Source organism: Rattus norvegicus, chromosome 13, assembly GCF_036323735.1.
Source record: "Rattus norvegicus strain BN/NHsdMcwi chromosome 13, GRCr8, whole genome shotgun sequence".
Classification (NCBI taxonomy): domain Eukaryota; kingdom Metazoa; phylum Chordata; class Mammalia; order Rodentia; family Muridae; genus Rattus; species Rattus norvegicus.
This window is the reverse complement of record NC_086031.1, coordinates 82,026,059-82,087,081: the sequence shown is the minus strand read 5'-3', so window position 1 is coordinate 82,087,081 and position 61,023 is coordinate 82,026,059. Positions and strand designations below refer to the sequence as shown.

The window sequence follows — 61,023 nt, the reverse complement described above, 5'->3', positions numbered from 1 at the left end:
CAAAGGTAAGGTTCTCCCCTGCCACAGAAATAGTCAATACTAATTAGTACAAATGTGTAGTCTGTAGAAGCAATTCCATCTAGCCAGAGATCAAAGTGGCTTTGGAACTTCGGTGGTGGTTCGTGGAGCTGGTTTGATGACAATGACAATTCTAGTCATGGAGGAAATGTCAGTTTCAGGCTCTGGTGGCAGCAGTGTTAATAGTGCACAGGGGAGCAGGGGTCATTATCATGGACTGGGTAATGGAGGCTATTCTGGAGGTAATGGAAACCACGATGATTTTGACAATTACAACTATCGCTCTTCATATTTTGGACCCACGAAGGAAGAAAACTTTGGAGGTAGAAGGTCTGACCTTACAGTGATGGAGGCTAATACTTGCCAAACCACAAAACCAAGGTAGCTATGATGGCTCCAGCAGCAGCAGCTACTATGGCAATAGCGGAAGTTTTTAATTACTTCCAGGAAACAAAGTGTAGCAGGAGAGGAAAGCCAGAGAACTGACCAGGAGGCACTGGGTGATGGCAGACCTGTGAGCTCGGCCAAGCTCAAGAGCGCAGGGCCTGGCTGCAATAAAGATGTGCTCTAGAAAACACTCGTGTCTGTGGACAAAAACAAAACAAAATAACAACAACAAAACACCTGTCTTAGGGTCTTGCTGCTGTGAACAGACACCATGACCAAGGCAAGTCTTATAAAGGACAACATTTAATTGAGGCTGGCTTACAGGTTCAGAGGTTCAGTCCATTATCATCAAGGTGGGAGCACGGCAGCATCTAGGCAGGCATGGTGCAGGAGGAGCTGAGAGTTCTACATCTTTATCTGAAGGCAGCTAGTGGAAGACTGACTTCCAGGCAGCTAGAACAAGAAACTTATAACCCATACCCACAGTGACACACTTACTCCAACAGGATCACATCTTCTAATCCTGCCAACTCCCTGGGCTGAGCAAATACAAACTATCACAAAAACCCAAAACAAACAAACAAACAAAGCAAGGATTGTTCTGCTGACTTGTAATGGGTGGCTCTAGTTCTGACCTATGGACAGTATAAAGTATCTAACAACAGACTTTGATGTAGTTTTTTTACCCAAACTGTTGATTGCTATATGTAATGGTGCTAAATAAAAGTAAGTGTGTATGTGTGTGCGCGTGTGTGTGTGTGTGTGTGTGTTCACTTGCACACATGTGTTTGTGTAGTAGAGCAAGGCATGGTGGCACTCCAACCCAACACTTGGGATGCTGAGGAAAGATCAGGAATTCAACGTTAGCTGGAGCTGGATAGCGATTTCAAGGCCAGCTTATGCAGTTCTACAGAGCCAGCTCTAGGACAGCCAGAGCTACACAGACCAGCCCTGTCTTGAAAACCAAAACAGAAGGAAGGGAGGAAAGGAGGGAAGGAGGGAGGGAGAATGGTCAGGAAAGAGTAAACACTATTGGTTCCTCAGCTGCTGCTATCACAGTGAGCAAGCCCCCCAAATGTCTTTACACCGCTGCTTGTGCTGGTTTTGTTTTCTGTTGTTATGATAAAAATCCATGACCAAAGCTTATGTCTTTATGTCATAGTCCATCATTAAAGAAATTGGGGCAGAGACCAAAGCAGAAATCATTAAGAAACTCACTGGCTCATGTTTATCTACCTTTCTTGTACAGACTAGGCCCTCCTGCCTAGGGACTGTGTTGTCCACAGTGGGCTGGGCCCTCCCATAGCAATCATCAATCAAGACTGTCTCTCAAAGATTTGCTCAGACCAATTTGTATGGGGCAATTCTTCAGTTGAAGTTCCCTCTTTCTGGGTAACTGTAGGTTGTGTCAAGCTGATAACAAAAACTAATCAGGTCACTTCATTTTCTTAAGGAACAGAATCCTAGGAGCAAGCACCTGACTTTCAGAGCCAAAGACACATGCTCACACTCCCATGAAGCTCAGGGGGAGGGAGAACAGCTCTGTAACTTCAATACTACTAAGCTCTACCTTCACTGAAGGGAACGTGGACTCTACAACTAAAACCATCAACGGAACAAACGAGTCATCGAGGGAGAGTCAATGAAGGGTCTCATCAGCTAAAGGAATGCAAAAAAAGAAGAGACAGAAAGGCAGACAGACAGGAGGACAGACAGACAGACAGGCACCCATGCGAATCCGGAACACATTTTAAGAATCAGAGAGATGAAGAGCAGCCAGCAACGACTCAGGAAAAAGCTATGCTTGAGATGCTGGGGAGAGCTTACAAGGTGAATGGTGACCTTTTAGAGAGCTGTCTGGAAGGAGGTTTGGAAACAGACGTCAGATTGTAAGTGGAGAAGGAATGAATGGTGAGTGAAGCAGGGACACAGTAACTTCTGGGCCAAAGGCTGCACATCACATCCCTGTTGTTTTACTGGGGCCTACAAATACATCAACCTGAGGAAAAGCACACAGGGTTCTTGTGCATAGCTCCATTTGTTCTTCACAATAGCCTCAAGATAACAGTCTTACTCCAACTTAGAAATACAGGAAAGTATATCTACTACCTACTACTGGAGAAAATGTTCACCCTTTCCCAGAAATGCCCACTGTTTATAGGCATCAGGAGATTTGAATAACTATGTATTCTCTGACCCAGAAATTTCTCTTTAAAGAAGTTTAGTCAAATCATAAGCACACATGCAGATGAACCAACAAAATTATACATTGTAACAGAAAAAAAATCAAAACACACTACCTCCAACAAAAGACTTGCATAGTGGTATGCAATCATCACCAAGTAATGTTGAAGAATGAACTGCAGACCATGAAGGAGAAATGGATTGCAATTATAAAACAAACAAAAGGGCTGGAGAGATGGCTCAAGGGTTAACAGCACTAGCTGTTCTTCCAGAGGTCATGAGTTCAATTCCCAGCAACCACATGGTGGCTCACAGCCATCTGTAATTGGATCTAGGACCCTCTTCTGGTGTGTCAGCAACAGTGTGTTCATATACATAAAATAAATGAACAAATCTTAAAAAATAAATAAATAAATAAATAAATAAATAAATAAATAAATAAATAAATAAATCAGACAAAAGAAAAAAGTACCCATACTACTATTCTACCTGGAGTGTGCACATGTATAATTTTAGGGGGGGTTCTCCTGTAATTCCCAAGAAAAATATTGCTTTTGTAAAGTTTTGGTTGACTTGGTTAGTTGTTTTATTAATGTTTGGTTGGGTTTTTGGTTTCTGATTGGTTGTTGGTTGGGTTTGGACTGTGTGTGTTTGAGACAGTTGCTCACTAGGCTGCCCTAATCTCCCTATGCAGACCAGGCTGGCTTCAAACTCACAAAGATCCATCTGCCTCTGTTTCCCAAGAACTGAGATAAAAGGCATTCAACACTACCTCTGGCCTTGTAAGATTTTTTTTTTTTGAAGGTCTCTTCAAATGTTTATTTTTGTCAGAAGAGCTGACAATTTTCTGTTGAGAGTTTTGGTCTACTGTTATAACAAGCATTTCTCCTTTGAAAATCCCACTCAAAACATCTCATTCTTTGAGGTAAAGAACTTAAAAAATGATTTTTAAAGAAACAATTATTAAAATTCCTTTAGCATGATAAATAGAAATAATCTTGTTTTTTATTTTACCCTGGTGAATATATATGTATTTTATACAACAAAGTATCTCTTCTCTTATTGGCAAGCCGCAGGTGAGAATTACCCACGCTCACGCACACTCATCATAGGTCACAGTGCAGCCGTGCCATGCTCATACAGACGGTAAAAGGAACAATTATCAATACTCTTCTGGCAAAACAACCCAGGTTTTGGAATGGCAAAAGCAAAAGAAGTTTAGGCATCAAAGCAGCTCCGGGAGGCATCAGTCTGAGTCTTCATCATCGAGGTAGTCCTCAGCATTGCTTAACGTTCGAGACCCATCTGTTGCCTGCTTCTTCTTCAGGAGCGATGCACAGGCAGCGTTGGTGGCCATGTCCAAGGCTAGCTTCTTCTCATTGTTTCTCAAGACTGTCCTCACACCTTTTGCAAGTAGCAACTGGACAGTGTCTGCATAACCCTTCCAGGCAGCTGCGTGCAGAGCCGTGTCTCCCAGCTTGTTCTGCTGGTTCAGTTCCACATTCGGCTGAGTAAACAGAACCTCCACTATGTCTTTGTGGCCACCGTGGCAGTACAGGGCTGTGCTTCCAGCTTCGTCCAGGCTTTGTTCACGCCCACTCGGTTGTCCAAGCACTCCCTCAGCCAGCTCAAGTTGCCTCTTTTTGCAGCCTCATACAATGGATTGTCAATGGATTCTGCCTGCTCAGCCACATAGTTGCTTGGGATCAGTCCTGTTCTGCCTTTGAATGTCCCTTTCCACCAGCTGGTGTCACTCATGTCAGTGATGTAGATAATATCTCCTTCTTCGAAGTATAATTCATCTGGAGTTCTGGGTTCAAATGTATATAGAGCTCTGAAGACTTTAACTTGCCCTGGTTTGACCGGTTTGGGAGGTGGCTTGGACATGGCGCTACTCGGAGCGGCCAGGCTCAGCCGCTGGAGCCCCACACGCAGACAGGAACTGGGGGCCAAGCCTGTGCTAGCCGCGGCTGCTCCGGACCCGCGCGCAACCCGAAGCGGGACACCGGGACTAGCGAGCTCCGCAGACAGCCCAGCCTTCCCACCAGAAAGTGGCTACACCTCGCTGGCTCGTAATTTATTTATCATATATGAGTACACTGTAGCTGTCTTCAGACACACCAGTAGAGGGCCTCAGATCTCATTACAGATGGTCGTGAGCCACCATGTGGTTGCTGGGATTTGAACTCAGGACCTTTGGAAGAGCAGTCAGTGCTCTTAACCACTGAGCCATCTCTCCAGCCCAAGATTTTTTAAAATAAAGTCCTACATGTTCAATTCTTGTTTAGGTTCAGACAGGAAGGTCTGTGAAAGCAGCCTGACTTTCTGGTCATCCATTCTACCACCTAGGCTGTCTCTTCTTATACAGACGAGAAGCAAGAGGAGAATAAGGCCCCTCAATCATACAGAAATGTTTTTTCCTATTTGCTTCCTTAACGTTCAGTTAAAGCAAGTCCTTTAAATCCAACATGCCAGGAAACCTGAGTAGAAACCTTTCTTGTACTTAAGGAGTTAGCATAAGTTAAGGAAATAGCAAGAATAAAGATTTCATGAGCCCTCAACATACTTCTGGATGTGTAGGCATGACCACCTGGTAAAAACGAAAACCACACCCGGAGCCCCTTTTTTGATTCTAGTCTTTCCTAACTTGGGATTGTTACACTCCCAAGCACTCTTTCTTAGAAGTGCAAATTCTCCCAAAGAAGAGGTTCTAGTAGAGAATGGGCTCACTAGTGCACACCTATAATGTCAACAGTTGGAAGGTGGAGGCGGAAGGGTCAGGAGTTCAAGACCAATCTGGGCTACATGGCACTATGAGTTCGAGGAGAGCCTGGGCTGAGAGCGAAAGACAGGTGGAAGAAAGGGAAGATATGTAAGGTGTGTTAAAGCTTCTACAATCTTTAAAATTGTATCGATTAAATTTTCAGTGATTGTGGAGGGGTGGACACCTTCAGCAAATCAAGCTAGCTTTAACACCCTTACTAGTCATTTTATGTATTTGAACAGCTATCTTATACCTATCACTCAAATCATTTCAGACAGTACACCTGCCACTAACCTCTACGAACTTCAGACAAAGATCGTATCAGAGGCCTTATTCCTGGCTTGGCTATAATCTGCATACCTGATGCACACACACACACACACACACACACACACACACACACACAGAGTACATAAAAGGACACTTGATTTATGACTTCCTTTCGTTCTGTTACTAGAAAGAAGTTCATGAAATACGAGTTGAAACATGGTATTTGGGCAACCTGGATTTGTGTTCTCCAGGCCATGGTCACTCATTTTTGGCTACAGAATAAACGTATTCTCTTGTGTTTGTGAGGAAAGAAGGAGGGAAGAGGCTTTAAAAGGTATGCACTGTCGGATCTAGGTTCTCAGGTAGTAGAATGTCGAGTCTCTTAGGGCACTTCAGAGACGCTTGGGTTGGGGGGTGGGGGTGACTTCAGTGCTTTCTGCAGAACTTACAGAACTTACAGAAATTAGCTGTCAAGGTCTACTTCGGCCCAGTAGGTCCTATCCAAGGCTCTCCTGGAGGCCGCCGCGAGGTGGCACAAGAGGGTGCGCCAGTGCTCTTTGTTAAGTCTGCGGGGTCCGGGGAGAAACACCTGGGCGAGCCAAATCACAGGAGCCCGCATGTGGAGGTTGGGGGAGCAAGAAGGGTGCGGTGCACCGTGTGGGCAGGGCTGCGGTACGTGCCAACAATGTTGGCTAAAGGAACTCCCATAGTCTCAAACGCCCCCTCCTCAGGAGAGTTCAAAGGTGAGGCACACACCTTCCCCCTTCCTACCCCACGCTCTCCCAAAAAAACTACCTCTACGGCCTGCGCACGCGCAGCAAGAGGGGTTACGGTGGCCTGCTGGAGACAAATTACTAATGCGTTACTGTTCCTTCCGCCCCAACTTAGCAAGAACAAATCTCTAGGACCAATTTCTGACTGTAGTCAGGAAAAGATACTTGAGGAGGAGAGCAAATATATAGATTGGGGAACCGGAAAAGTAAATATGCGGACTATCCAGAACAGGGAGAAAATGCGATTTCGCTTAAGAGATAGTGAGAACCGCCAAAGTCAGAGGCGGTCCCGGGGGCGGTCCCGGGGCGTGGCCACGCGCTGCCCAAGGCGGAGTGGGGCGGGTCCTGCGGGACAGCTAGAGCCGCACCCAGGCATTGCTGCACGGCTCAGGTCTGCACCAGGCGCGTCAAGGTGAGCCAGGTAAGTGTTGGCACCTGCAAACTACAGGAGCTTTAGCTTCGCCCTGGTTCCTGAATGCCTGCACACGCACAACCTGTATCTCAGCCATTTAGAACGGAATTAGGGTCTCTCTGCAACCTCCCTTTCTTATCGGTCAATTTGTGCTCTGCATTTCCACCCACTCTGCCCTCTGTCCGCCCTGCATGTCCCCTTGATGGTACAGCTTAGGAGCTTCTCCGGGAGGGCTCCACCTCGCTCTCTCTAACTCAGGGAGGCTCTCAAGGTCAGCTCATCCTCAATTCCTTATTTCCCTCCCCCTCCTTAACTCCAGTTGTGTAAAGACCCGGGGCTCCCTCTTTCGACCTTCCTGAGACCACCTGACCTTACACACTGCAGCTGTTGTACAGAGAAAGGAGCCCTGAGCTCTGCAGTGTGAACTGACCATTCCGACTTGGTCTAGCACAGGTTTCATAAGTGGAGTGCAAGCGCCGCTCCTGCTATGGATGTCTTGTTGCTAGGATCCTTCGGGAGGGTCTCAGAGGGAATTGCATTTGTTTTTTTTGTTTTTTTTTTTCTGTTTTGTTTTTTTTCTCTCGCCTCGTAGAAACATTTGCATTGATACCTGGTCATGGGTCATTTTCTTCCTTCTGTCTTAGTAGCAAGAGACTTTTTGGGAAGGGTGGGTGGGATCTTCGTTCATCTCTAGAACTACAGGGGTGGGGCACCTGCAGGGTGGTGGAGGGGAGTAGAGACTCTTGAGTCACTCCCCGAGGTTGTGGCTTCTGCTAATTCTTTGCTTGAGAGGCGCCACTTTACAAGTAGCCTACGGTACAAGTGAGTGCGGCAAAGGAAGTAGAAGAAAAGCAGAGACAGATGGTCGGATGGGTAGGAAAGGACAGCTGCGGGTTGGGATTTGAATCCCTTTAACTAGGGAAAGGAGGTGCCCCAGAGAGCAACCGCTCTCTGCTCTGCTGCCTGTACTGGTGGCTTAGGTGTGGCCTTGCAGAGTATACTGCGGATTTTAAGGTAGTAGCAGACCAGAAGCCAGGGCTTCCCTGGAGAAATCTATAGGGCACCTGCAGACTGCAGTTTCCAGGAAGCAGCCAAGGTTATTGGTCAGGGTTACAGACATGTTTTATTTCAGTGTCTCAATAATGACAGTATGTTGTCTGAGTCAGGGGACCCAGAATTCTCACGGGAGCTAAATTTATCTAAGGAGTTAAATAAAACTAACATCTGAAATCCAAACATGCGCTTCTACCCTGGGAAGTACATTCTGCCCAGCTTCTTCCTGACACAATGTTACAGAAATAGAAAACTCTGTCAAGTGATTCTTCTTTTCTTTAACCAATGTTACTATATATAAAATGAGAGTGATAGTGTGGCCAGCCATAGAAACTGCACCCCTGGGGCTTCCTTAGACTAAGGAACAAAATCTTGCTGGATACAGAGGCCTGCAACTGGAATCCTAATACCAGAGAGTCTTGGACAGGAGAATGGTCATTCAAGGCCAGTCTCGGCCAGTTATTGAGACCTTGTTAAAGGACAAGGGCAGAGTTCCCCTCACTTAGATTCCTTCCTGCTTGTGTAGTGTGCTAGAGGAAACAATCTGAAAGTGAACTCATAGGGGAACAGCACAGAGAAAACACACACACACACTGTACACACACACACACACACACACACACACACACACACACAAAGGTGTGTTTATCCAAAAAGTTGCTGAAAATCCCCTGGACCAGTCAGGGGATTCAAATGGACCTGTCAAAAGTAATTTAACACCGACTGAACATTTAGCTGATTTTAAACCTATGAGTTAAAATTTAAAGTTTTTTTTTAATTTTAAAAATCTAAATCTATGATTTAGTCATTCTCTGTGTTTAAATATATATCTCTTTAGAATATGCTGCTGTTATTTTTGCAACTAAGGTGTGTGTGTTGTGTATGATGTTTACATGCACGTAATTGCCAATTAGTACACATGCATGTCCCTATATATGAAGATGTCTTTCTTTTTTTTTTTTTCTTTTCTTTTCTTTTCTTTTTTTCGGAGCTGGGGACCGAACCCAGGGCCTTGCGCTTGCTAGGCAAGCGCTCTACCACTGAGCTAAATCCCCAACCCCTGAAGATGTCTTTCTTAGTCATTCTCCACCTCAGTTTTGAGACTCGCTGAGTCTTATTAATTCAGCTGGCCTGGCTGGCCTGAAATTGCCCAGGATCCTCCTCTCTGTGCTTGTTGAGCACCGGGGTTGCTCCACCAGGCTTTTTTTTTTTTTTTTTTTTTTTTTTTTTAACATGGGTACAGGGAGCTGAAAGCAGCTAACCATGCTTACTTGGCAAGCAATTTTGCTGACTGAGCCATCCCCAGCCCTTGCAGCTGAGTTTATTGATCCCGCGTCCAAGTCTACTGTCCTCTGGAATAAGAAAAACTTGGTGTTATTGTCAGGTTTCCCTGTGTAAGATTAGCTCTGAAACAGAGTTCACTCGCCTGTCTGTGGTGAGAAATGCAGCAACTGGGGCAGGAAAATCACATTGTCTTCCAAATGCATTGAGAGTTTCACAGGGCCCCTTGCTGCACTCTGAGTTCTCTCTAGATGGATCTGTTCATCACCCGGAATGTGAATTCCAATACTTTGGTGTCACGGCCCACTTTTTTGTTATTCTTTTGAAACAGGGTCTTGCCAAACCTAGGCTCGCCTCAGATGCTCAATCCACCTGCCTCCGTGTCCCACATACTGAGGCTCTAAGCATGTGCCATGCACAACACCTGGATTGTTCTCATTTTTAAGTAAACAATACTTTATATTTCTCCTGCTTACGAAATACAAATGGAGACTGGAGCTACGGCTCAGCAACTGAGAGCACTTGCTGCTTTTCCAGAGGACCAGAGTTCTGTCCCAGTACCAACGTCACTGGCTTACAACTGCCTGTAACTCTAGCTCCAGGAGATCTGACACCTTCTTGTGGCCTTTACAGGTACACATGTGCGCACACGCGCACACACACACACACAGGGCATACATTCATACATTTCTGGCTCACAACCATATATGCATAAGTAATAAAAGTAAAGAATGGCAGTTCTTTTTAAGAGACGGTAAAACGCAAATGATTATGCTAACGCATGCTTCTAAGTCCCAAGAGGCATGGGAGGGTCAAGCCAGATAGAGGCCAGCAACCTAGGGAGGCTCCTAGCATCCATCCGAGGATCTAGCATCTGCTAAGAATTATAATAACTCTAAGCTATCTTTATTTCTTATGATGGAAAATCCAAGTGGTATTAATGTGACTCATTGAAGACTTTTTCCTCCTCTGGAAGTCACAGCTTCCCTGCCCCGTGACTTTACGCTCCTGTGAAATGTCAGCTAATGTGTAGGTTTGTGGGAATCATGGTGCAGTCACGAAGAGCCAGCCACAGGACTGCCCTGCCACGCTGTGTGCAGGAGACTGGAGAAAGGGTTCTTCATTCACTTTCCCCATACTGCCATGCACTAAAACGAAAATGTTCTTTTCTGGGTCTTTTCCAAGATCTTTTTTCTCCCCCCTCCCCTTTCCAATTAGAAACATCGCAGTCTGTAATCATGCCCAGGCTCAGAGCTAATTATTACCTCTTCTTTCTTGTTAATATTTTATGCTCAGGAGAGGGTCAAATGTTGGCAAACTTGCTCTTCAGCTTGGTTCAGGGATGGGACGGTCAAGGCCTAACGTGTGGAATCTGAGAGCGCACTGCCAGGGAGTGTGGGAATCTCGGCTTTGCTCTGGGGATAGCTGTGTGCTTTGAAGGATGTTATTTAATCCCTCTAAGACTTAATTCCCTCACCTGCAGAGGTAGTGATTCATGATAGAGGTGCTGTGAGGATTTAAATGAGCTACTATTGAATTGCTTAGAACAGAGTTTAATCCATGCTGGATAAAGATTATAAATAATAGGCCTTTTCTGCTCTTCCTCTGGGTTCTGTCATCACCCTTCAGTCACACTGGCCTCCTTTCTCTGCCATGTGAATAGTAACCTGCCCGACTGCAAGCTTCTACCCTCGCTGTTTTCTTACCCGTGTTCTCTGTCACACATTGCCATGATAACCTTCTCGACTTCCAGCCCAGTGTCTTCCCCTCCTCCACGTGTGTACTCTACCCTCACACCCTGACTGTGCCTTCTGGAGGTTCGGAACTCCCTCCTCCGTCTTGATATTCATTGCAGCCCTGCACATGGGGTGTTGTATGGTATTTGTAACAAAACTGAAAAGGGAAAGAATCTCTCCGAGAGAGTGGGAGGCATCGAATTGGAGGCAAGCTGTCCTCTGGGTAAAATGCTTTATCCTGAACTGAATTTATGGAATTGGCTGCATCTGATAAATGTTTTGGTGTCTCTCTCTTTCTGTCTGTATTCCATGATCTCTCTCCTCTCCTCATCTAAGGTGGTTGCCTTCAAACCACTAGAAGCAAGATGTGAGGTGTGTCTAGAGTCCTGTGTCCTGGAAGGCTCAGGTCTAGGCTATCTAGACTAACATGACCCAAGGATTCAAAGTCAGGTGTCAGGGTATCCCGGCCCATGGAACTTTAAGCATGGAGAATCTCTGTAAGAAACCTAATGTTATACCTACAAGAAAACCTGGAACTTATTCTAACAAATCCAATGTCCTTGAGTTCCTGGGATACAGGATTACTATTTCTTCCCAAACGAGACTCATTGTCATTCAAGCATGTATGTTTGGGGTCTTGCCACCTAGAAGCCAAACTCTGAAGAATAAAAGAGAAGTAATTTCCTGCCTTGGCCTTCATTGGCACAACAGTGCCAGCTTGTCCCCCAGCAACAAGAGCCATTCATTTGGTTCCCAGCTTCCCTCCCCAGCCTCCCACCAGCCCAGTCACGTATTTAACAATTGTTTTCAATAGGGACAATTCCCCACAGTGTTGGAATTAGAACACCATCTGAAGCTTCAGTGTGGCTGAGCTGTGCCTGCTTAACTGTAGAGTTGAATGTGTTTGGATTAAAGGGGGGATTCTGCCATCTTCCCAACATGACTCATTTCCAGACCTGCTGGCTGCCAGTGCATGGATGAGGCTGAAGACTGAGGTCCTGAGAAGGACCCACTACGTCCTGCCGGCTGCAGCTGGCTCACTGGGACTAACAAGCGAGCAGTCCATGCATCGGGCTCCTTTGGTTCAGCCAGCTTCCTGGTTGTAGCCCTTGGAGAAATAACTACTGAACCTGCATCGTCAGCAGGTTACCTAGGCCTGGCATCTAGGTTCTTATCCATTTGCTTAAGTGCCTTTAGGTTAGTGGCGCCTGGCTATGGTACCCTACACGCCTAGTCACAGCAGGCAGGAGGCAGAGGCAGGAGGATTTGAGCAGTGCTTATTTGGAGGTTTGACAAACAAGATTTGATTTGTTTGTTGTAGATGTGAACTAGAACTTCTGTCATTACGGTGGCACTGTGGGATGAACACAGAGAAATGGCATGACTCCAACTGGTTCTTTATCCTGGACATAGAATTACCTCAGCGTTGATTCCCCTCCCTTCCTACTTTTCCTCACCAAGCTTCTCCTGGGCTTGGAGAATCATCTCCAGGGATTCCGCTGGCAGACTCTCCTGGTACTGCAGTTTTCATCGGCCCTGTCTCTGATTCCTCCTCCCGTGACCACCAGCCTTACCTCACTGAGGCAAAATCCCGTCAGGAACTGCTGAAAGGCCTGTTCCTTTGTGGAAACATCCAAAGGTTGAGTCCAAGCTGGATGGCTGTTAGGGGAAGCTTTAAGTGAGTAAACTGAGCCTCCAGTCCCACCCGAGTTTGCTGAGCCATCCGGTATGTGGGACTTTAAGAGACATCCGTTTTATATCATCAAGCCCACCCTTTAAATGACCATCCCTGTGTCACCATCAGAATTATTGGGGTTTTGTCATGTAAAATAATTGGACTGATAGCACATCCAACTAAATTAGGGTTACTATGAGACTCTGGGGGAATGGTGGCTTTGCTGAGCTCAGAATACTTAGTCCTGGCCGCCTTCCTGTTTGTAGTAACATAAAACACCAGCTAAAAATTTGCAAAAGGGCGAGATCACAAACTGAAGTAGAAGTTGCTGTTTGTCCAATCTGGGTTTTGTTTACTTAAAGCCGAAGAGAACTCTGTCCTTAGGAAAACCTAAGGTCCTATGTAACTTGGTGACTCAGGAGTGATAAAATCTTTGGGGGGGAGTGCCTACATCCATAACTCCTGTCTCTTGCTCTACTTACGAAATGCCGACTGTGCCCTGGGGCGTTTCACTGGGCAGCCGAGAGGACGTGGGTGCCCAGTGACAGAGAAGGTTGCACCAGAAGCATTCACTTGACTGTAGGCTTGCCCAGAGCCCTTCCTGTAACCGAGAGAACTATGCTCCAGTGAGATAAGGCTGGCGGTGTCGGAAGCAGGAAACAGAGGCAGGGTTGGTGGAAACCGTAGCACTAGAAGAGTGATATTCCCAGGAGAATCTGTCAGCAGAATTCCTAAAAGGGAGCACCTGAGCCTAAGAACCTAAGACCCCCGGTGCTGCCGCCTCATTCTGGAATGGAGTGAATCCTGGAGGCAAAACCAACAATGTCACGCGTGAAGCCTAGACTTTAAGGCTCTTAGCCTGAGGGTATGGATGGTGTCTGTGACATACCTGGTGTCTGCTAACTAGCTATGCAGGACAGCCATTGCTTTGAGTTCCACCCCTATCCCTGTAGACCGAAAAGGCTGGTTGCCAGGGTACCTTCATTCTCCTGGAAACCCACCGGGCCTGGGGCTTTTTTTTTTTTTTTTTTTAGGAAGGGACTAGAAGATACTTTAAAGTATTGTTTGAACATATCAAAATAATTAGATTTATAGCATAGCTGCAACAGAGGCATCTATAAAATCTCCTATAGCATCATATATAATGGCAAAGAACTGATTGTTTCCCCCATTCATGGGGAACAAGAGAAGCATGCCCACTTTTGCCTATTCTGTTCAACATTTTATTGGGTTGCAGCTAGGGACATTCACCAAGAAGAAAATAACATCAGTGATTCAAAAAAAAAGAAAAAAGGCCATCCCTATTGGTAAGGAAGCAATAACTCTTTCTCAGTAGCAGATCCTGGATATAAAATATTCTAAAGACCCAGGAGGCTGATACTTTGTATATGCTCAGCTGCAAACATGTGAAGGGCTAGATCCCGGTGCCGTGAAAGTGTAAGGTGGGACCAAAAAGCCTCTGGCTGGCTGCCGCCTCCCCTGAGCTGCTCTCTCTTCCCTTTGCTCGGCCTCCCCTGAGCTGCTCTCTCTTCCCTTTGCTCGGCCTCCCCTGAGCTGCTCTCTCTTCCCTTTGCTCGGCCTCCCCTGAGCTGCTCTCTCTCTCTTCCCTTTGCTCGGCCTCCCCTGAGCTGCTCTCTCTTCCCTTTGCTCGGCCTCCCCTGAGCTGCTCTCTCTTCCCTTTGCTCGGCCTCCCCTGAGCTGCTCTCTCTTCCCTTTGCTCCCGAACCAGAAGCAGGGTGCGTCTGTACTGCTCGGGACGTAAGCTCTGCCAAGGGCTGTTCCTTATTGCTGCTTCTCACTCACAAGGCGCAGGCTCTGCAGAGTGATTGAGTAGCAAATGATGGAGACACTGGTCAGTCTGCCTGCACTCCGACCCGACCCCAGACCTGCAGTCGCCAGGCTTCGGCAAATTCCTCTTTGCTGTATTTCCCTCCTGAGTAACATTCAAACATCAGTAAGAGCAACTGTGGCATAGGATTATCCTAGGGAAAAAAGGGGGTAGCTTACGCAAAGTCTCTGCCTGGTGTGCACTCGGCCCCATGGTTAGATTTTCAACATGTTGGTAAAGTGATTTCCTTTTTTACTATTACTGCCAGAGAGAATGAAGAACTCCATGAGAAGTTTATTGGAGATCCTACTAAGCCCTTAAATGTGTCCTTCACTTAGCTCATGCTCATTTAGAATTTGAGGGACAGCAATTCATGGTAGAAGTAACCATCCCCTGCAGGTCCTCGTTTGCGCAGTGACCATCACTCTCGAAGTGTGTCAAGCCTTAAACTCCAATTCCTTTGACTAGTTTAAAAAAAAATCAGGTCTGGTGATTGTAGCCATAGAAATCTAGGAAGGCAGAAGCTGTCACAGGCCAGGGTCACTAGGTAAATTTTAAGGGGGTTTTAACCAAATGTTAAAGCTGAAAAGATAGAATTGGTCCTATGGTTTGTGCAAGCTCTGGTGTAACTAACTGTACAAGGTCTAGCCTCAGCTCAGCCTGCAGCCATCATGTTCTAGAGATGCCACGGGCTGTGGAGGGGTCCAGGACCCTCCAATAGAAAGCATTGTATAGATCACCGAGACAGGGGTGTGCTTCTCAGTGTGACCCGGATACAATCATCACCACCACCTACAAATTTCCTCTTTTCCCTAAAACAAGTGTTTTAAATTTTCATTCGTTTACTTTTATGCGTATGTGTTTCTCACCTGCATGTGTGCCTGTACAACATGTGGGTGCTTGGTTCCTGTGGAAGCCAGAAGGAGGCATTGAATCCCCTGGAACTGGAGTTCTAGACAGTTGTGAGCTGCCATGTGGGTGCTGGGAATTGAACCCAGGTCCTCTAGAAAAGTAGCCAGTGGTCTTAATCACTGAGCTGTCTTTCCAGCCCTAAACAACAGGGTTTTTTGTTTGTTTGATTTTGGTTTTTTGTTTTGTTTTGTTTTATTTTACCATCCAGTCGTTGCCCCCGCAAACAACAGTTTTTAAACGTGATCTCTGGGCAGTGATCTAGACACCTGGGAACTTTTGAAAGTTGCATTCACAGGCCCCACTGGAGCCCTACGGAATCAGAAACTGGGAGGGGGCATGGCTTAACGCACCGTCCATGTGAAGTCTGAGAACCGCAGCAACATTTATTTGCGCACCTGACTGTTAAGAGACACAAATGGGAGGCTCCTGTCTTGTGTTCTCTGTGTTTAGGTTCATGTTACAGTAGCCAGTTGGTCTGTGGGAAACACAGTTACAAGAGTTCATTGAAGAGCTTCTGTGTCCAGACCATGAAGACCAAGACCGAGTCCAGGAAAAAGTTCTTATCTTGGTGGGTCCATAAAAGAGCTGCAGGTGTGCGATCAGCAAGACGCGTGCAGCCCACATGAGTGCTTATGCCGTGGGGGACTTGTATATCAGTTATCAGCTCGTCAGGCCTGGCCCTGAACGCTATCTGCTGCCCCTGGATTCCGAACAACCCAGGGTGTGGCTGAGGCTGCCTGGGTGTGGATTCTGAACTCAGCTGCCTTCCCCTTCTTAATGCACCCTGACCCAGAGGCCACCCTCTGAGGGCTGAGAACATCCATCTCTTTCTCCTAGAGTCTCAGAAAATAAGAGCTTACCCAATGATAAAGTATTTCTGAACCTTGACAGAATTAAGCCAATCCTATCCTTAAAGGCTAACGTTTAATTATTTTTACTCCTCGTATCTAAGGTTTTAGCAACTGGGATGCAGACCTCTAGGTTCTAGATTCTTCTTTCCTGTGTAATCCATCATTCCGTTTCTTCCATGGTTTCAGTAGATGCTTTGGAGGGAAGAAAAGCAGAATCAAATAGTTTAGGTGACTATTACCAGGTACTATATAAGGCGATGAGCCGTCTCTTTGTATGTGTGGTGGCGGGGCATTCCTGAAAGCTACCCAAAGCTCCTGCTGTTACCAGGCGCTCTGTGAGCGCCTGCATATACCATGAGTAGTCCTAGCCGTGGGGAATGCCAAACCGCATGGAGCTCAGTGGCTGTTCTCGTCATCTTCTGAGTGCAGATTACACATATGAAGTAGGACTCCTCACCGGAAGGGTCTGCTGAGGTGTAGGAAAGGCTCTTCCACTTTTCTGAAGGGTAGCATTCCAGGCTTTCTCACTATATCTGTTCACAAGTGTCCAAGGCTCCTGCAGAACAGACCCTACAGGGAGAAGAGGACTCTCCACTATAGAGGATCACATGGTCTCTGCAAACTGCCCATGCTAGTATCCCATACTCCCTCCCCACCTCCAGTTAATTCTCTGCCTTTTCTGCTGAACCATTTCATGGACCCCCATGGAAATGGAATTACATCACCATCCCCCCCACAACCCCCACTTTCGCCCTCTGGCTCCTCAGCTACTCTCCCTCCTTCAAGCCGATAGACTCATTGGCTTTATTACTGTTATGTGCCTATGTGTGAATGTATGTGTGTGCACAAATGCATGCAAATACAATCTTCCGAGTTCGTTTTTATTGTGGGCTTATGGTTTCAGAGCTGACCACTCTGCATTCAACAGCCAGTAAGGGGCTCATCCCTGGGAGAGGCTAATTCTCCATCTCCCAGCGGCCATTAGTGGCCTGAAGTTCTTTGACTTGAGGTGGCACCCTGTTAAATCTCCTCCTGTTAAAACATGTCCGCTGATATTGCCATCACAGCCAGTTCTAGGAGGGGCTGTTTCACAGCAGACTTGCTAGTGTACAGGCTTTTAGAATCTTTCCATCCCCTTTCCCGTGATGTCCCCAGAGCCATAGGTTCAAGAGCTGCAATGTCAATCTGTCAGTTTCAGCTGTGCTCCCCACAATCTCTGCACTGTGTCCAGCTGTGGTTTTCTGTGCTGGTCTCCATTTTCTGTAAAAAACAGCTCCTTCAATGAGGGGTGGCGGCTACACTTAGCTGTGGGCAGGAGGACATGAGTTAGCATGCATAAAGAATTATGTTGGTCCAGCAAAGTGGCTGTAGTGGATTATTTTTCAAGGTGATCTCGTTAGCCCTGGATTATTGACTAGGTTTTGTTTTTTTGTTTTTTTGTTTTTTGTTTTTTTGTTTTTTTTCTGGAGCTGAGGACCGAACCCAGGGCCTTATGCTTGCTAGGCAAGCGCTCTACCACTGAGCTAAATCCCCAACCCTATTGACTAGGTTTTAAGTACCAGGCGTGATATCTTCCTGTCGAATGGGCCTTAAGTCCCATTAGATAACTGTCGATTGCCGCCAGGCTGTGAGTCACGCTGACCGCACCTTTACGCATATCTCGCCAAGCTGATTATTGCCGTGGTTCATGGGTATTGCAATTGGGTAGGGCCGTTGAATTGCCCCCTGCCCTTTGCGGCTTGAATAGTATTTTCCTGAAACCATGAAAGCTGGAGTGCAGGAAAAGGGCTTGCAGGTCAGATCCAGCCTTGAACCATCCAAGTCCAGTGTCCTAAATGTCACCAGCATCTCTCGGTGCGGGGTCTTGCTTACCCCGACCCTGGTTCATCCTGGTCACACTGTCTTCATGAACTGAGGAGAGTGATTCTCACCAGGTGTGAACACCTGGCAGACTGCAGTCCTCTGAAGGAGGAGCCTGGCAGAAATGTTAGTTTCTAGTTGTAGACTGCAGAACAGTTGCTTTAGGACTGGTTCTAAAGTGCAGTCCGATATCCACCCAAAGATCACTTCCGTCTGGCCGCCTGGCTGCTCTTAGACATCAGAAAAACAGGGGTCAGCCACTAAGGCCCGTTCTGGTGCAGTTTTGCTGAACTAGAGTGTTTTTATGAATTCTGACCTGGTCCTAAGCCTGCCCTCACCCGCTTGAGCCTCCAGACTCACAAACTGCCCTAGAGCAGTGATGTTTCCTTTCATCGCCCTTGCAAGCACAGCTCTGACAGCCTTGGAGGCAGCTTCATTTTCAATGGCCCAGTGGTTTAAACTGAAAGGACAGCAAGTAGGCTTGACCACTTTCTATTTTAAAGGGGGTGTTCGGAACTCACACTGTGTTCTTGCTACATAATTAGTACCATAGTTTCTCACATGTACTGACTTTATAACTTGAGAAGAAAAGAAAGGAGAAGAAACTTGGAGAGCATCCAGGCCCTCTTCGAAGCTGGGCAGGTGTGGCTTCTCACCTTGTGCTGAGTCATAGAGACAGTCTGAGCTGCAGTGTGTGTGACCCTCTGAAAGGCAAGTGAATAGGGCAGAGTGAAGATCATAAAAGGGGGAATCTGGTGAGAATTGATTGCCGTGTGCTGTGATGGGGTGGTGACAGGTCTTGAGGGTTTCAGAACCCTAATGTTATTTTTCTAAGCCAGGAGAATGGCAGTCTTAATTTATTTAGTTCTATGTACACGAGTATTTCGCCTGCACATAGGTCTGTGAGCCAGATGAGTGTGGTGCCCTTGGAAGCTGGATGGAAGTAGTCACTGAATCCCCCGGGGAGTTGGGCTGTGAGCCACCATATGGGTGCTGGCAGTCAAACATGGAAAAGCAGCCATGTTTGCGACCTCAACCACTGAGCCATCACTCTACCCCTGAGAAACTTATTTTTTAAAAACCCAAGCAACTTGCTCCCCCTCCAATTTTCATATTGAGAAAGACACCATGGCTCCACTGTATACAGGACTGAAAGAGGCCGCGGGAGCAGACAAATCTGAATTAAATCTTACCCATAATACTTCCTGCTTTAGACTCTGGTACAGCACATAAGCTCTGGGTGTTCCTCTGCCGGGAGGGGTCCTGGAATCATGTCCTTTTGTCTTTAAGGATTGCTAGAGATGTTCTGCAGCAGGGCAACACCCTGAGCTGGCTGTTGAGGTGATGAAAGCTAGACACCCATCAGTTTATTTATTTTAGTGGGTGCGTGGATGTGTGGGGTGGGTGTGTTTGCACACATGTGCACGTGGAAGCCATAAGACAACCTCCGTTGTTGTCTTTGAGACAGGGTCTCTCTCACTGACACCCAGAGCTCACCAATCAGGCTACACTGGCCACCCTGCAAGCTCCTGCAAGCTCCCTGTCCCCACAGCAGTAGGAATACAAGGCCGTGGGTACCATCTTGCCTGACTGTTTGACATGGGTACTAGGGATTGAACTCGGGTCTTCATGGTTGCTCAGCAAGCATTTTACCAACTAAGCCATCTCCCCAAAGCACAGGTTGGCCTTGAACTTATGATCCTCCTGCCTCATCCTCTTAAGCATTTGCCACCAGTGTATTCTACCAGCAAGAGATTACACAGGAGCTCTGGGCAGCCTTGCATGTGGTAGTGAATCACTTCAGCATGTTCTGTGGTGCTGTAGCTGCCCTTTCTGCCAGCATGCTCTGAACCCTTAGCTCACAGCCCAGTGGGCTCTGAGATGCTTAAAGCCTCTTCTACCTGCTCACTTTGTTCTCTCTGGTGCCCAGTCTAAGTCTTACCCTTGAGACAGGAGCTTGAATGCCGAACACTACAAGATGAGCCAGGATTAGCTTTTTCTTAAAGCACTTTCTCCTGTGTGCTCAGAAACATTAAAGAATTATATTTTGAAACCACATAGCCACCACCCCAATCTATAGTTAACATTTGTTCTTTTTTTTATTCCCAACTTTTTAATGCATTCCAAAATAAGTTGCAGATGTCAGAACTCTTTGTGGGGCTTGTGATGATCTGATGGGCAGCCAGGGTTCTCAGAAGCCTGCCAGACTGGGTGTCTTGTCCACGCCATTGGCTCAGGGGCCATGCTTTGATGTCAGAACAGTCTAGCAGGGCTTCTCCTCTCTGGTTTCTAAAACTGTGCCAGCATGTGGCCAGGATCAGGGTGGAAGGGTGGGTACAAGGTGTGACCTCAGAGTTGTCCTCTCCAGAAGCCACTGTTGTAGATGTTACTTTGTTAAAACATGTCATGTTAAATATGTCCCAATGCAAATTTTAGTGGCTGTAACATACTGCAATGACCATTGTGATGATATGGGTGAAATTTGTAAATGGATGTTGGGCCAAAGAGATTATACAGCTAGTTATAGTAGCATACTTAGGAGGCTGAGTTGGGAGACTGAGGCAGGATGGTTGCTGTGATCCAAGGCCTCTTTGGATTATATATGGAATATATATAATTATGAAATATGGAAACATAAATATGAAATATATATGCAATTAAGTAGCCATGAGACGGCTCAGTGTGTAAAGGTGACAGCTGCCAAGGCTGATGACTAGAGTTCAACCCCCGGATCACAAATGGTGGTAGAGAGAAGAGACTCCTATAAATTGTCCTGTCACCTCCATGCACACATGGCTGTATGTGCATGGGTGTGTGCACATACAAAAACACATAGTAAAGAAATAAGGAAGTAAAATCTGTTCTCAAACTGAAAGGAAGAGATAGAGGAAGGAAAGAAGGTGAAGGAAGGAAAAGGGAAGGAAGGAAGGACATGTATGATTTGATACTTCCCTGAGACCATACTGTAGACTGGAGTAATTTTTTTTTGACTGGAGTAATTTTTAATTGTTGTCTAATACACAGTAGTATTTTTGATGACCTCTTAGAAAGATCTTTTTTCTTTTTAAATTGGGCAAGGTTTATGTGTGTCATAATATATGTATGTATGGTAAGTGCATGCATGATGTATGTGTATGTGTGATACATCCGTGTATGTGCACTTGTGTGTGTGCAGGTGCTCTTAAACTGCACATGCTCATACGGAGGCCAGAGGTTATGTCTGGGTTTTGGGGGTTTTTTGGGGGTTTTTTGGTTTTTTTTTTTAACCTCTCTCACTCTGTACCTTCTTTTTTGAGGCATGTTCTGTCACTAAGCCCGAAGCTCACCTTTTTTATTGAAACTGGCTAGCCAGTGAGTTCCAGGGATCTTTTTGTCTTCATCCCCACCACACCCCAGCATAGTGGGGGCTGAGGGTCCAGAGTCAGGTCCTATTTGTACAGCAAGCTGTTTACCTACTGAGCCATCTTCCCAGCCCTGAAATGTCCTTGTGATCTGTATGCATCTGTTGGTAATGAGGCACTATGCTAAGGCCTTATCCACGACGCCCACAGCACTGGGTTTGTTTCCCACTGTGTTGCGCATTCTTCCACAGAGCCAAGATGGCTGTCCTCTCTAAGGAATATGGATTCGTGCTTCTCACTGGTGCCGCCAGCTTTGTGATGGTGCTCCACCTAGCCATCAACGTGGGCAAAGCCCGCAAGAAGTACAAGGTAGAGGTAAGTAGGCTCACCGGCAGGTGCCTCTGTGGGCTTCCTGAGGCCCCCAGCTTACCCAAGGCTCGCCATTAGTCCTGGAGGGAGAGCTGAGTGGCAGGTGGTGGCAGTTTTCGGACAACGCCCTTTAGGATTTTGTTCCTAAGAGGCTGGGTCGTAGTTTACACTTCATTGGACTTTGGCTCTTCTGTAGAAAGACCCAGCCTACTGGGATTAAAAGTCCATTTTTGTCTGGAGCCATTTGACAGGGACACTGTTGTTTTCTAAAGAGGGTAACGCAGCCATATTGCTTCCCAGTTTACCATTTTAAAAGAGGATGTCTTAAGTTGATTTTCCTGATTCCTAAATAGAGAGGAGATGCTGAGCTTAACCTCAGGTTAGCCAGTAGCTGCAGAAAGGAAGTCTGTTAAATACTTCCTTTAGTTCTGGCTGAACTAGAAGGGGAACTTCTAAAGCTCTCCCCGATGAGCAATTAGATGTCTGTTTGCATTTAGCATCTTGTAATTAGACTCCCTCAGTGGCGGTTCTTTTCAAGTGTTCCTATCTGGCTGCCTCTCCTTTTATTCTAATGGACACTTGCAATAAAAGTCTCACTCACTCAATTATCTGTTCCCTGTTAAGGAAGATCTTAGGGGATGTGGTGTGTGGTGACTCCTGGGAATCAGCCATTTCTCTATGGTGTCTCTGTAATCATCTGTAGTCCACCATTGATTTATGACATCAATGAGAAACACTGGCTGGGCAGAGGCCACTCCTGCCTCTTCGGCAACCACAACATAGTCACAGGTTCTCACTACCTCATGCTGGCTGGAAACGCCAAACCTGCTGCTGAGAACTGAAAACCTCGTGACTACAGAGACTGCAGGCGCCCATCCATCAGGAGGACAGTAGAGGGTGCTTTGGGATGTCTCCGTTTCGGTGTTAATTCTCAACACTTACACTCTGCTTGGCCTTTGCTTTGACAGTACCCTGTCATGTACAGCACAGATCCTGAGAATGGGCATATGTTCAACTGCATTCAGCGCGCCCACCAGAACACGTGAGTGTCATGCTGCCAGACAGCAAAGGTGTCCCATCGCTTCGGCCCTGAGTCTTGGAATTGGCCCAATGATAGCATGGCAGTCATGGGCACCTCATTAAAAGTATCATTAGAGCATTAGTGTCGGGGGGAGGCAAGATGGCTCAGAAAATTAAGGCACTTTTGCCAAATCTGATAATCTAAATTTGATCCCTGGGGCCCACATGGCAGAAGGACAAAACCAACTCTAACTTACATGTGTGAGCCAGGGCATTGGTCTATACACGTACATTCACTCATACACACAAATAAAAACAACTTAAGTTACTATGGGAACAGATTTGAATACTGAATAAAACTAATTTATTTTTAGAATGGAAAAACCTTCTTAGCCAGACTATGGTGACACACATCTTAAATGCCAGCACTCGTGAAACAAAGGCAGGCATATATCTCTGTGAGTTTGAGGCCAGCCTGGTCTACAGAGTGAGTTCCAAGACAGCCAGGACTACCCAGAGACACCATGTCTTGAAAAACAAAACAAAACAAAAACTTTAGACTCTCATTTTCAGAAATGTCTTTTCCTGTTATGGTGATAAAAATGAGCTTAGGAAGAAAGGTTTATTCCAGCTCACAGATCAAAGGCCAGTCCATCATGGTGGGGAACTCATGATAGAAAAGTCAAGGTGACAGGAGCCTGAATGAAGCAGGGGACAAGGGGTTCCATCGCATCCACAGTCAAGAAGCAGAGAGAGACTAAGACCTGCTACTGCTCATCTCCTTTCCCTTACACAGTTCAGATCCAAGCCAGGGATTGGTGCCCCCCATGGTGGGCAGTTCTTTCTACTTCAATTAACAAACGCAATCCAAATAATCTTCCATGGCCATGCCCATCCTCCAGTGAGTCTAGATTCTGTTGACAATGAGCAGCCATCACAATGTGACTCTCTGCAGTGTTTGCAATGCATATGCTTGACAGAGAACTGAGTGGAGGAAGGATTTATTTTGGCTCACGATTAAAAGAAAATAGTTCATGATGGAAGGTATACTGACCAGACTCATATTGGTGATGGTAGAGACTTATAGCTGGCCACAAGGCAGACAGGAAACAGAGTCCTCTGCTGGGCTGTATCCCTCAAAGCCCACCCTTAGTGGCCTATACCTGCCACCAGTCCCTAAAGGTCCCACAACCTCCAAAATCAATGCCACTAAGTGGCAACAGGTGTCTGAACGCGTGAGCCTGTGGGACATTTCAGATTGAGTTTCCATTAGGAGACCTTTCCCAATCTAAGACCCTCCTCGGGAGTCTGTAGGATGTGAAGTTCTTTTACTCTCAACTAGAGCAAAGGCTGGTGGGTCCTGGTAAGCAGACTTCTCCCTTCAGCCAGTGTTTTGTACTTGAGCCGCTAACCTTCCCGCAGGAAGGTAGAGTTCCTTCTAGTTCTCAATGTTCCGGTCACTCATTCATGAGGAAACTTTTTTGGTTTTTTGGGGGTTTTTTGGGGGGGTGGTTTTTCCTTTGTTTTATTTTGTTATTGTCGGTTTTCAAGACAGGGTTTCTCTACATAGCCTTGCCTGTCCTGGAACTCACTCTGTAGACCAGGCTGGCCTCCAACTCACAGAGATCCACCTGCCTCTGCCTCCCCAGGTATAGGGATTCAAGGTGTGAGCCACCACCTCCCAGCTTAAGGATACTTTATTAAAAGTTACTTTCTGTCCATTCCAGATTGGAGGTGTACCCTCCCTTCCTATTCTTCCTAACCGTGGGAGGTGTTTACCACCCGGTAAGTTTCTTCTGGGGTCGGCCATCCATTTAGATGTGGTTGCCTGAGCTACTCTGGGCACAGGGAGAAGGAAACGAACACTGAATGTGTTCAACCAGCACATAATTAAAAGGATTTTATTTACTGATCCGTTATGAAGTCTGCTTTAAAGTAGGCAGCATTTCACCTAGTTTTTTCAGAGTGAGGAAGAGCCTCTTAGGCACTGTTTAACTTTCATGGCTAAGGTCAGCTAAGCACAGAAGTGTGGAACTTTGAACCCAGGTCTATTTCTAAAAGGTTTGTGTCCACGGGGAACAGATTTTACTTTCCTCATCCACCTATGCAAAAGAACACCTACCCACACCCAAGGTTACAGCAGTGAGCAAGACAGGAAGATGCCTGGATTAATCTGCCTTTCCTTTCCTTGGGGTCATAAGTAAATTATTTGGTATGTTAGAAAATGGCGAGTGCCCAGTAGCAAACTGTTGAGAGGTAGGACAGGAGTGTGGGGCTCGGAGATTATGAGTAGTGTGGTCAGGCTTAGGGCTCTTACCGAGGTGACAGTTAAGCAAACCCACAAGAGATGAGGAAGAAGGAATTGCAGGTGTCTGTCTGGAGCACCCAGCACCCAGCACCCAGCACCCAGCACCCAGAAGGCATTAGTCACCTGAGGTTATGGCAGTGAACGGGACAGGCGGGCATCTGTACGACTGAAAACGGCCCCAAACACCGTCTGTCCCACAGTAGCTGGCAATTACTCAGCACTGTAACGAAGAGCAGCCTGGCAGAGACTAAGCTTAAACCGAGAGTCACTGGGGCTCTCTCGATAGCGGGACTTCATCCTCCTGCGGATACTTCTTATCCAGGGTCAATTCAATCAAGACCCCCCCCCATAGTGCCACCCACAGCACTACCAGATTGGAAAATGACTTGAGGAAGGTTACCTGCTCACCCTACCCCAGCCTTTGTTCCCTCTTACTCTGTCTGGGTTACTCAGGATTCCACCCACATAAGGCTTTACTCTCTCCTGTTGGGAATGGGGCTTTCCCTCTGGGTACATCTTCAAGGGTTTGCTATACATTTCTTCTCACCTGGCCTTGTCGAACTCCACCCCTGCCGAGTGCAGGCTGCAACACTGGCTGCATCCAGGGGTTGTCACTGTAGACAGCACAGCCCAGCAGCTCCCATTTCAGATGTCAGAGTTGACTCTTCTGACTCATCCTGCAACCCTGAGGTCTGCCTGCCCTGACCTGAGCTCCAGAACCAGTTCCCCCAGTTGCCCTGAGCAGGAAGTTCCTTCTAGTGCACCATCAGGAAAGCCAGGACTCACCTCAGAGTTGAGCATGCCACTGTAGACGACAACGACTACCGGCCTTCAACTTTCCTGACTGAAACAAATAACCTCATTATTTCCTAACTCTGTGAAAAATACATTAGCAGATGCATGTAGGCGTTAGTCAAAAAAGATCTGTTTCTTCAGTGCAAAGACTGAACTGTCCTTTTATCTCAGCGCATAGCTTCTGGCCTGGGCGTGGCGTGGATTATTGGGCGAGTTCTTTACGCATATGGCTACTACACGGGAGGTAAGTACATGTTGACGTCCACCAGGGAAATACACCTTAGATTTATCTTCTTTACCATGTATTATGGGCCCTGTGTGCACGGGCCCACAGAGGGCAGAGAGGCTATCAGTCCCCTGGAGCTGCAGTGACAGGTGGCTGCAGGTCACCTAACATGAATGCTGATGACTAAATTTTGATTCCTCTGCAAGAGCAGCAAATGAACCTAACCACTGAGCCATCTTTTCTGCTCCCAAAACAAATTTTATTTATATATATATGTATATATACATATATGTATATATGTGTGTATATATGTATATATATGTGTGTATATATGTATGTATATATGTGTGTATGTATTATATATGTGTATATATACATATATACATATATACATATACATACATACACACACACACACACATATATATATGTTGAGACAGGGTTTCTCTGTATAGCCCTGGCTTGCCTGGTATTCGCTCCATAGACCAGGCTGGCCTTGAACTCACAGACATATGCTTGCCTCTGTCTTGTGCATCAGTGCCCAGCCAAATTTTAAATATGGTTACTGTATTTTAACTCTTGGTTGGGATTTAAAAATGGGGGAAGAAGTACGGCCAGAGATGGCTCAACTGTTAAGATGATTGACTGCTCTTCCGGAGGATCCAGGTTTGATTCCCGGCACCCACACAGCAGCTCACAACAGTCTGTAACTCCAGCTGTAGGGGATCCATGCAAGTGGTGCACAGACACTCGTGCACACGTAAAATCTAAATGAGGTAGTGGCTTAATTACCGTGGAAGGTCTGGTCTTTTTCTTCTCACTACCCTCAGAATAGTAACAAGTCTTTAAGCATTTTCCAAGTGCCAGTTGCTTGTCTGTGAACTTTACCTGTGCTAGGCAACCTCACCGCAATTCCACACACAGCCTATTTTACAGATGAGGGAACAGCCTCAGAAATATTAAAGGGCTAACCAGAGCTGCCAGGAATCAAACCAAGTGCTACATCGGCAAAATCTGGCCACCACTGGGATAAATGACTAGCAGAGAGGAAAGGGCTGTGAGTCATACTGGAGGCAAATGCTCCTATTGGGGCTAAGACAGAGTTGCCTGACTTGTAAAGTTCTCCATAGTCTGGGCAGTGCTATTGTAGAATTACTTCGCACATAGCTTCTGGCATACTGACGGCCCTAGGCTAACCTCCCAAGAACAGGTGGTTGAATGTACGACCTCAGACGCTGGAGCAGAGTGGCTCGTGAACGTTCTGGTAACTTCTGCCGTCCTGTTTTTCAGACCCTAGCAAGCGGTATCGAGGAGCTGTGAGCTCTCTTGCCCTCTTTGCCCTGATGGGCACAACTGTGTGCTCTGCTTTCCAGCATCTCGGCTGGATTAAACCCGGCCTAGGCAGTGGGTCCAGATCCTGCCACTGAGGAACGGGAGGCCTTTCACCTCTCAGTCGCCTTCAACGACCCGCCCTTACTTCCAGCTCCACTGTTTTTTAAATATAATAAAAACTTATCTGGCGTCAGCCTCGTACCTAAACCTCCTGACTGCGTTGAAATAAGTGCGCCATTTCTCCCCGTTAAGAGCAGAGCTGTGAGTGTCCCTCCTCCCGTAGTCTGCAAAGCTGAGATGAAGTCCGACTGTGGTGATGAGCGAGTGTGGAAGAATTGAGCTGTAGCTCCGGTTCACATGTAGTGCTGCTTGATGGTAATAATTAATATGGACTTTAAAAAAATCTATTGGAGATCGTTTATATTGCTTAAAAAGTTAAGAATGGGTTCAGTCAGAAGAGCAGGTAAAGACACTTGTCATAAAGCCCAATGACCTGAGTTTAACTGGCTCCCACAAGTTATCCTCTGACCTCTACATGTGCACTAAATGGTGCACATGTAACACCCATGCAAATGAACAGAATTATTTTTTTTTCTTTTCTTTTTTTGGAGCTGGGGACCGAACCCAGGGCCTTGCACTTGCTAGGCAAGCGCTCTACCACTGAGCTAAATCCCCAGCCCCAGAACATAATTATTTAAGTTAAGCCGCAGATGATGAAGCACAGGTGTGAGGCTAGTGAGGACTCTGATGCTAGAACTACTAACAGCTCAGTTTATAGATGAGGAAACAGGCTTAGTCTATTCCAGGGCTGGAGAGATGGCTCGGTGGTTAAGAGCACAGACTGCTCTTCCAGAGGACCCGGGTTCAATTCCCACCTCCCATATGGCAGCTCACAACTGTCTGTAATTCCAGTTCCAGGGGATCTGACACCCTCACACAGACAGACAGACAGGCAGACAAGAAACACCAACATACATAAGATGAGAATGAATAGATTGTTTAAAATGTCTATGCCAACGTCTGATTAGGAACAAACGGGATCTAGAGAATGATCTAAGCTGGCAAAGTAAGATCACTAAATACGATCCAAAAACTAAAGGTGGCTGTCAAGTATGAACAAGAGCACAGTGTCTAGGCCTTTGCTGTCCAACAGGGTGGCCATGCATTCTCCGTTGCACTGAATCGCTCAAGCTTCAGAGATGAGCACTGAAGGGTGGCTCAGCCTTGCCGGGATGACTGTGACACCCTTGGGAATTAGATCAGAGTACATCCCTGGGTCGGGTCATGAGAATATGTCACCAGTGCACTGAAAAAAACAAAAAAAAGGAAATGGGCTTCCCCGCTCCCATAAAGCTTTAAAGTTGCCTTCATTTTAGCAGCAGTGGGTGTTCCCTTATGAAATGGTAGTGGGGAGGCAGGAAGTTTGGGGTTGGGACTAGAAAAGGAGACATCTGTAAGCCTCTGCAGTAACTGGGTTTTATTCATGTTATATAAGAAGGGCACCCAGGGGGGTTGGGGATTTAGCTCAGTGGTAGAGCGCTTGCCTAGGAAGCGCAAGGCCCTGGGTTCGGTCCCCAGCTCCGAAAAAAAAGAACCAAAAAAAAAAAAAGGGCACCCAGGGAACCTGGAGAACTGCTTCCCCTCACTGCAGACTCAGCGAGGCAGGAGGACCCAGTGCTGGCCTCTGGAGCTCTGGCTTCCCTGTGGGACAGCACTGAGCAGGTAGTAACAGGTGGGAAGAGCAGCTTGGAGAACCTTCTAGGGTTACAGTCCTTAGATACCAGGCATTCATGCCTCTAGGTCAGGGGTTCTCTTATACAGTTCCTCATGTTATGGTGAAACCCCCCCCCAACCATAAGTTTTTCATTTCTACTTCATAACTGTAGTTTTGTTACTGTCAAATGATATAAATATCAGATATGCAGAATATCTGATATATGACCCCCGTGAAAGGGTCGTTCAACACCCCCCAAGGGGTCGGGACCCACAGGTTGAGAAATCACACCAGGTCCTTGGTCTTAATGAGGACAGCTCTCTCAGACTCTTCTAGCAACCAGAGACTGCTGTTTCTTGTCTCTGGACCCTAATAGACATCCTCCTGTCTCAGTTCTGCCCTCTGCTGCTCTTTCTGCTGCAACACCTTCCTGCCTGGCCTCCCTCAGACAGTAGCTGCTGCTTTCTCCGTGTGACTCGCAATACTTGCATTACCAAAAGTGGGCCGGAGCAGTGGGGAGGCAGCTTTTACTGGGTGTAATGATGTGAATCGGGAGAGGCAACCAGAGGATCTCCCCACCTAACTAAAGTATGTCCCAAAGATTCCACAGCCTCCTGAAACATCACCAGTTGGGCACCAAGTTTCAAGCACATAAACCAGTCAACGCCTAACATTAAGGATATTGGAAACACTTGTACACAATTACTGAGGAGCCATGATCACGCGTGCACAGTAGGAGGCGCTCAAGACCAGAAGTTGGACTCAGGCTCCCAGTAGGACTCTTGGGCGCCACCTGCTGGTGTAACCTAGCAAATGTCAACGACCAAGTTATGGTCTATGTTCCGCAGTCTTCCAGAGTTTGGACAACTTCTTTACATTCTTAAGATGCTGTCCAATCTTAATCAGAAGCCTCTAGAAGCATTTACCACCAAGCCTGACTGCCGGAGTTCCATTCCCTTAATCCACATAATAGGAGAAAACCCACTTCCTTGAGTGGACTCCACACTCCTGCCCACACACATCCTCTTACACAGACAAATAATTATTTCATAAATGAACAGTGTACCTGTTCCCTCTTAAAGAACTTTCCAGTAGAAATTTTCTGACGGGACAGAAACACACTCTGTACTATCCAATAAAGCATAACGACTTGAGATGTGGCTAGGGCAATTCGCATGCTTAATGTTTAATTGTAATTAAGCATTCAGTACTCAGGGCGGTTAACCCAGCTGCCTGCTGAACTCACCCGAGAACCTTTTCACACTCCAGATCGCTTACATTAGCATCTCAGTATTTCCAAAGTGCAGCAGGCCAAACTTGAGAACCATCTCTCTCAAAGCACTGCCTGGCAAACCACCGTGTGTGTGCCTCATCTGAGGATCGTTCTGAAATGCAGACTGACAGGCCTGAGGTGGCTTTAATCTGCATAGCTACCAACCAGGTGCTGGGGCTCCCTGGGCCACCCTGAGCAGTACCTGCTCAAGCACTCAACAAGTTTGAGCCTGGAGACAGGCAGTTCCTGCTTCCAGTTTGTGTTCTAGTTAAGGAAGGATAGTTTGCATGAAAACAGTTACGGTAACAATGGAGTAATGGCAGGGATGGAGGAGGCGGTCTGTGAGGGGTACCTTATCTTGGAACAGAGTTTTAGTTTGTGGTTTAAGAAGCCTCTAACTGAAGGGCTGGGAAACGTGGTCTAAAGAGGGAACGGCCTGGCAGAGAACCCAGGGGACAACGTGGAAAGTGACAATGACATCTGGACAGTGTGGATGGTCATGATACCATCAGGTACACAGGGCTTTCTGACTGCAGTTAAAAGCTGCAGCGGGCCCAAGCAAGAGCATGCCGTAATCTCACTGTTTGCTTTCGTCAACTGCCCCCAACCTTGAAAAGGAAGACAAAAATGGGCCTTTATGTGTAAAGGAAAAACAAGGATTCATAAATATTTCAGGACAAATAACACCAAGAAAGGCTGCTTTTATCCTTCTGGGGCTAGCGGCCATAACTTACCATCAAGGACATTGAGGCCTGTAACAATCATTCCTTATCTCTAAATGCCACCTTCCCTGTAACTTAACTGTCCCCAGGAGCACTGGGCTTGGCTTAACTGCAGCGGTCTGCAGTTACAAGGTCTGCCAGCAGCAGGGAAGGACAGGCCATAAAAGGTCGGCATGCCTCACCCTGACCTTTGTACTTTTGGGGTTCACCTCCCCCTGCCTGGTGCTTTCTCCTCTGTCCTATCCAGCCTTAAGGTGAGATTCAAATTAAGAGAGCAAAAGGATTAACAGTGTGATAGGTCTTAACTCACTGTCGCTGTAGCACGCAGGTGACTCGTGTATTCTAAAGGTTCTCTTCGGGTTCTAAGACCACAGGCTGTACTGCAAGGACCAGAGAAGTGTCCGCTGTGGGACAGGATGTGTTTACTGAGGCAAATCAATAACTCCATCAATTACCCAGGTTTGTCAGGTTTCCCAATGAAATGACAGAAAAACACAGCTTTTGAGAAAGATTTAATTATTGTGCATTATATGGATTGGGGGAGGGGCTACCACCTTGATGTGAGTTCTGGGGATAAAACTGAGGTCACGGGGCTTATGTGCTAAGACCTTACCCACTGAGCTGTCTTGCTAGCCAAGAAGAACATAGCTTTTTAAATGCCAATGAATCACATTTTCCACAAGTATTAAGACTTTAATGTCTCCGAATAACAACTTTTTAAAATGCACTTCTTATTTATTTTTGGTTTTTCAAGACAGGGTTAATTTGTGTAGCCCTGGTTGTACTGGAACTCACTCTGTAGACCAGGCTGGCCTCGAACTCAGATATGTACCTGCCTCTGCCTCCCAAGTGCTGGGATTAGAGGCATGCACCACACCACTGCCTCTAATTTAAGAATTTGTGTTTTAGTTGTCAATGAACAAAGAACATATATCTGATTCACCAGGAAACCAGGAAGGAAGGCCTTTAAATCAAACTAGAAAACTGCCATTGTTGGTGGGACGAATGTGTATGAGCAGAGCTGTGGCCTGCCCATGTCTGAACAGTGTTGCTGAGGTTTACCGGTTTCTCCGGAACTTCCTGGAAGAACAGGTTCCCTGGCTACCATCGGAAAGGCACTTGTGCACATTTTCAATTGGGAAGGTGACTGCAAGACAGAGGACAATACTGACCCATTATCACACTAATGACCCAAAGCCTGGATGTAAGAAGCTATTCAGTTACACTGCCTGTCAATCAAGGCAGCCGACTCATTGCACAGCTTGGCCATGTACGTCACTGGTTTTCAAAAGGCGACTCCACGTCCCCCATCTCCACACACACCGTCTTCAGCTGTGAATAGTACTCAATCGTCACTCGGCCGTTCTCTCTGCCAAATCCTGAAAAGACATGGGTCAGGCTGAGTGGTCACTACAGTGGTCTGAGTCAGATTGCTTCAAAGGCAGGCTGGGCCGGGCAGGGTGGGGAACAGGTCCCCTGAGCAGGCTCGTCTGTGGAGCCGGGCCAGCCAGTGTTAGGACACTTGCCAGCAGAGTACCTCAGGTGCCTGCTACTCTGCACAAACGTCTGAAGAATATTCCGTCCTTTGAAGGAAACGTGTTAAAGGCAGGGGCAATAGCTCAGTTGGTAGAGTAGAGCGCCTGCCTACCAAGCACAGAGCCCTGGGTTCAAGCCCCAGCACCATTAGCCTGGGCACAGTGCCACACACCTATAATCCCAGCACTTCCCACAGCCGAGGCAGAAGGAACTCTGCTCCACTATGAGTTCAAGGCTAACCCTGGATACATGAAACTGTGTTCTCCATCCCCCCAACCCCTAGCCCTAAGAAAACAAGAAGCACGTTAAAAGCAGCCTCTAAAACAATCAACCTGACAGCCCTGAAAAGCAGTGTCCATTAAAACTTGGCCATGTAACAAGATTTATTAACCTCTAGCATGTGCAAAGAGCAGACTCTCAGTTCCTCTGAAGTCCCACGTGTGGACTTTGTATTATGCCCAAGCCCACACTGGCTAAGGGTAAAGGCCGGGCTCTCTGCGGATCTACCCAGCTCTCTTCACACACTGCTGTCCTACTCAAAAGGAAGGAAAACTGGCCTGGGGTTGGAGGGCCCTAAGCCTACACCACTAATAAAAATCACTGTGACCAGTAGGGTTTCATTAGGGAATGCAAGGACGGCGCTAAGTATGAGAGAGGCCTATCCACGCCCACCACTGCATCTCCCTGATATTAAAGTAGCCATAGACTATGGGCTAGATTCTCAAAACTGTGTCCAAACCAATTTTTAGTTTAAATGAAAAGTATGGGAAATGAATGAATACAGGCACCACAGTACAAAGAAAAAAAACTCAAAGTGACAGTTATATCACTCTGCCTCAAACCCCCAGCACACTAGACCACACATCTGTGGTGACAGAAATCCACAAGCAGCAGCTTAGGGGACCATTTTAGATCCATCTAGATCAGAGAATTGTGCTGAATACCTAATGAGGGCGCAGAAGATTAAAGCAGTTAAAACAAGCTTTCTGGAACAAGACTTTAGAGACACCCACGCCCTACTGATGGACATGCTGGACCGGAAGCCCCATAGGAGCGTTTAATGCTCAGGGTAAGAAAAGGTAACATGGCCAACAAGACACACCCTGAGACAAGGTCAGCAGTTCACACACCACACTACACAACAGGGCTGTCTGGCGGTGCCTAGCCTGCACTCCAGTGAGGCAGGGGAGGACTGAGTCTTTTGTATTTCCCAGGCTTTGCCAGGCCAGAGTCAGGAGCACTGGCGAGCGGGTACTGGCTAGGATGGCATCCCTGCAAATCTGGTTTGTCTGCATTTCCCGACGCCTCACCTGACTTCTTGTATCCACCAAAGGGCAACTCCACCGGGCTGACGTTATAGTTGTTAATGTAGCACGTTCCGGCCTGCAGCTCAGCCGCCACCCTGTGCGCCCTCTGAATGTCCCTGTTAGGGAAAGACAGTATTTGTCATTAACAAATTTCCTCAGAAACCTCAGATTGAAATCTAAGGGTCCTGAAATCCTGGCAAACTGTTGTTTCTTCAAACTACTTGAAGCCCTTTCAGACAGACCCAGGTTTAAGAGTCTGTAAACCAGGTGGCAGTGAGGACACCACTGTTCAGTGATGTGGGACAACTACAAAACCTCACACACAGGGCTAAAAGTGGAGCATTCACTCACACAGAACACAGATTTCCTAGGACAGAAATATGTCTCCATGATCCTGGGTTAGACAAAGGCTGCTTAAGTATAAACAGCCAAAAGCAAAGGGAAATCCACAGAAATGCGAACCAAAACCACAGTGGAAATGCGCTCACACCAGGAGGATAGCTGAGATGGAGACACAAGGGCTGATACAGGTGTGGAGAAATTAGAGCCTTTTATAAGAGAGAGACAGACAGACAGACACAGACACACAGAGAGAGAGACAGAGACACAGAGACAGAGACAGAGAGAGACAGAGCGTCGAGCAAGCACGCACACATGTCGGGTGGTCAGAGGACAACTCTGAGTCAACCCAAGGCCCACCTGTGCTACAGAGCCATCGTGGCCAGTGTTGGTAACTTAGAGAACCTAACTCAAAGAAGGAAGGAAGGAAGGAAGGAAGGAAGGAAGGAAGGAAGGAAGGAAGGAAGGAAGGAAAGTTAGGAAGGAAGGCCTAGTGATACTAGAGATAGCTCAATGTAGGACACTTGTTTCCTATGTGCAAGGCCCTTGGCTTAATCCTTAGTACCCTCCCCCCAACACACACAGACAAAGGGCACTCAGTCTCCAAATCAGAAAAGCAGAGGGCCAAATGCAGCCTTGGCATCTTCTAAATTAAGAAGCAAACTGGGTTTAACTCAATTTGATCCTCAGCCCCAGAAAGAAAACAGAAGCAAGCAGAGATGCTGCTGGCTCTAACAACAGCAAAGTGGGGAGCAATGGGATGGTTACATCCTCAAGAGACACCCTAGCCCGTCCCTCCCAGGATGCTGTGGGTGTCCTGACCACGTACCTGGTAAAGACCCCAGCTGCTAGTCCAAACGTGGTGTCATTGGCCCGCTCCAGAACCTCGGCTTCAGTCTCAAATGTTAGAATGGACATAACTGGCCCAAAGATCTCTTCTTTTACACAAGTCATGTCATCTGTGCAATTAGCTGCGGACATTCACAACAAAACCAGAGACAGTGAGGGGACCATAATCTCATATACCCAAAACACAGTGAACAGTGTAGTGAACGGGGAGACACACAGCTTAGGGAGAAACGATTCATAGGATATTGCCACTGTGGACATCAATTGGGCCTTCCCTGTGCATGGCAGTTTGGGTTAATAAATATTAGAGGGTCATCCTCTGTGCTTCTAAAACCACTTTTTAGAATTTCTAAGGCGGTTTCCAGTGAGGTAACGGATTCCCTTACAGAGATCTTCACTACAGTCTCAGCAACACTGCACAGGAAGTTTTGAGGTGGCGGCACATGTCAGGGACATGGAGCTCGAGGAGGAGGTTTTGAGTACTGTTAGAAACACCGGCTCACCATGAAGTCTAAAAAACAGCTACTCATGGATTTACAAAGATGACAGTTCTAAGATCTCTTCAGACGCAGGAGGGAGGAGTGGAGGGAGGGGAGGCGGTGGTCGGGACATAAGAGAATAAACTTTTTAAATGAGGAAAAGAAAATTTCCTCAGAGGTGGGTTACACTTGAGACACTGTACACAGCACGCCGCAGCAGTGCACTTGAGAGACGCCAGTGCTCGAGGGTTAAGTAACACTTAGATTGTGCTTACAAACAGCTGGTAGTACTCCAAGTCTTTGAAAACTAAGAATCCACCCATAAGCTTCTTTAATTGCTCAAAACAATTACCCAATCATCTGTGAAAATATTTACAGCTTACAAGGCTGTAACACAGAATGGCTCTGGGCAGTGAGTTTCACACTGGAGAGCGAAGGAACAGCTGACACATGACAACAGGAAACATGCCTGTGTGGAACAGACCAATCCTGAATCTGAAGCAAGTCACAGACAGACTCTCGAGTTAGTCCTAACCTGTCATGTGCAAAGTCATGGCAACAGTGAGTCTGCGGCAATGCACATCTCTAGGTCCCAGGCTCTAAGAATGACAGGCAGAGGTCTAGGGCAGGGACCAGAAATCTGAACAGAGTTTCCAAGTCACTTGTATGTTAGAATACAAGGCAGCTTCCAGCATCACAAGAACAAAGGGTTAGTTCCCTTTTCTTTGCCTAGCTTTGCCATCTGCATAAAGTCTACTTAACCCCAGCACATAGAGAACTCTACTAACATGGCCTCCATTCCTTCTTCTCCTGTACCACACAAACCTGCTCTTCAACAGACTTGGCTGCATACTTTATTGTCTAACCCCTGTCTTTCACTTAGCAACATGCGAATGTTCCCTACTCGTTCAATTACACCTAGCCCCATCCTCAGTCCGGATGTACGCTCACAGCTTTTCAACATCAGCGGCTATGCCTTTCGGCTGGAGTGTTGAAAGGTTAACACCACTAGCACCAGGGCGACGGCTGGAATCGCCAGAGGGTTTGAGTAGGATGCCTATGTACACCTGACTGTCCAAAGCTGAGGGGTTTTTTTTGTTTTGTTTTCTTTTCTTTTCTTTTTTTTCGGAGCTGGGGACCGAACCCAGGGCCTTGCCCTTGCTAGGCAAGCACTCTACCACTGAGCTAAATCCCCAACCCCCCAAAGCTGAGTTTTAAGAGTGAAAAGATGGACTAAAACTTACCAAAATTTCATCTAACAAATTGGTTTTGTCATATTGATACATTATAGTTCAAAGGAAAGGTGTGGTTTACATCACTGAGGATGTCATCACCCTAATTTGTTCTTTAATCAAACCTGTATTTCTGAGTTTTGGGGTGGTTTTTTTTTTTCTGTTTTTAGCTTGTTCCCAGAACAGTGGTCTCCAGCAAACCAATACATATGGCTGCCCTAGTGTAGGGGCACCAGGGGCTTCAAGAGTAACAAAGTACTTCACAAGCCTGGGTAGTGGGGTCATTCAAACTGCCAAACCTTACTCTAAGCCACTGCATATGTTATAAATATCCATTTATAGCTACTTAGTGTTTAATCCAAGCCAATTAAAAGCGAACAAGACATACTTAAAATGCAAGGTGTCATGTAATATCCATGTTTTAACTTAGGATCCTCCGGGGCATACGGCTCTCCACCACACAGCACAGTGGCACCCTAAGAGAAAGAGAACAGGCAGCATCTTCTGTACTGAGCATACACTCCATGTGCGATCCCCAAAGGCACAGTGTGGCCTGAGCAAACACATGCACACCTACCCTCCCAAAGCAGAACACTCGGGGACAGTAAGCACCAATGTCAGGTAGAGAGGGAACAGGGTGAGGAGCCACGCTAACCCTCCCTTACCGTTCCCAGCTCCTGTCATTTCTTACCTGCTCCTTTGCAGACCTGACAAACCCGAGGACTCGCTCCAGGTGCGGGGCATTGATGAGTGGGCCCATCCTTGTATCTTCCAGAAGTGGGTCCCCAATCTTTATCCTCTGAGTCTGCCTCACAACTTCCTTTGTAAATGCGTCAGCAATTTCCTTTTGCACAAACACTCTAGTGCCGTTGCAGCACACCTAAAGGGGACACGAGACAGACATTTGTGTATGGGATGAAAACAATGGGGGGAAACAGCTAACAACTTTAAAGGAGTCACGATACAGTTTTTAAAACGTTTTATTTTATGTATAATGATGGCGCCTGTGCACCACATGTGTGCCTGGTGCCTGTGGAGGCCAGAAAAGGGCACTGCATTTCCTCAACCTAGAGTTCCGGGGCTGTGAGCTGCCTTGTGGGTGCAAGGAATCAAACCCAGGTCCTCTGCAAGAACAGCCAGTGAGTCATCTTCCCAGCCCCATAACACTCTTTTTTAAAGATTTATTTACTTATTTAATGCATGTGAGTAAACTGAGCCGTCTTCCAGCCCCTATTTATTTGTGTATGTGAGTACACTGTCACTGTCTTCAGACGCACCAGAAGAGGACATCGGATCCCATTACAGATGGTTGTGAGCCACCATGTGGTTGCTGGGAATTGAACTCAGGACCTCTGGAAGAGCAGTCGGTGCTCTAACCGCTGAGCCATCTCTCCAGCCTATTCTCTCTCTCTCTCTCTCTCTCTCTCTCTCTCTCCTAGTTTTAGTCTCTCTTCCTAGTCCTTTTTTTTTTTAAGATTTATTTATTTATTTTCTGTATATGAGTACTCTGTCATTCTTTTCAGACACACCAGAAGAGATCATCAAATCCCATTAAAAATATTTGTGAACTGCCATGTGGTTGCTGGGAATTGAACTCGGGACAATACTCTTAACTGCTGAGCCATCTCTCCAGCCTAGTACCTGAAACTTTTAACTTGGCTTGTTTTTCACAACGCTATTCTAGGACCAGGTGATTCAATACATTGTGGATAAGAAAAGCTAAATCTATCACTATCAGGAAAGGAAACTACAAATGATTTAACTGAATGACTTTGTGCTTATTAATGCAGATAAAAAAAAAAGGGGGGGGGGGGGCCAGGTGGTGATGCACACCTTTAACCCACCCAGCATTTGAGGCGGATCTGAGTTCAAGGTCAGCCTGGACTACAGAGCAAGTTCTGGGGCAGCCATGATGTGGGGTGCGGGGGGAGCTACACATAGAAACCCTGTCTTGGGCTGGGGAGATGGCTCAGTGGTTAAGAGCACTGACTGCTCTTCCAGAGGTCCTGAGTTCAAATCCCAGCAACCACATGGTGGCTCACAACCAACTGTAATGGGATCTGATGCCCTCTTCTGGTGTGTCTGAAGACAGCTACAGTGTACTTATATAGAATAAATAAATAAATAAATCTTTAAAAAAAAAAAAAAGAAACCCTGTCTTGAGGGGGGTGGTATCGCTATGTGTCTGTGCACACAGTCATGCATTCTCTAGCCTCGGCCTGAGCGTTAGGAGCAGAACGCCCACCGCAGTAGCACTCACGAGATAAGCACTAAGATCCTGGTTGCTCTCTCCCTTGGCAGTAATAGGGGGTTAAACTCAGGATCTCATAAATGCCAGGTAAGCATTTATTCTACCACTGACCTACAGCCCTGGCCAAGAACCTGGACCTGGTTTCTAAGTATCTTTCACTGAAACCAGCACTGGTTTCAATGGCTAATTCCAGAGTTCAGCTGGAAAAAAAGAACAAGATAGATCTACAACACCTTAATGTGCCAGACATCAAAGAAGTTTCTCCGGTCAGAGAGGAAGAACCCAGCAGGATGGCACATACCCGTGACCCCAGCACATGGGAAACTAGGTATTCGAGGACAGCCTGGGCTACTCAGGGGGACTTTGTCTCAAAACGTCAACACTCACGCTGTAAACAATGCCAATTACTCCAGTTACTTCAGACTGCACCTACTGTTTGGCATTGTGCGTGCACCGGATTCCCACACTGTGCCGTATAAACGTGTGTGGCTTAGAGAAACAGTAACTAAGGCTGACGAGAGGGCTCGCTGGCTTTTGCAGAGGACCCATGTTGAGTTCCCAGCACCCACAGGGCACCGCTTCACAACCTTCTGTAACTCCAATTCCAGGGGACCAAACGCCCTCCTCTGGTCTCTAGGGACACCCGGCACACATGGGGTGCAGAGTCACACACTCAGGTGAAACATTAACATGCGCAAAATAAGTTCTAAGAATTCTTTGAAAAGAAGCAGCACCTGAGCAGGGGGGAAACAAGCAGGACACTAAATCTACCCTCGTCGACGGACACTGTGGATTCTTCCGGGGTTTTTATGGAGTTATAGCTCCTGTCTCGGACCCTGTGGGAGGCAAAGGCTCCACACCGCTGTACTACTTTGGTCCTTTCAGCTGGATCTTATCCCAGAAAAAAAAGAAATTGTTTTCAATTACTAAGATTTAGTCAAATAAGTGGTCAAGTTTTAGTAAGGGTTACAGATGGAAAAGCAGTAAAAACCAGGAAGTTAACACCAATAAGAATAGTTACAGAGCTGTGCTTAGTGTGTGTGTGTGATACAGGGTGATAATTCTATAAAAGATTGTGCTTTTTGGCTGCACTGGAGTATTTCATAGTTACAGACTTTGTGCCTACAAAGATTACAACACGCCAGGAAAACTTAGCACTTACACATTGTGCGTGTAGGCAGACCGAGAGAAGGGTGAACATGGTAGCTTCTGCAGTGGTTCTCAACCTGTGGCAAGTTCTCTCTCAAAAACTATTCACGTTACGATTCACAACAGTAGCAAACTTACAGTTAGAAGGTAGTGACGGGAATAACTGTGCCTGGGGTCACCACTTGAGGCTCTGTGTTAAAGGGCTGCAGCGTTAGGAAGGTTGAGAACCACGGTCTCATAGTGATCCAGGGCAAGGACACACGGGAAGCCCTGTTCTATTTGCTCAACTCTCCTGCGAATCTCAAAGTGTGTCCAGCGTGTGGAGTGGGCTGCTGGGTCAGAGGAGGGGCGCTCCCTTCCCTGCCTTCGCGGCCCCTTCGGGAAGAGTGCATACCTGTCCTTGTGTGAGGAAGTTGGCCAGCAAGGCCCCCTTCACAGCATTCTTCATATTACAGTCAGAGAAAATGATCAGAGGAGATTTGCCCCCAAGTTCCAAAGTAATGGGTTTGATTCCTTTAGCGGCCATCTCCATGATCTACAAAGCAAAGCAAGGCATTTGGAAGTTTAGCGTAACAGCCTATTGCTAGGTTAACTCCCCTCAACCCACCAGGCCATTTTGATCTGACAGAGCCACATCCACTTAAAATATTCTTTGGCAAACGCTTATGAGAATTTACAGAACATCCCTTAAGACGCGAGACAGGAACTCACTTAAAACCTACTGGCGAGTCCCGGGGCTCTCACAGCCAGGAGTTTGGTTTTAAACTTTTATGTTTAAGGCTTGGAATATATATTCTGGTCAAAGTAATGAACCTGAAGGAACCTGAGGAAATACTCTTTCTTCTACATGATGTAGTTAACTCACTGAACAGGAGAAGTGCCAGCCCAACCTCGGCTCATGCTCTCTTTCTGCCTCATACTTCATAGGAAACTTTAGACCAGCAAAACTGCTTGGCCCATTCCCAATATAAATTAGGAATCCGAAATATGCAAGCTACATGGTGGGCGGGATCAGCTTGCCAGAGCTAGCCTTTTGTTAAACCATTCCCTTGGTTTCGTCTGCGCACCTTCATGCCAGTGGGCACGCTTCCAGTGAAGGAGACTTTGGCCACATCACGATGCTGACACAGAAACTGGCCTGTGGCAGCCCCACCTTGCACCACGTTGAAGAGGCCGTTAGGCGCACCGGCTTTGGTGTAGATCTCAGCCAGGAGCAGAGCAGACACAGGCGTGAAGGGAGAGGGCTTAAAGATCATGGCATTACCTGTGGAAAACCAAACGCTCCTCTTAGACAAAAGTACATTATTCCAGCTGGTTTCTAGTCTTCCAAATTCACCTAAGATGTTATTAATAATAGAAATGACTAGGACCAAAGTGATGGACGGCTCAGTAGTTAAGAGCACTTGCTGCCCTGGCGGACGGTCTGGGATCAGTTTCCTGCACACTGAGGATGGTTTACAACCAACTCTAACTCCAGATCCGGAGAATCTAGCGCCCTCTTCTGGCCTCTACAGGTACCAGTAGTGTGCAGTGTGTGCACACATGCATATATATATACACACACTCAGGCAAAATACACACACAAAAATATAAAATTAGTTGTTTTATTTTTAAAATATCTTGTTTTCTTTTTTTTTTAAGATATATTTTATGTGAGTACACTGTCGCTGTCTTCAGACACACCAGAAGAGGGCAATGGATCCCATTACAGATGGTTGTGAGCCACAGTGTGGTTGCTGGGATTGAACTCAGGACCTCTGGAATAGCAGGCAGTGCTCTTAACCACTGAGCCATCTCTCCAGCCCCTGTCTTGTTTTCCTGCCTTGGGTTTTCACGTATCAAGGTCTGGGTGCATGCATTATCCCACTTAAAGCTTGCAACTTTAGTGGAAAGTCAGGATAGCCAGTCCCGGCTTTTAAAAGTTAAAGACCAGAGACTTTCATTCCCTTTAATTCCAACACTAGAGAGGCTGACTCAAAAGGACAGCCTAGACTACACTGCAGACACTAGAAAGATGCAAAATACACTGAGACAGGACTTGTGTTCGACCTCAACCCTAAATTCCTTCAGGGGTGAGGCAGAGCAGGGACAAGCCCTAGCCTCTGAGATCTGACTGCCCCAGAGCATAGCAGAAAGAAATGGCAGGTCAGCTGGGAACAAGTGAGGGAGGAAGGCTCTCTGTGGAGGAGGCATTCATTCTTACCACAAGCCAAAGCCGGAGCAGACTTCCAACAGGCAATCTGGAAGGGGTAGTTCCATGCTCCTATCCCCAAACACACCCCAAGTGGTTCTCTTCTGGTGTAGCCAAAGGACCCTCCTGGGAGCTGGATGTGCTCTCCTAGAGGTAAAACAGAATAAGGAACAATGCATGTCTATGCTCCCCACAATTTCCGTAGTACGAGTTCATTCTGGTTCATTTAATTCTCTAAGAATCCCCAGCGGGGGCTGAAGAAATGGCTCAGCAGTTAAGAACACTGGCTGCAGGCTGGAGAGATGGCTCAGCGGTTAAGAACACTGACTGCTCTTCCAGAGGACCCAGGTTCAGTTCCCAGCCCCCACACAGTGACTCGAAAGCATCTGTAATTCCACTTCCAGGGGATCCTACACCTATTTTGGCCCCCACAGATAGGAGGCATACAAGTGTACACAACATACATGCAGGCAGAATAACCTTACACATTTAGTTTTAGAAATAAAAGTGTGCCAGTCATGGTGGTACATGCCTTTAATCCCATCACTGGAGATGCAGAGACAGGTGGGTTTCTGTGAGTTCAAGGCCAGTCTGTTCTATGCAGCAAGGCCCAGGTAAGCCAGGGCTAAACATAACCTTATTTCAAAAATAAACTAAAAAACACTTAAAAACAAACAAAACCATCTCCTGAGCTCTGGTGCCTAACTTAGGTAAAAATGATATGGAAATGAGGGGACAAGGCAGCAGCAGAGGCAGTCTGAGGTCCCTAAAACCCTGGCCTGTTCACCTACTGCATATGGCTGGGGTCAGCCCCATCAACCATTCAAGAAGAACTGCTGCAAACATTTGTTTTTTAAGATGTTTCATTTACCTCAGGCAAGCATCAAACTCACTAAGTGGTTGAGGCTGCCCTTTAACCTTTTGATCCTCCTGCCTCTACCCCCTAGATACTCGGGATTATGGGTAGGCATCACACTGAAGAATAGGCAATATCTGGAATTGGGCTCAGGGATCCACGCTCACCAGGCAAGCACTTAACCAGCTTAGCTACATTCCTGGCCCATCTGTGAACCTGACAATGACACACACAGCATGGACTCTGATGAGCCAGTGTCTCTGTTAGGTCTCAGGTTTCGTGCTGGGTGCTCTCTATGTCCTATCTCTCCGAATCCTTACAACCCAAGAAAGTAAACGTTATCACCTCTACCTTATCTAAGAATGATAAAGTAGGTTTTAAGCCACCCAAAAGGTAACAATGAACTTAAGACTTTGCCCTTCACCACTAGGCTCGGCTCTTCTGCCTTCTTGTCACCTGAGGCGTGAAGCCCGGCCCAGGCTTACCCGCCATGGACGCAGCCAGGCCTGCATAGTATTCCAGGCACTGCCAGGAAGTGTCAACATCCAGGCGAGCCTCAAATATGGACTTCCCGTTGTTGATGGTCTCCATAATGGCAATTTCATCCCTCCGTTCCTTTGGGTAGAACAGAGGAGATTTAATAAATATAGCGTATGATGTCTCAACACAGTATTTAAAGAGAACTTGTCACTCAAGTACTAAACCTAGACAGGGCGGACATTTCCAACGAGATTCTACAGAGTAATGGCGCTGCACAGGGAGACAAAATCCTGCTGACACAGGAGTCTCTTCTTCGTCACCGGGTGACAAAGATTCAGACCGCAACCTCATTTCAGCATCAGTTAGAAAAGGAAAATTGGACTTTGGGCGAATGCGGCTGGCGGTAAACGTACCCGCGTGTTTTCTGCTGAGGGGCAGTCATGTTTCTCCAGTATTACCTCAACGAGCAGGGCGATCACGTCTATACTCTAAAGAAATTTGACCCCATGGGACAACAGACTTGCTCTGCCCATCCTGCTCGATTCTCCCCAGATGACAAATACTCAAGACACCGAATCACCATCAAGAAATGCTTCAAGGTGCTCATGACCCAGCAACCAAGACCTGTCCTCTGAGGGCTTGTTAATCTCTTGTGTTACTCGTCCCCCGGCCGATTATCAGCAACCAAACACTTCATTCCGTGAGCCTGGAAGCCTTCCCATGCTGTTTAGAATCCCCTCTCACTCACTAAAGTCTGTAGTGATGGGCATCGCCCGTAAAAGGAACGACTTTTTTCCATGTTTTGATTTACTGCCCGGTTTTTTTTTGTTGTTGTTTTGTTTTGTTTTTTGTTTTTGTTTTTTTTTTGGTTCTTTTTTTCGGAGCTGGGGACCGAACCCAGGGCCTTGCGCTTCCTAGGTAAGCGCTCTACCACTGAGCTAAATCCCCAGCCCCTACTGCCCGGTTATTAAAGATACAATGACTTGAAAAAAAAAAAAAAAAAAAAGAAAAGGAAAATTGGGGGTTGGGGATTTAGCTCAGTGGTAGAGCACTTGCCTAGGAAGCGCAAGGCCCTGGGTTCGGTCCCCAGCTCCAAAAAAAAAAAAAAAAGAACAAAAAAAAAAGAAAAGAAAAGGAAAATTGGGCTGGAGAGATGGCTCAGCGGTTAAGAGCACTCGACTGCTCTTCCAGAGGTCATGAGTTCAATTCCCAGCAACCACATGGTGGCTCACAACCATCTGTAATGAGATCCGATGCCCTCTTCTGGTGTATGTGAAGACAGCTACAGTGTACTTATATATAATAAATGAATAAATCTCTAAAAAAAAAAAAAAAAGAAAGAAAAGGAAAATTGTACGCACTACTATGGGTGTGTATATAAAACATGTATTTGAGCATATTCTCGGACATTTTGGCATGGCCCAGGCTAGCCAAACAAAGACACCAGGCAGGCTAACTGAAGAGCAAAGGTCAGGGAAAACAGAGATTACATTACCCTAGAAAGAGACCTTTGGAGCTGGGAGTTCCTGTTCCCAAGGCCATCACTTTATACTCTGGGGTGATAACCATAGTGATCCTTTCCTCTCAGTCCCAGAGACTTGATTGAAACCCAATTAATCTCAGTACCTCCCCAGAGGAGGATAGGAAGGCCTGCAGACACTAAGTCCCTGTAGTGCAACCCACTGCATGTACAGGCTGTAACAAACCTTTTTTTCTCTACTCTCCAAAGCCTCATGTGTTCTCAGAACACACGTGTGCACTGATATGCGTGTATACAGATACTTTGGCTTGCAAGCCGGTGAACTCTCAGACCCTTCAGGGTTTCTCACAGCATATGTAACACAAACACACAAAAACCCACCTTACACCCCCACCAAAGACACAATTCATGTTTGGATGGATATTACTCTGAATTTTTCTAGAAGTAGACCTGGTAAACACGCCTGAAAAAGACGGGCTTAAATATCATCAGAAGGGGGAAAAAAGCAGAAACAAAAAATAAAACATGAAAAACGAGCACACGTGAAAAGCCAGCATCCAGGGCTGGGAAGATGGCTGAGCCTGTGAGGCGCCTGCTGTGTAAACACAAGGACCTGAGTTCCAGTCCCCAGCTCCCACAAAATCCAGACACGCCAGCATCAGAGCCATCTCCCCAACACGGGGGAGGCAGATCAGGCAAATCCCTGGAGCTCACTCACAAGCCAATGTAGCCAAACTGAGGAACCCTAGGTTCACCGACAGAAACCATCTCAAAAAGTAAGGTGGACAGAGATCAAGGATATACCCGACCTCACCTCTGCAGGTATTTACACATACATGCACATATACACACAATCATGTACACATAGCATACAGATAATAAATAAATAAATAAATAAATAAATACACTTTTAAGTAAGAATAATTTAAGTTAAAAAGCAAGTAAGCCATAAAGATCATGCTATAATTCAAAACAAATTCAGGAAAGAAAGCATGCCCAGGCAGCTGCCAGGGGGGCACACAGTGAAAGCTTATTTCACCTATCAAGGTCGGCACGGCGTTTCTCCATTGCAGAGAAATGCCATAACCCAGAGCTGCATCCAAGTCTACCTGCAACTCCCCTCAGAGCAGCATCTTCTTGAAAGAAACAGAGTGATACACACCTTTATTATCCGGGCAGCCTCTAAGAGGACTTGACAACGCTCCAAGCCGCTTTTCTTACTCCAGATTTTAAAGGCAGCTTTTGCATTTTCAACAGCCAAATTTACTTCCTTTTCTCCCGAACACTTGAAAGTAGCTATCTCTCGGCCTGTGAAGAAGCAGAAAGTCAGGCTCAGCTCAAGCAGATACAATGCATCTGATTCGTTTCTATCAGCACTCTCTGGGGGATGGATCCCTTCCAAGTTTCATTTAGTTCTTAACTCTTTTTCTGCTTCTTTTTGGTTACTTGGAATCCCTTTAAAGTCCAACAAGGGTTGCAGGTCTTGCTCCAGAAAAACCGCTGAGACGATCTGGTGTCTAAAACTCAGCACGGTCTGAGACTACCTTGCCTTTCCTCTGTTTGATAACTAAGTTTACTAACATTAACCGTCTAGAAGTCATTTCCTGATGCTCCTCAATACTGTCCCTGACAGCCTTGCAAAATCCAATTTGAAAGTCATCAGCCTACTGCTGTAAACTCTCCCTTATCTGTGTTCTAATCAGGGCCTATCAGACTCCTACTTGATGGCCAAGGTTAATTAGCACTTTTAGAAGTTAAAGGCCAGTCTTAAAGTCTCATCTCCCATCCCTATCTTGGAGCATAACAGAAAGATTAGATTTTTTTTTAGACCCATATCTCATGGATCATAACCCAAACTAACTTCACCAACAAAAATTCTTCAGCAGTTTTTCTCAAGGATTTCCCGAGATTTCATAAACGTACTTCTTTGACCAACCAGAGGGGTCAGGTAGGAAAGGAAATGGCTGGAGATCACCTGAAGGCAATTCTGCTTTTGTATCAGTACAGGGAGGGAGGCAGAGCAGCAGTTCCCAGCTCTCAAGGCCTCTGTGGGCAGTTCAGGTCCTAGCAAATCACTTCAGCATGGCTTGGTCAGTGCACTTTTACTGTTCTCACTAAACATGCCCTTCTGATTTACAGAATACATTTTTTCCTGCCCAGAATATTCAATGAGTAACCAAAACAAACACAAAAGTCAACCCAAAAGCCAAGAAACAAAGAACTCTCTTCCTCCTTAGCTAGTGCTGTTTATTCAAGCCCCAGCAGGTCACACGGTGGGGGTAGGGGGTGGGGGAGGTTGGCTGTATCTGGAAGAATGGAATCTTGGAAATCTAGTAAACGGCATGATTACGGTTAATAATACCGTAAAATACATGTTCACTTAAAATCTGCCAAGTGTACAGAGCATGAAAGTTCTCACTACTCAAAAGTGGAAATTACGTGGCGGTAACGGATAAGTTCATTAATTTGACGGTGGTGAGCATTATACAAGATTACACGTGTTTTATGTTTTTTTTTTCCTTGTTAACCTGGAGAGCTGGCGGACACTAAAGCTAAACTGGATGCTGTTGGCTGCTATTTTTTCTTTTCTTTCCCAATTCTTATCGATGTTCAGAAATACCCCTGGACCACAAAGAAGGCCGTATGGGACTTCAGGCACAATAGAAATCACCTGTGAGTCAACAACACAGGGCAGCAGACACTCCTGCAGGACCCGCTCTCAAAGCTCAGAGACACCCCCCCCCCCCAGCTCCTGCGCCAGAATCCTCTGCTCCAGCCTTGAAGTTACTCCCACCGCACCCCAAATGCTCCCTCTTTTCCAGGAGCCTCCCCAGCACTCTGTGCTCCGTGCCGCGACCACGCAAGTTCAGCAATCCATTACGGAGAACTCGGAAGAACTCGGGGCAACAGACTCAGTGCACAGGGCCGGGGAAGGCCCACACCACTCGCGGGCCTCCCCGCGCCGGGTTACCGGTGGCTGGCTCGAACGCTTTCTCCGTGCCGGAGGCATCCACCGGCTCCACGCGGGCCCCGCCGCGGTAGTTGAGCGGCTGCGACACGACGAAGGTGCCAGTGCTCATGGCGGCGACTGCTGCAGGCCGGGGTACGCGGAGGAGCGAGGTCAGCACAGGTCCGACTGCACTGAGAAACATTTATTCTGGGCGCAGGGCGTCCGGAAGCCCCAGCTGGTCACGCGGGGGGCGGGAGGGGATTGGCTGAGCTGAAGAGGCGAGGAGCGGAGAGGGGCAGAGTCCCGGGGGCGTGGCCCAGGGATGGAAACCACGCTGCGCGAGTGTGGAGCATGAAGGGGCGGGGCCTCAGGGAGGTGTGACCCGTGAGTGGGAGGGCGTAGTGTCCGGGAGGAAAGCCAAGCAGGGGCCACTGGGAGGAAGGGACAGAGGGAGGGGAGGGGCGGGGCCGCGTGCCGCGAGCTGTGTGGCGTGGGAGGGGGGGCCAGTGCTGGAGTGAGTAGCTTAGGGCCAGCCAGCATAGTTAAGGGAAATCTTGGCCTGGTGAGAGCTTCTAGAGATGAGGGCTAGAAGCCCTCTGGCCTAGCGGAGAGCATGGAACATCACACCACCCAAGTCCTCCAGGCCAGATCCCCAAGGAGCTCCAGGAAGGGGAATGAGACTTCCTGCAGGTTTTTGCAACATTCTCCTTACTGTATCTCTTTGACCGACAAAGCACAGTGTTAGGGAATGTGTTCTAATTTAGTAAAAATTTTGGTCAATTTTCCCAGCTCTCTATACAAGTTAACCTTTTCAGTGCCTCCGAGATGTTAGGTTTGGGTCCTCCAATGGAAACAGCAGTGCCCGACTAAGAAAACCTAAGCCAAGGCAAAGGGTTGCTTTTGTTGTCATTGGTCAGAAACATCTGGAAACATCTGGCCCTGGTGGTTAACATATGACTGGTGATCTCACTTGACTGGAACAAGAATGGTCATTGGCAGGCACAGAGACACAGGCTGGTCGTTTTATGACCAGTCATGTTTAAAGTATTCTGCCCAGCAATCCCATGTTGGTTTTGTTACATTTAGATCGTCTGATGTATGTTTGAGAAATGTGGCATCTGTTGATCTAATCTCGGCAATAAAAGTAGGGTGTGGCCCGACCCTACAAAAGTCAACGGGAAAATTCGCTCCTAGTTTATCGAGTCAGAATGTTGGTATGAAAATTCATTCTTAATTTTGGCAACTGCTTTTTTTTACAGTCAAGAAAAGGAGAGGGTTTTGAAACTGCCTAAGGGGGGAAGGGGGGTGATGGGGGTTGCACTGAGCAAAAGCTTAAAGAATGTGTAAATTTCCTAGGAAGAATGGTTAATATTGATTGTCTGCTGGATGATTTCTAGAATCGTCTAATAACTAAACTACTGGGCATTTCTGTGGGAGGCTTTCTAGGTTGGGTTAAATGAGATGTGAAGTCTCACCTTAAATGGAGGCAGCACTGCTCCATGGGCTGAGTATAAAGGAGGCAGGAAGCTGAGTATCCACATTCATCTGTGTTCAACGTGACCAGCTCCCTCACTGTCCCTCCAGGCCTTCCTCTCCATGAGGGACTGTATCCCAAAACTGCAACCCATATAAATCCTGCCTTAAGGTGCAAAGTAACACTACTACACAGACAGCCTCATTAGCAATACCAGGGAAGCATCCAGAAGGCAGAGGGTCATCGGATCATCAGGTCACTGAGTTATAAGGTCATCTAAGAATACAGAAGGAAGACCACAGGAGCTCAGCGGGTGGCAAAAGAGAAGCATCCTCAGGTGGGTGAATGCTGTCAGGCAGACATTCTGACAGAAAGACTGGATGGGGAAGGACAGCCCTGGAAAAAAAGCATGCCCAGAAGTTTGCTTAAAGCCACACTGGGGAGACTCTAAAATCCCCTCAGTTCTGTGTTTTCTCTCTAAATAACTGGAGGTACAGAAGAAATATAACTTGATCCCCTTCTCATCTTCAGGCTCCCCAAGGAGAAAGTCCTTGAAAGTCCATCTTCTCATCCAAGGCCATTGCTCCCCACAATCCCCAAGCATCCTGGTGTCAGGGTATGGCTAGAGTTGAGTTGTACATTAGTTACACCCTTACTCATACATAGCACACATACACACACTTTTACTCCCTGAACATTAATGTCTATAACTCTTGTTATTTCTTCAGTAAAGCCAGAAAATGATTCACAAAGAAATACAGAAAGAAAGAATAATTCAAAATCTAATCTGCTTCCTGGACATTTTCCTAGACCTTTTTCTTTATTTTTTTTTTTCCCAGAGCTGAGGACTGAACCCAGGGCCTTGCGCTTGCTAGGCAAGCACTCTACCACTGAGCTAAATCCCCAACTCCCCCAGGCCTTTTTCTTAAAGCAGATTGCATATCAAATTCTATGTAAAATGTGCATGCCCTCCTAGTCTTCATATACAGAGTTTAACTTTCTACCTGTGTGGGTTTCTACACAGCCTATTGCTAGGATAAAGTTCTTCGCGGATATCTGTCGAGAGGCTAATGAGCAGTAATGGAAACCAGAGTCACTGCAACCATGACTCTAGTGAGTGTGTGTCCTGACATGGGACAAGCTTTTCCAACTTGAGAAGATGGCATTTTTCTTTTCAGTAGTTTCGAAGGCTAGGTTTGATATCTATTAACTTGGTGTTAAACAGGATATGTGGTAGTGAGGCAAAAGTCGAAAGCACTGTACAAGTGTTATTACAGGAGCAACACACACACTTCAGAGGCAGAGGCAGAAGGATCTCTGCAAGTTGGAGGCCTACATACTGAGCTCCAGGATAGCCAGGGCTACATAGTGAGACCCTGTCTCAAAAACACATAAACAAAACAAAACAAAACAAAAAAAGGCTGGAGAGATGACTCAGTGGTTAGGAGCACTGACTGCTGCTCTTCCAGAGGTCCTGAATTCAGTTCCCAGCAACCACATGGTGGCTCATGACCATCTGTGATGGGATTCGATGTCCCCTTCTGGTGTGTCTGAAGACAGCAACAATGCACTCATATACATGAAATACGTAAGATAAATCTTTAAAAACCACACGCACATAAATAAGCAAAACAACTTAAACAAGAGCAATTTCTGCAGTTTCTCAGGCCGTCCTGGTTTCCAACAGAATTCAGAGTCATGCCTTTTGGAATTCGATCTTAGAGCTGATAATCGCCTAGAAACTACAGGTAGTTTCCGGAAACACTTAGATTGCCTATGCGAGCTGAGAGAGCAGGGTTATGAGGAAATCCTTTCAAGTCCTTCCTCTGTGTCAGACATATCTCTAATTGGTCATCTCGGTGTTTATTCTAGAGCCAGGAAGAACTTTAATCATCTAACTGTATATGTTTGTATGTAGTAAAAAAAATTTTTTTTCAAAAGTTAAGCAAATACTTAGTATAATTTTCTAAGTTTATAGTATTTCAAAGTAAGTAGTTTAACAAATAAACTTCATGGTCATTGTAAAAAAAATGAAGTATAATTTTTTTTTCACGCGTGTTGCTGATTAAACCAACATATTCAACAACCCCTATGGGCTCCTCCATGTTAGGCCAAAGCTCTGCCCCGGGTCGATTCTCAGCCTTAAACATTATGTGTGGGTTTTTGTGTATTTGCTTTTTGGCTTGTCGCAGTTGATTCATATGTTTTGGTTTTCGTGACACAGGATCTCACTGTGCAGGCCTTGTGTCCCCTGAGTAGCTTAAACCGACCTGCAACACAGGCTTTCCCGCCTCAAGCTCCAAATACAGAGACTTACACCATAATGTAAAACTATGGGCTGTTGGGTTTTTTTAAAAGAAAAAAATACCTCATTGACCATGAATAATGTTAATAACTAAAACTTACTGGAGACACTGTCTCTGTCTGATTAGGTGCTGTAAGAAAATGCCTTCAGCTCAGTAAGTCATAGAAAACAGAAGGAAGCAGGTGTCTTACGTGAGCAGCAGATCCAGCCTGTGCGGTGCACCCGCCCTATTCTAAAGGCGCCGCCTTCTTGCCACGTTCTTTTATTGCAGAAGGAAACTAGAGGCTTTTCTCTTGCACCTAATATTTTGCAAGAGAAAATTCTGTATGTCCATCGTACAAAGTGATAGGTTTTGTTATGGTGTTGCTATGGTATCGGTGTATAGCATCTCGTTTGCTCTAATTCTCCCCTATCATTAACACCCCTGTCCCTGGTTCCCTGCTTCCCCCTTAAGAGTCCCACTTGTAGTTTCATGATACATATGTGTGCTATGTATTTTTACTGTACGCAATACAGTGTGTGTGTGTGTGTGTGTGTGTGTGTGTGTGTATTTTAAGTCTAGATTTGACTTGTGAGACTTGTCTCTCTCAGTCTGGTTTATTTTAACATGAGGATTTCTAGATTCATTCACTTTTGTTTGCAAATGACAATAATTTTGTTGTTCATTACTCTGTTGCGTGTGTTTGTTGGGTTTTCTCTGGTCATCTGTTCATGGACCGCTAACTTGGCTATGGTGAATAGTGCCACACACCTTCTTTTCTCTCTTATGAAGTCACAAGCTCCAAGCCATGAGTTAGCCACACTCGTGACAAACCCACCTCCTAATGGACCCCGCCTTTTAATAGTAGCACACACTGCATTAACCATATAATGTTTTACAATTACTGTCTCCTCCCTCAAAATGATACCGAGATTGCTTTGTCTTTAATATGCCCTCTCCATAAGTCATGTATTGAAAACGTAGTTCTAAATGTGACTGTACCGGGAGGTGGGGCCTTTGGGGAGTAAATTAGGTTAGGAGGGCTCCATCCTCATGTGTTGATAAATACTTTTCTAAAAGAGCTAGGGGCGAGGGCTCATTAGTTTCTTTCTGATCTCTGGTGGTAAAATGCAGTAGGAAGGCCCTCACCAGAGCTTCTGGAACTGAGGGAAAGTGCATTTCTGGGGTTTGGACTTTAGTCTTGTTTTTTCGACATGGTCTTGCCCCGGCTGGCCTCACACTCAAGGTGTTGCTGCCTCTGCTTCCTTTGCTGGGTAGGGGTACACACACAGCTGTTTCCTGTTCTTTATAAACCACCCAGTCTTAGAGAAATTTGTCAAAACTAAGAAGGGGAGGTAGGAAGTGTTTGTAGCTGAGGATAGTGAGGTTTTTCAGGGTTGAGTAGATCTCCACAGGCTGGACACTAAGAGACAGAGCTAGGAGGAACCGAGAATGTCCCCGGAGCACAATGACTGAGAAGGCCAGCTGTCTAGCAGCCAGGGTAAAAAAGATCACTGTGACCTTTGTGCTGTTTTGTAAAGTCCGGAGCGAGGAGTCAGCGTTGTACATGTGACACGCTTCTCCTTACGAAGAAGTTGAGTCCAAGAGAAGCCTGGACAGACCTTATTAGAACAGCTCTGACCCCTTTTATTTGTTTATTTGTTTTTCTCTTTTATTTTATTGTATTTATTTATTTATTATACGTATGTATGTGAGTACGCTGTAATTGTCTTCAGACACACCAGAAGAGGGCGTCAGATCCCATTACAGATGGTTGTGAGCCACCATGTGGTTGCTGGGAATTGAACTCAGGACCTCTGGAAGAGCAGTCATCTCTCCAGCCCAGCTCTGAGCTTAACCTTCATCCATAATTTAGCCTCAGAACATACTCTCCCTCATCCAATCTAGTCACCTCCTGTAACTATTTCTCCACATCTCATTTCCTTGTCAGGGCTCCCGTGGCTTGGAAACCTCGAGTTAAATGAACCTGAGCTTCATCTCCTTTGTATACTTTCCTGTCTGTTTGTCTTGCTGGCCCAGCCGGAACTGTAGAGATGGACATGCATTTTTCGGTGGGAATAGTAATCCCACCGAATAGTGAGCCAACCAGTCTATTGTAACTACCTTTCCTTTTCTCATACACATTTTGTTTTTCCCAGAGTTCATAATTGGCTGTTGGTTTGGTTTTGGCTTTGGCTTTTGAGACAGGATTTCTCTATAAAACCATGGCTGTACTGGAACTTCTCTCTGTAGACCAGGCTAGCCTGAAACTCGGATATCTTGTTTCTGCCTCCTGAGTGCTACACTCATCTTATAATTGTTTTTAACTCAAACTGTGACTGTCGTACTGTGGGACCGTGAAAGGCGGTCAGGTTCCCAGTTGAGCAAAGGCTTGAAACCCCGGTTACCCTGAAAGGAACGAAAGCATTTCACCTGATTCCCAGGCACTAGGTCCCTGTCACCAGTCACAGCACACCATAGATTTGGGCCATCAGTCACGTAAAAGCGCCCCATGCCCTCCACATGTAGAGGATGGGACACATCTTCATTCTAACGAGGTAGCCAAAAGCCTGAACGGTTTAGCCAATAATCTTTTCTTCCCAGACACCCTTCCTTGCAAAAGGTATTTAATCTCAGGCCCACCCTGAGAAGTGGGGTATGGTTTTACTCATCTACTTTCCACCATGACAATAAATGACTTAAATCCATGGACTGTCTCTTTTCATCGGGATGCGTAGGGAGCCACTGAGAAGGCCTTCACCTGCAGAGCTGTCTTCTAATCTCCCTTAGAAGGTCTCTGCACTCCTTAGCTCAACTGGGAACCTGACCGCCTTTCACGGTCCCACAGTACGACAGTCACAGTTTTAATTAAAACAATTATAAGATGAGTGTAGGGGTTGGAGAGATGGCTCAGTGGTTAAGAGCACTGACTGCTCTTCCAGAGGTCCTGAGTTCAATTCTCAGCAACCATATGGTGGCTCACAACCATCTGTAACGGGATCTGATGCCCTGATGACCACCACCAAACCAAACTCAAGACTGCCACTGTCAAGCTAAGGACCCTCCATTTGGACCAGCTGGATCCCCTCTCTTTTCCCCCTCGGCCCCGGACTGATCCAGTCAGTGGGCCCCCACTCCGTTCTCATATCGTCTGTGGCATCCAGTGGCACCTGAGAACCAGACAGCCTCAGCCTCCTTGTAGGCCTGGGGACCAGAAGCCAGCTTCGGCTGTCTGGTGCCTCTGGCTGTGCTCTACACACACACACACACACACACACACACACACACACACACACAACACACACACACCCCACCCTCTGGGAGCAGTGTCCTGTGGCTTCCCTACGGCCCAAACTACACCTGCCTGGCAACAGTGTGGGGTAAGTGTGGTCAACATCTCACATCCTGCCTTGGAGAGCGGCTGAGCCCTGTTGGAAGAGTGGACACAGGACCCCACTAACCCTACATTGTACTAAGACTTTTCATACTATGAAGCAGTGTAGCTGGTAGCTGGAGAATAGAGATAGAGAAAGTGACATCAGGGTAACATACAGGGGATGGAGGTTTCTGCTCTACCCTCATAAAGACTGGAGTTCAGGACTCAGAACCCAAGAAACGAGCAAGGAACACCTGCAAACACCTTTAATCCCAGCTCTGAGGTGAGTTTTCAGGCTTCCGGCCTAACCAGGATGGAAGCCTTAGGTTCAAGAGATGTTGCCGTGAAGGAGTAGGCAGAGAGTGACAGAGGATACCCCGCGCCCTCTCTGGCCTCTGCACATGTGCACAGGTTTGTACACCTGCATACAAACGTGCACATACACACAAAAATGATTTTTAGAGAGAGATTAATGTTTAAAAGAAGACAGACAATGGGAGAACTGGAAATCTGTTCCTACCAGGGCCCACATATAACAAAACAAGAAGAACCTCAGAGCTCTGGAAAATATAGATCCTATGTAGATGACATAAATTTTTTTAAAGATTTATTCATTTATTATATATTAGTACACTGTAGCTGTCTTCAGACACACCAGAAGAGGGCATCAGATCTCTTTACAGATGGTTGTGAGCCACCATGTGGTTGCTGGGAGTTGAACTCAGGACCTCTGGAAGAGTAGTCGGGTGCTCTTAGCCACTGAGCCATCTCTCCAGCCCTGTAGATGACTTTTTTTTTTTCCGGAGCTGGGGACCGAACCCAGGGCCTTGCAGTTGCTAGGCAAGCACTCTACCACTGAGCTAAATCCCCAACCCCCCTTTTTTTTTCTTTTGATGACTTATAAAAGAACAAAAATTATCTTGAATATCTGTCTTTCCCTAGTCCACTCTTAATTTTCAGAAAACCTTTACATTTTTTATTACACTTGTGTGTGGAGTTTGAATGAGGAATATGCCCTTGTGAGTGTGCCGCATTTCTTGTGTGGAGGTCAAAGGGTAACTTACAGACTTCAGGTCTCCCTTCTACCAGGTAGGTCTCAGGGATAAGTTCCAAGTCCTCAAAGCTAGCAGCCTGTAGCCCACTGAGCTGCTGTGTTGGACCACCTTTTTTATTTCTCAATAAATTGCCGGTATTGCTATCAGTATCCATGTGTCCCTGGCAAATATTGTTCTGGGACACAAGAAACTGGAAACCTCTAGCTCATTTTTTTTTTTTTTTTTTTGGTTCTTTTTTTCGGAGCTGGGGACCAAACCCAGGGCCTTGCGCTTCCTAGGCAAGCGCTCTACCACTGAGCTAAATCCCCAACCCCGAAACCTCTAGCTCTTATCCACTCCTATAAGTGTACCTTTGTAAAGAAACATAGTTTCGGGCTGGAGAGATGGCTCAGTGGTTAAGAGCACTGACTGTTCTTCCAAAGATCCTGAGTTCAATTTCCAGCAACCACATGGTGGCTCACAACCATCTGTAATGGGATCTGATGCCCTCTTCTGGTGTGGCTAAAGACAGGTACAGCATACTTATATATAATAAATAAATCTTTAAATTAAAAAAAAAGAAAGAAACATAATTTCAACATGCTCAAACCCACTAGATGGCTCTCATTTGGAGTCTCTGAACCTCCTTGTCTATTGGACTCTCTGAAGCTTTCCTTCCTTGACTTCAGCCTCCTACCTCGGCCTTTGAAAGTCTTCCTCTTTCTTGTATACTCCCTTGTTTTAATAATGATATCATCTAGCAGTTGCTATTGTGTGACAAAGCTTTTCTAGGGGAGACGCAACACACCTATTCACTCCAGATAGGGAACCCACATTAGACCAAAGTACAGATATCACCAGCGTCCAGACTCTGCTGAACCAGTGAGCTCTATTGACATAGGACACAGGCCAGAGTTATCAGAGAGATATCCTCTATTGGGAAAAGCCTCCATAAGATCAAGCTGTAGGCAGGCCTGTAGGGCATTTTCTTGATTAGTGATTGATGGGGAGGGCTTAGCTCATTGTGGATGATGCTACCTCTGGGCTGGTGGTCCTGGGTTCTATAAGACAGCCTGGCAGTCAGCCATACAATGTCCTGCCCCCCCACCCCACCCACACACACACTGCCGTGGGACAGTGTTAGTGTCTGGGGTACACGTTACTACTACCAATGGCCATGCAGATACCTGTGGACTGGGCTGCACCCTGAGGTCATGATGATGTTCAAACCCATGCTACTGCTGAGAGCCATGTCTGGATCTGGAGCCTTTCTGCAGCTGGGGTTGATGTGTTGATGTTCATGGCCCATGTTACCATTGAAAGCCATGTGGTCTATGCTGCCACCTGAAGTCATGTTGATGTCAGTGACCTGCTGTACCACCTGAGATCATTGATGTCTGTGGTCCAGGCAACCTCTGAAGGCCTTGTCTGGGGCCTGTGGCCCTACTGCAGCCAGGGGCTGTCTGTGGATGGTGATGGCTCCAGAAAACCATGAAGACCCATGGCCCATGCTCCTGCTGACTGGGAAGACCAAGGGGTCTACTTCTGCCGTGATGTTAATGGCTGAAGATGCACAGTGGAGAGGAAGGGACACAGAAGGTGTCTGTGACAACCCCGTACCCCCCTCCTCCACCCACAAAAAGTAACAGCCCAGACAGGAAGCCACCAAAGAGAACAAGTCTGATGGGGATGCTGAAGTTAGCTCTCCACAACCGATGGCTTCTGGCACGGGTGTGGGAGAGGAAGGACTCAGTTCTATTTAAGGGGCAGGCAGGCCACTGAGAGTTTGACCATGCTCCAGTGAGTATATAGATAACACAAATTTAGCTTGCTTTTTATTATTCTTGTTTTTATTTTTACTTTTTTTTTTTAGGGGTGGGGTGTAGCTCACAAGAGGGGAGAGATATGGAAGAATTAGAAAGTGAATACGACCGAGGTACTTTATGTGAAACTCTTAGAGAATCAATAAAAATGTTATGTTGAAAGAATCTGCCAGTTGTGGTGCCGCACACCGGTAGGATTTGCTGAAGGAGGCAGAGGCAGGAGGATCACGAGTTCGAGGCCAGCCTGGGCTACACATTAGGGGGCTGGAGAGATGGCTCAGTGGTTAAGAGCACTGACTGTTCTTCCTGAGGTCCTGAGTTCAATTCCCAGCAACTACATGGTGGCTCACGACCATCTGTAATGGGATCCGATGCCCTCTTCTGGTGTGTCTGAAGACAGCTACAGTGTACTTGTATATAATAAATAAATAAATCTTTTAAAAAAAAAGGGGGGGTTGGGGATTTAGCTTAGTGGTAGAGCGCTTGCCTAGCAAGCACAAGGCCCTGGGTTCGGTCCTCAGCTCCAGAAAAAAAAGGAAAAAAAAAAAAAGAAAAAGAAAGAAAGAAAGAAAGAAAGAAAGAAAGGATGTATGTGGGGAGGGTGGTGGGGGAGCAAGCCGACTGGGTCAGCCATGATGAGTAAGCCAGTAAGCATTACCCCTCCCCCACTCCATGGCCCTTGCCTCAGCTCCTTCCTCCGGGTTCCTACCCTGTTTGAGTTCCTGTCCTGACTTCCTTTAGTGATGAACAGTGATATGGAAGTGGAAACCAAATAAACCCTTTCTCCCCAAGTGGCTTTGGTCATGGTGTTTTATTTCAACACTAGTAATCCTAACTAAGACAATGATCTGGTTTCATCTTTATTGGATAACAAAAATGTTTATTACTAGAAATCCTTCTGTTCAAGGGTATATGAATGTCTCTTACTCTTCTTGTCGGGAAACTTTTGCAAAGAAATATGAATAAAGACAAACGAATACAACACAATAATGAAGAGTTAAATTTCAAAAAGTTAGTCATAAACAAGGTCAGGACTACCTGAGGGAGACTATAGGGCTTGCCGGACCATTTGGAGCCACCCCCTCCCCTTCCTTCACTCCCTAGAGGTAAGCGGCTACATCCCCCTGCTAAGTGTGATGGCTCATCCCACCCCACATTGCTGAGCGGCTAGGTAGCACGTACTCTTTGCTGATGTAACTCCGCGCCAAAAGTAACTGTGAGTCCTTTGAATTAGCCAATCCTGTGTAACCGCGTGAAATTCCCTGGCTTTCCCTATATAAACCCCCACCTTTAGAGGCTTGTGGCTGTCGGCCCTCTATCTCCTGCGAGAGAAGCGTGGCATGTCGGCCCGAGATCTCGTTAATAAGGCTGCCTTTTTGTTATCACACCATGGGCTTCTCGAGCTTCTTGGGGCATGCTGCCATCCCGAGACTGGAGCGGGAGTCCCAATTTGGGCTTCTTATTTTGTTATTTCAATACAAGCAAAAACGTTTACAATAAGGACTACCAACTCTAGCGGCAAAGTACATGTTTATTTTGTGTGTGGTGGTTTGAATAAGAATGACCCCCATAGAGTCATGACCAAGCCGGCTCAGTCAGTCAAAAGGGTCTCAAAGGAGGGAGTGAGGACTGAAAAGAAAAAGACAATTAGACAAAGTTACCGCACGACTCCAGCAAGTGCTGAGGCTGACACCGGTTAATTTTTTTTCCCAGTCAGCTTTTATACCATTCTAGGTACACCCAAAGAAAAGGGTCAGATGAAAGACAAGGTGATCAAATAAGAAAATGAAGAGATCACACCAGATAGTAGTTAAACAAACCAATAAACAAAGTCCCCTGAGTCAATGGGTCTGGGAGCTTATCAGGATTATCAAGACAACAGGAAGTCGGGGGCTGGAGAGATGGATCGGCGGTTAAGAGCACTGATTGCTCTTCCAGAGGTCATGAGTTCAATTCCCAGCAACCACATGGTGGCTCACAACCATCTGTAAAGAGATCCGATGCCCTCTTCTGGTGTATCTGAAGACAGCTACAGTGCACTTATATATAATAAATAAATAAAATCTTAAAAAAAAAAAAAAAAAGACAACAGGAAGTCACACATTCCTGCCGTCTTTACCTGGATTCTTGCATTAGCCCAAATGCAAATACTCTTTTCTGATCCTACATCCTCCTCTGAGCCCTGTGACAAGTACCTGGCAAAATTTCTATAAGCTGCACCAAAAGCTCTCCACAGGCTGTGAGAAGGGTTAGGAGGACTGGCCAGATGAAGTGTGCTGCTTTGAGGTTTCAAAAGGTCACACCAGGCTCAATCTCTCTCTCTCTCTCTCTCTCTCTCTCTCTCTCTCTCTCTCTCTCTCTCTCTCTCTCTCCTTCTCTCTCCCTCTCTCCCTCTCTCTCCTCTCCCTGACTCTCTCTGTGTCTGTCTCTGTCTCTCTCTCCCTCTCTCTCCTCTCTCTGTGTCTGTCTGTCTCTCTCTCTCTCCTCTCCCTGACTCTCTCTGTGTCTGTCTCTCTCTCCCTCTCTCTCCTCTCTCTGTGTCTGTCTGTCTCTCTCTCTCTCCGTCCCCTTCCCCCTCTCTCCCTCTCTCCCTCTCTCTCCTCTCCCTGACTCTCTCTCTTTCTCTCTCTCTCTCCCTCTCTCTCTCCCTCTCTCTCCTCTCCCTGACTCTCTCTGTGTCTGTCTCTGTCTCTCTCTCCCTCTCTCTCCTCTCTCTGTGTCTGTCTGTCTCTCTCTCTCCATCCCCTTCCCCCTCTCTCCCTCTCTCTCTCCCTGACTACAGATCACATGTAGCTCTTAGCAACTTCTCCAGCACCACACCCATTTAC

General features: G+C 46.6%; 3 protein-coding genes and 1 pseudogene across 5 annotated transcripts; 2 read left to right on the top strand and 2 right to left on the bottom strand.

The window, feature by feature from the left end:
• Positions 1–3,377: 3,377 nt before the first annotated feature.
• Ostf1-ps1 (osteoclast stimulating factor 1, pseudogene 1) lies at positions 3,378–4,655 on the bottom strand (annotated as a pseudogene).
• Positions 4,656–6,663: 2,008 nt separating this feature from the next.
• Mgst3 (microsomal glutathione S-transferase 3) lies at positions 6,664–27,602 on the top strand. 3 transcript variants are annotated; one of them, XM_006250209.4, is made up of 6 exons: positions 6,664–6,817; positions 21,597–21,720; positions 22,683–22,756; positions 24,462–24,519; positions 26,009–26,081; positions 27,354–27,602. In XM_006250209.4, the coding sequence occupies exons 2-6, from the start codon at positions 21,604–21,606 to the stop codon at positions 27,488–27,490; spliced, it is 459 nt and encodes a 152-aa protein (XP_006250271.1). In that variant the 5' UTR covers positions 6,664–6,817; positions 21,597–21,603; the 3' UTR covers positions 27,491–27,602. The 3 variants fall into 3 exon arrangements, with proteins under 3 accessions (XP_006250271.1, NP_001178523.1, XP_038946430.1); NM_001191594.1 differs by having other exon boundaries at positions 6,787–6,808; XM_039090502.2 differs by lacking the exon at positions 6,664–6,817 and adding an exon at positions 7,056–7,079.
• Positions 27,603–31,603: 4,001 nt separating this feature from the next.
• Positions 31,604–48,403, bottom strand: Aldh9a1 (aldehyde dehydrogenase 9 family, member A1). Its single transcript, NM_022273.2, has 11 exons — positions 48,225–48,403; positions 46,416–46,561; positions 43,779–43,908; positions 42,450–42,584; positions 41,314–41,510; positions 40,641–40,781; positions 37,538–37,726; positions 37,235–37,322; positions 35,116–35,257; positions 33,951–34,063; positions 31,604–32,483 (listed from the first exon to the last, which is right to left on the bottom strand). The coding sequence occupies exons 1-11, from the start codon at positions 48,331–48,333 to the stop codon at positions 32,380–32,382; spliced, it is 1,494 nt and encodes a 497-aa protein (NP_071609.2). The 5' UTR covers positions 48,334–48,403; the 3' UTR covers positions 31,604–32,379.
• On the top strand, positions 43,927–44,590 carry Nop10l2 (NOP10 ribonucleoprotein like 2). Its single transcript, XM_039091407.2, has one exon. The coding sequence runs from the start codon at positions 44,214–44,216 to the stop codon at positions 44,406–44,408; it is 195 nt and encodes a 64-aa protein (XP_038947335.1). The 5' UTR covers positions 43,927–44,213; the 3' UTR covers positions 44,409–44,590.
• Positions 48,404–61,023: the final 12,620 nt, after the last annotated feature.

Excerpts from the sequence above, each read along its gene's own strand:
- Mgst3 (XM_006250209.4), top strand. The coding sequence starts at position 21,604 with ATGGCTGTCCTCTCTAAGGAATATGGATTCGTGCTTCTCACTGGTGCC. Across the intron at positions 22,757-24,461 it reads CAGCGCGCCCACCAGAACAC|ATTGGAGGTGTACCCTCCCT; the intron begins GTGAGTGTCATG and ends TGTCCATTCCAG. Across the intron at positions 24,520-26,008 it reads TGGGAGGTGTTTACCACCCG|CGCATAGCTTCTGGCCTGGG; the intron begins GTAAGTTTCTTC and ends CTTTTATCTCAG.
- Aldh9a1 (NM_022273.2), bottom strand. The coding sequence starts at position 48,333 with ATGAGCACTGGCACCTTCGTCGTGTCGCAGCCGCTCAACTACCGCGGC. Across the intron at positions 43,909-46,415 it reads AGGCTGCCCGGATAATAAAG|GAACGGAGGGATGAAATTGC; the intron begins GTGTGTATCACT and ends TTCTACCCAAAG. Across the intron at positions 41,511-42,449 it reads TGCTCCGGCTTTGGCTTGTG|GTAATGCCATGATCTTTAAG; the intron begins GTAAGAATGAAT and ends GGTTTTCCACAG.
- Nop10l2 (XM_039091407.2), top strand. The coding sequence starts at position 44,214 with ATGTTTCTCCAGTATTACCTCAACGAGCAGGGCGATCACGTCTATACT.